Consider the following 70537-nt stretch of genomic DNA (forward strand, 5'->3'; position numbering starts at 1 on the left):
ACGACAGGTGGTGGTCGGGTCAGACTGTGAGGTCGCCCAGCACAGGGCCATGCACCCCCAAAGAGGTGAGCTGCCGACTGTCCCCCCACCCCCAGGGAAATCACGTGTCATCGCAAGGCCCCTCTGAGTGACACTGCGGAATAACAGCGACACAGGCACCCACAGGGAGCCAGGCGACAGCAATGAAGACAGCAGAAATCATGTTAGTGTGAGGGTCTTCCTCCCAGTGGGTCAGAAAGCGGCTCCTGGGCTCCGCAGCCCCAGCCCAGCAGGTCTGCGCTGGCTGGCAGCTGGCAGGGCGGCAGACTCCTCCACGGAGCCTCCCTCCCCCCCCCACCCCGCGGCATGTATATAAACCCCGAGCGCTCCAAACGCTCCAGTCCTCTTCGGGGAGGTGCTGCAGGCAGAGGCTGAGGATGGCTCCTTTCCCACCCGCCCTGGCTCTGCCCCTGCCGATGCTGCTGCTGCTGCTGGCGGCCGTTAACCCTGCCGACGCCAACGGCCACTATGACAAGATCTTGGCCCACAGCCGGATCAGGGCCCGCGATCAGGGGTGAGTGGGGGCTAAGCCGCTTTCTTCCCCCCCTTTGCTGGTGGTGTGGGCAAGCGTGCTCAGGTGGCCGCTCCTTACGAGAAAGTCACAGGAGAAGGAAGCACTGGGTATGTTCTGTGATTCTTAGATGGGTTTGAACTTGAAGCGTTCCTCGCAGAATAACTTGTGCCTAATCGCTTTCTAGGAAACGTTACATGGTTCTAATCTAACCTTTAGCAGGGCATTTCTTGATGGGACAATTGAGTTGTGTTTTTATTTTCTCCCAAAAGCAGCGGGGGTGAGGTCTGTGGTTAGAGACTCTCCTTAGGTGAAGGGCGTGGAGATAGCTCACAGGATGTTAGGGAAATTTTGACTTAAGTTCTGTATAAAAATTAAGTAATTGGTAATGTGGTTCTCTGGCTTGTTTTAAGCATAGAAGAAGCTTTTAACTTTTAGATTCAGTGAAAAATGCAAAAAAAAAGTGTATGCTTCTTAGGGAAAATTCAACTACAATTTAGCATTTTAGAAGTTAGGCCCTAATTTAGTGTCTTCACCACACTGCTTTTTGAAAGGGATCTTGGCAGTTCCTCCTGGGTCTCGGGAGGCTTTTTCGTAATGCTCCAAAGCTCCTTGCCTTACAGGGCAAGCAAGACTTCTGTCCCTTTAAGAGGAAAAAAAAAAAAAAACACTTAAAATCCTGGCAGAGGGTGTTCTGATCTATCAGTTCCATTCAAAAACTAAATTTTCCTTTGTGCGGCCGTGGTATTGGACGTCACCTTCACGCATCGGTGTCATGGCTCACCAGGAAACCACGGGGTCAAGCAGTGCCTGTGATGCTGTAGACGTTACCGTGTGGCCAGTAGTACCGCTGGTCCCTTCTGCCCTCCGACCTCTCGTGGCTCCGGGGGGCCCCGAAGGCTCCCCCGCCCCAACGTGAGCCCGCCTTTCGTTTACAAAGGTCAACGGGTTCTGTACGGTTGACAGTACCGAGACACGGGAAAACGAAGTTCCGCTGAGTGGGGGGGCTGCCTCTGGGCCCCTCCTGGGTGAACCCTCCTGGATGAACCCTCCTGAATGGACTCTCGGGACGCTGGCCGCTCGCTCCCAGGGTCTGGCCCTCCCCGGCTTTTGTCTTCCCGGAGACCCCCCCCCCGACCCCCTCTGTGGGGCCGGACCAGGGGTCGGGTCTGGGCCAGACCAGACTCGTGTCTTCCAAAGCCAGACCCACGCGTCGCCTCATTTTCCTGTGTCCTGTGTCTCACCTGTGAGTATGAAATGAAACCAGGTGCCACCGGGACGTAACTCTCTTTCTCCTCCTGTGCCGTTCAAGCCCCAATGTGTGTGCGCTGCAGCAGATCCTGGGCACCAAGAAGAAGTACTTCAGCACCTGCCGGAACTGGTACCAGGGGGCCATCTGCGGGAAGAAAACGTGAGTCGCACCCTTTTCTCCGGGGCCCGCCCCGGGGCACGCGCTGCATTTTCCTTGGAAACGCTCCCCCCCCCCCCCGCATTGCGAGGGTGTTCTGTGTTTCAAGAATGGGTCACGCACACCCAGGAAGGGTGGACTCAGCCTGCATTTCCCCTCCCTGCGCTGGGGGACTCTCCTGCCTGAGCCGGTGTCAGGAGGCCCAGAGACGGCACGTCGCAGGCACGTGGCAGTGCGACGGGGTGCAGTGCGGACTAGGTCGTTTCTTTCTTTTTTTAAAAAAGATTTTATGTATTTATTTTTAGATAGAAGAGAAGGGAGGGAGAAAGAGAGGGAGAGAGATCTGTTACCTGTCATGCATCCCAATCAGGGAGGGACCTGGCCCGCAACCCCAGCATGTGCCGTGACCGGGAATCGAACCAGCAACCCTTCGGTTGGCAGGCTGGCACTCAGGCCACTGAGCACCCAGCCGGGGCGGACTGTGTCCTTTCTACTCGCTCTTTATGCCAGAAGAACAAAATGATCCAAAATACCGGGGGTTCCGAGGCATAAAAAAATGTTTCCCTACAGTCATTTGGAAATTATCTCAAGCACTCCAACTGACGCCAGCGTTTTCATGAGATTTCAAGTGGCAAAGGATTTGAGTTTCATCTCTTCATTTAATTCAGCCATTCTATTCCAAGCTGCCAGGTTCCCAGGGGTCCACGAAGCCCACCACAATATTCACTATTTCAAACATCAAAAAGACAATTACTCTTTAACTTGGTTATAGATTGCACTGATTAACGTACAGTTGGAAACCATGTTTTATTGCTTGAGAGACATGCTTACTGGTTGACTCTATTAATAAGGGTTAGCAGAAAAAATGGGACCCTGGGATATACACGTCGAGAACGGCTCACACGTCCCAATTCGTCCTTTTGAAATGACGGCGGTGAGTCATAGAGTAAGTCCCATCGGAGATGTGCCCCAGTCCAGAGAACGGTGGCCGTGGCCCCTTCCTTCCCATCAACTAGGGCACCACCCACAGGGCAGACCCCTGGAGCGGCCAGGTGAGGGGGGCAGGGGAGACCTGCTTAGCACATCATCGTCAAACATCGGTTACCCTAAGTACAGTGGGAGGGTCGGGGGGTTATCAGAAGCCTGTTCTTAAATGTAAAGTATCAGCACGGACAGTAAGGACACAGTCAGTTCACCTCCTGGAGCCTCCATCTCTCCTGCCGGTGAGGCGCGGGCTCCACCCTCGCACAGTGTCTGCAGGGAGACCGAGTGGGCGGCTGCTGAGTGACCCGCAGTATCAGTTGTCCTTGTACTTGAACTACTTGAAACAAGCGGATATGTGCAGACGGGGAGAGCGGCGGTGAGCAGACGCCTGTTTGAGGCGGGCAGGATTATTTTTATTTCCAAATGAGAATCACGTATTGAAGACCCTCCCCCCACCCTGCCCCGCGGTAAGCCAGTGCAGGACCCCGAAGACTGTCGCCAGCCACCCCACTCGGTGGCTCCGTGGGGTTTCCGCCGGAGCTCCTTTTTAACCTGGACACCTTTCCCATTGGTTTACAGGCATCGGGTAGGCTTGTGAGTCCTTCATGTGTTTACAGTCCCAATTACGAGTCAGCAGCGGCCATGAACTTGGCCAGGGTGCACGGCAGGCCCCAGCTGGGAGCTCCTGGGCTCTGGATTCAAATATCTTCCTTCTCCCTGTTCCTGGTCGCTGCGAGGCACCTGTGGGATGCACGCTCACGACACAGGAAGGGACCCGCTCCCTGAAACCTTCAGGGGAAGTCTTTATTATGTTCTTCCTGGAAGTGGGGACGGGTGATGTAATCTTCTGTTAACCGTATAAATGCATCAGAGATGCCAAGGCTTGCGCCAAGCGTATGCCAAGATTCTTTCTCGCTTTCCACGAAATTTTTTTTTTCTGTTTTGGAGCCTGGCTCGTTACCAGAAATATAACAATGTCTCCTTTGTTTAACTATATTAGCATATTTTCTTCCCGCAAGTAGTTCCATTTTTTTTCACAAACACATTTACATCTGGGCTGTGGGATAAATGTAAATGCTAGCTGCCAGTTTCAGATAAGCGAAGGAATCAGGAACTTTGACAGGACGAATGCCTGATTTCCATCTACCGTCAGGTGCTCAAATTCCCAACGACGCCTTTAGGACACGACTGTGTCGGTGGACAGAAATGTCTGCTTTCTGGGTGAACAGCTGCCGTAGAACTTTGGGGGGAGTGGACAGAACCCTGCAACACAGCCTCTGTGGGCTGCAGGGGTGTGTTCATCTCCCCGAGTCCAGTCTCCATGGTAACGGTGACTTCCCTCCGGCCCGCAGGACCGTGTTGTACGAGTGCTGCCCCGGGTACATGAAGATGGAGGGGATGCAGGGCTGCCCGGCAGGTAAGCCGCAGTCACTGAGAGGGGTGGGGGGTGGGGGGGCTTGCCGGGGGTGAGGGGAAAACCCAAGGAAGCTGGCAGAGAAGTCAGCTCCGGGTGTGTTTAGGGTCATGATAAGTCTCAGCTGCACCCCCATAGATTCATATTTACGTTATTCATGAAGTTATCATGGCAATAAGGTGATAAAACTTGCTTTGCATGCACCGAATTCTGGACAAGGCAACAGAAACTTAAACTAAGTTAATTCAACGTTCCTTCAAGAACAGAAATCCCCTCCTCCAAACCCCTCCCCGTGCACTTGTCCAGAAGCAGGAGCCTGGCCACGTGGTGGGGCACGGCCTTGCCTGAGCGGGCAGTTCTGGGTCTGTGACGGTCCCCCATTGAGAGCCGGCTTCCCCAAACTCTGCCGACTCCAGGAAAAATGGCACATCCCTTTCCTCTTTGAAATGACGGCTCTTCCGACCAACTGTCCCACCCTCCTCCACCCACCCTCTCCTCCCGCCAGAAGCTCCTCTTGTCGGGGGGAGGGGGAAGCCCACCCCCCTCCCTCTGAGGCTGCATGGCCTCAGGGTCTCTCACTGGCGTGGACGCCAGCCCAGAGAAGCCCCCGCCCGGCCCAGTCACCTCCGTCTGACTGTGACCCCAGACCCGGGCTCCTGAGTCACGTGGTCCTGGCAGCTGAGAAATTTTGCAGGCCAAGACCTCGCTCCGGGGCCCCTGAACCTCGGTCACTGTGACTAGTGATGATGTCACATCAGCAGCTCGTCACCGAGTGTACAGTCGGTTCAGACTGCTCACGGGCCTTCCTTACACGGGCAGTGTGAAGGCTGGTCTTTCTCCGGGTGTGCGCTTCCCCCCACGGGAGCACGGGGCTTGCACGGGGCTTGCACGGGGCTCGCACGGGGCTCGCACGGGGCTCGCACGGAGCCCCCCTCCGCTGCGCAACACCTGTGAGTGTCGGCTCGCATTCCCCGTCCTGCCGGGATCTTTTCCATTCCCGACTTCATAACTTAATATATTAATGGTGCCGCCTAGTCTCACTACAGTCCCAAAAGTCCACTTGTGACTGTGATAATCACGTGTCCAATGCTGTTGCATGGACCAGACTTATTTTCGAGTACGACAGAGTTATAAACACGAGTCGGCCACACCAGTCTTCAGGTGGGCACTCGTATGTATTAACCTTTCTTCTGGAAGCTCAAGAGAACTACTCTGGCCACGCTAGGTACTTGGACTTACTTTCTTCCTAAGGTGATGATTAAAAGAAGCAGGTTTACATATGTCTTTCAGAAGCCAAATCTGTAAAAATTGTATTCCTACACCTAAAATATTATATTTAGGAACTTTAAGGCAACATGACTGAAAATGTTACCTTTGAAATGATCCAAAATATTTACTGATAACGGTAGCAGAGCTGTCATGATTGGCACTGAGGGACACCTGGACAGGCTCAGTGTGAGACCGGGATGGCCATTCAAAGCTCGTTTTCCTCACAGGGACGTACCTACGGGTGTGCAATTTTCAGTAGTATTTCATTAATTGGCACTCGGAGGCCAACTTTCACGTACAGTTGGTGAGTCCTAGAGTTTTACCGCTAAAACGAGCAGCTCCGTGTATTGTGGAAGTCCGTGCGAAGCGGAGACGGTTGCGCAGTAATACGATCGCGGAAATGAAACCTGAGCCCTCCTCCTCCTCCTCCTCTCCCCGCGGCTGCAGTGACGCCCATCGACCACGTCTACGGCACGCTGGGCATCGTGGGGGCCACCACCACGCAGCGCTACTCCGACATCTCCAAGCTGCGGGAGGAGATCGAAGGCAAGGGCTCCTTCACCTACTTCGCACCGAGTAACGACGCCTGGGACAACTTGGACCCTGTAATTCCTCCTTTTCTTTTTATAAAGATTTTATTTATTTATTTTTATAGAGGGAAGGGAGGGAGAAAGAAAGAGAGAGAGAGAAACATCAATGTGCGGTTGCTGGGGGCTGTGGCCTGCAACCCAGGCATGTGCCCTGACTGGGAATCGAACCTGCCACGCTTTGGTTCACAGCCCGCGCTCAATCCACTGAGCTACGCCAGCCAGGGCTGTAATTCTTCCTCCTTATTCGTGCGGTTCGCGTAGCTGGTATTGTCGCTCTGCTTTCGTTGCTTGGTGGCCTCGGCAGTGGGTAGGGGTTCGTGCATTTGCGTGGTGCATGTGTGACGATGCAGAAAGGGGTGGGGTGTGGAGGGTGAGCAGTAAACCATTTCAATGCGTCCATAAATGAAACGACCCCCCAGCGCCTCAGGGCCTGGAAAAGAAAAGGCAAACCAAGAACGGACTGAACGAGCACTTACTATTATTTGATTTCACTCCTTTCCTCTTTCCTTCTTGGCTCTGAAAAAGTACGTGTAATTTTAATTGGCAGATCTAGTAGAAAGCTAAGTTAAGAAGCCCGGTGACATCTGAAATTTATTATGTTATGTTATATAGATATACTTAATTATTATTCTAAGTATACGTGGAAATATGGGCTGTTCAGAGGTGGACAGACTGATAAACACCCGTGTGCATATGTAAATGGAGCGTTGTAAACAACGCATCTGATTCTCAGATACCTTGTGAATAGTGGGATTCAGAACACACCCAGTTATGAGTGAGGGGGCTTCCAAATCTGTGAAGCTGGTAGGGGAGTCTGTTCCCCTTTCCAGCTGACAGGAAGGTGAGTCGGTGATCGCCCCGGGGGTCCGCCAACACCCGGTAAGACGGGGGCAGACTCCGGCAGACGGCGCGGCGCCGCGTGGGCGGTGCGGCCAATCCCCCCGCACAGCGCTCCGCGCCGGGTGGTGTCCGACCTCACTGCCCACCGCCCACCGCCCTTCCCGCCCGCCGACTCCCCGCCTTCCCCGCCGAAGGGCCGGCATGGGGGGAGTCTGGCCTCTGGCGGGAGTCCGCTCGGCCCCCTGCACGGCCCTCCGATGACGTCAGCAGCGCTCACCTCGTGCAGTAACCCCGCGCGCGACCTGTGTTTCCTGCACCTGCTGCCCCTGGGTGCCCGGGGAGTATTTCTAGTATCTACCTTCATGTTGCTCCTTGGGGACAACTTCGTATCTTTAAACAAAAAGGTGCCTGAGACATAGGCCCCTTTCCCCCATAAACAATCCCTTTTCTGCTGGCTCCCCCGCCCCCGTAACTGACAGTAGGAACCTCAGCGTTCGGACTTGAAAACCGTGAGTCATCCCTGTGAGCTGCTCCCTCTCCAGCTCCTACAAACCGCGGTTCAGCGTCCACGCACTGTGTTTCCTCCTCTTGCTGCCCTCGTCCCTGCCTTGCACGGCCGCCCCATTAGCCTCCCCGAGGCCCAGTCTGATTACTAGGGCCCGAGGCCACGCCACCCCGGTGGCTGCCCACGGCCTGTCCAGTCCGCTCGTTACTCAGGCTTCAGAGCCGAGCACGTTCTTGCCGCCCACGCTCCTCAGAGCGCCTCCCTCTCAGGCTGATCTGGGGAGCACGGGAGTGGGTGCGAATCCCGCGGGGGTGGGGGCGGGGGGTGGGGCGACCTCTGCTCTCCTTCCGCTCAGCCTGCTCCGCGGCTGGCCCCGGGCCCATCACCCCACCCCTCCCCTCCCCCGCACCCCTCCGGGGCCTGTCTGCAAACCTCCAAACGCTGACCTTCCTCGTTTGACCCCTGACATCATCGTTTCCTCCTCCTGCCCTTGACCCTGCCGGGTTCACGTTCACATGCCCTGTGTGACCAGGGTCTTCAGGCAGAGACTCCGCCTGACCTGTCATGGCCCTTCCCGCAGCTCTGCGCGCCCTGTGCCGCTGGGTAAGGGCAGAGGCCCAGGGCGTGCGAATTCTTAAATTTGCTTCTGAATAAACACAAAATCCTCGCTTACATTCAAATACTGGAAACACAGGGATGCCTTTTGTTCTATTGCTCACTATAATTTAAATATCTGATAAGCCTGTATCCCCATAACCCTGTACATTATATCAAGATGGCCACTTCATCAGTATATGTGTTTAAGATTTTGTTTCGTCTCTAAAAATGCCCACGCACTCCACCAGGTTCAGGACCCTAGACTGAGTACCTGCACTGACAAAATTCCTTAATCAATTCGAATGACATAAAGTAAGTGATGCCAGTTTCGTTTGCCCAGCTAGATAATGCAACGAGAAAGTAATGAGAGCAGAAATGGCACAATGATCAGTCTATTAAGAATGAGCCACAGTGAATTCAACTTCTGTCGCTTTAATGCTTCCTAGGACATCCGCAGAGGTCTGGAGAGCAACGTGAATGTCGAGTTGCTGAACGCTCTGCACAGCCACATGGTCAACAAGAGGATGCTGACCAAGGACTTGAAAAACGGCATGATCGTCCCTTCGATGTACAACAACCTGGGACTTTTCATTAACCACTATCCTAACGGGGTGAGTTTCGTCAGTACCGGGGCCCTCAGTTTCTCGGTCCTATGTATACCATAGGGTGGTGCATTGCTGACTCGGTGATTGATTTTTACTAAAGACTGATTGTGAGGAATCAGTGAAACTGGCAGAAGACGCAGATGTTCTAAGCAGGACGTTTAGTAGCGATGTGCTTGAAAAAACAACGAGAGAAAAATAATAATTGAGAGTTTATCAGAGAATTTATCAAAGAGTAACCAGGGAGTGAGAATCCCTTTCTCAGCCTCTGGCCGCTACCCTGATGCAGGGTCTCGTGTGTCTGAGGAGAGTCCTCGTGTGCAAGGCACACGTTCGTGGGCTCCTTCAACCGCCCGACGTGCGAGCACAGAGAGGACCACGGACGAGGCAACACGTAGGACAGTGTCAGAACAGGACACTCGCTACATTTATGCAGCGAGTGTCCGCGCTCCTGCCTCAGAACTTGTTTTAGGGCTATGGAGGCTTTTTACGCAAGGTAGTGCTCCACATCAGACATCAGAAAGTCGATTGTTATCTTTATAAAAGAAAGAAAAGAATACGAGCGACAATTCAAAGGGAAAACATGCTTTTGTCTCCTGCTTTCCATGTGCAGTGTAGCCGTACTTGCGTTCTCTCCCGGCTCTGCTTTCTCGTTCTTTTCCGCACGTAGCAACACGTGGGCCCCCGCTCCCAGCGTTGGCATCAGAACGCCCCGCCCTCAGGTGCACGGCACCGGCACGAATTCAAGGTGGGGAACGGGCTCCCGGTCTCCGCGGCCGCCGACGGGCAGCTCTGACCCCGCGCTTCGGTCTCCCCAACCCCTCCCAGGTGGTCACTGTGAACTGCGCGCGCATCCTCCACGGGAACCAGATCGCCACCAACGGCGTGGTGCACGTCATCGACCGCGTGCTCACCCAGATCGGCACCTCCATTCAGGACTTCATCGAGGCCGAGGACGACCTCTCGTCCTTCCGGGTGAGTGTGAGCAGCCACGGTCCAGTGTCCCGGGTCGCGGCCCTTCCTTCTCCTCCCCGGCCCCGATGGAGAAACAGGAAAACGCTGTGAAGCAGATCCGGCAGGAAGGTAATGCAAAGATTGTCACCTTACAAAGGAGAAATCGCCTCCTATGCGATAACATTTGTGTGGACGACACAGGTTGGCCTGCTTAGTTCTGCGGCTGCTGTGTGTTCAGTGCGTTTAGAAGGTGCCCGTCTTGGTGGTTACGCGTACGGCTGGACGTTGCTGCTCTCACTATGCAATGCTCGAGAAACAGTCGTTGAATGAATGATGGGGAAGGTTTGCCTGCAGGCTCTCACCAGAGCAACTGCCGTGGCGTCTACAGAGGCGGCTCGCCCCGGGGCGGCCCAGGCGCGGCACGCGGTCCTCCGGGCTGGGGCCCGCGACGCCCCCGCCCCTGAAAGCGCCTCTGTGTTCCAGGCGGCCGCCATCACGTCTGACATCCTGGAAACCCTCGGGCGAGACGGTCACTTCACGCTCTTCGCTCCCACCAACGAGGCTTTTGAGAGACTCCCACGAGGAGTCCTGGAGAGGATCATGGGAGACAAGGTGGCCTCTGAAGGTACGGGAAGGGGCTCCCCCGTGAGAAGCCTCCCCAGATTCCGGGAGGACAAGCGTGCTCGTGTTGTCGGCTTTCGTGAGCAAAGACACGGGCTTTTCTGAGCTGGGCCATAAAAATCTTAAAACACAAAGTCCTGGAACGAATGTGCGGAGTCATTAAATAATTTAATAGTTCAAGTAATTACAGTCACAATATTCAAAAGATTACTATGTCTGAACTGTTTTCAAGTACATAAATAGCCACATTAAAAAGGATTAACAAGTGTTGAAAAGAAATATTAGATGACCAGATTTTAATATTATGAAATGCTCTTAATTCTAAATGTGCCCTAAGGGATGTAGTTGAGCTGAGAAAATGGCGTGGTTCTCTCGGGCCAGTGCTGATCCACAGAACTGGGCTTCTCTCCACTCTCCCTGTTTTCAAGTGGACTTTACATCGTGCCTAGTGCATTTCTCTTACCCAGCCTGTTCCGAAATACACTTAACCAACTTGCGATGAGACGTTTTGAAGGTGCGGACATAATAGTGCTAAAGCACAAATCCCTTGAGATTCCTTGAAGAGATTATCTTTCTCTGGCCTTGACGTTGTCTTTAGGCAGTGAGTTGCCTGCTCGCAGCCTGTGTGAACCCCTTTGTGAGTCTGTGCAGCTGTTCTGGGAGGCGTGTGCGCGTGGGACACGGCTGGGGCCTTCTGGAGCAGGCAACTTCACAAGCTTTCTGCAGGGAACATTTTTTTCCCCATTTTGGCCCTCACATCAGAAATTATTTTCTTAGAACAGTGGGAACATTTTTTTGCGGTATTACACAAATCATTTCATGCAACTGATCTACTGGGCTGAGCTTTTTCTGTTGCATAAATGATGAGAAAACATTCCAAGAACTCGCACAGATTTAAAAACCCTTGGGTTGTTTAAAAAAAAAAAAACAACAGTCAAAGCCTTTGGTGGATCCTGAGATAAGGCGCGTGTATTACGTTTTTAAGGAAGACTCGCTGTCGCCGTGACGCGTGTTTTGAAGGTCCAGGGCCAGCCCCCCGACAGGGACACGTTCTCACTTTGCTCTGCCCCCAGCTCTCATGAAGTACCACATCCTCAACACGCTCCAGTGCTCCGAGGCCATCACGGGAGGCGCCGTCTTTGAGACCCTGGAAGGGGACACCATTGAGATCGGATGCGACGGCGACAGCATAACGGTGAACGGAATCAAAATGGTGAACAAAAAAGACATCGTGACGAACAACGGCGTCATCCACCTGATCGATCAGGTCCTCATTCCCGACGCTGGTGAGTGACGGTGTCGTGTTCTCCTGCTTCCTCCTCTTTATCGACGAGGGCACCTCCAGAGCAGGGCCGCGAAAGACGGGCGTGCAGCGTGAGGACGGCACGGGGAACACAAACGCAGAATAAATGGGAAAGGGAGCTGGTCGCCCCATCGGTAACCCGTGGGGCCCCAGCACCCCTTGCGAGGAACATGGGTTTTCTAGGGTTTCTATTGTCTAATATTCAGGAGGCCCCCACAGGGCCCACGGTTTCCTAACAACACCAGGAAAGGTGTAACCAGACGGTCATCTGTGAATAAATGAAAGCGTTATGGTGCTCACGAGAGTCAGGTGCAGAGGCGAGCAATGCAAAGTTACAGAAAACGGCGCGTGAGAAGGCAGGAAGGCATCGTCCCCCTGACATGCTGTGCGGTTGTGACCCCCGAAAGGGAAGCTGTGTTTGTCGGTGCAGCCAAGAGCTTCTAGAGAGCAGCCAAGAACTGACGGACGAAGGTCACAACGACGATGGTAACAGTGACGACGCCTTTTGGGAACTCCGATGGTTTGTTTTACAGCCAAACAAGTCCTGGAGCTGGCCGGGAAGCAGCAAACCACCTTCACGGACCTCATGGCCCAGCTGGGCCTGGCCTCCTCGCTGCGGCCCGACAGGGAGTACACCTTGCTGGCCCCCGTGAACACCGCCTTCTCCGGTACGTGCGCCCCCGGCCCACCCGCTCTCCTGCCCCCGCACGGCCTCGCCCCTTCACTGCCCCGTGATTGTTTGCAACAAGAAATAACAGATATTTGACAAGCTGTTGACTGGTGTTTGTAGTGGCTATCCATACCGTGGGTTAGCTCGACGCACTCTATCAAAATGTCCTGCTTTTCAAAGCGTTTTATTACAACAGGGAACCGTGTGCCTGGAGTGCGGGTTTGTGATGAGGGGTGTTTACTCACTCTCTGAATAAAACCACACGACCAGCGCACATCATGTGTCTTAAGAAAAATAAATTTAATTTTCTTATCCAATACCCACATACACGGGTATATTTTGCATCTCAGAATTTGACAGGAAGACGTTAAATTATAAATAAATATAAGCAGGAGAATATTACACATTTCCATATTATAATGTAAACTCTTATTATAAGTATTTTACCTAGTAGCTGCTATTCAGGGATAGTGTTTAGATTAATGGAACCTGCTACGATTTCCAGAAAAGTGATTTTATAAAAACATATTTCAGTCATGAGGCATAATTTAATAATTATAAAAACAGATAAATACCACCATGCTTTACAATTTTCCAAATACCAAATTGTGACATAGAAATTATTAATAAAAAACTCAAATCCCTAGAAATGTTCTACTCTTTGTAATAATGAGGTCCGTATGTGTTAACATTTACCCACCTTTAAGAGGTTGGGTGCCTTGATTTTTCTCTTCAATAGTAAAGATTAATCTACAAATGATTCATCAGTAGTCTTTCGTATGATTCATTGATGTCAAATTCTCCGAGAAATTCTTGGCCAGCGTTAGAGTTTGTCTTGCGCCAGTGCCCACACACCACACGCAGCCCTCCCAGAGATGAAGCCGGCTGCATGTGCGCTGTGTGGGGTCTGTGAGGGTCGCCGGACGGGGCGGCTCACAGAGCTTCGATGGGCGCACAGCACCCACTGCCTCGAGCATTTAATTGGCTCACACACGATATGAGCATAGGATCCATAATATCAATAATAAGAATTGGCCATTTTCATGAATGTCTCCTACCAGGAGAAACTTGAGTGCTTTCTCAGTAAAACCACCTTTTCTTCTTGAAAACATGTTCACAGACGATACCCTGCGCATGGACCAGCGGCTTCTGAAGTTGATTCTGCAGAATCACATCCTGAAAGTGAAAGTTGGCCTCGGGGAGCTTTACAACGGACAGAAACTCGAGACCGTCGGAGGCAAACAGCTCAGGGTCTTCGTGTACCGGACGGTACGTGAGTCAGGAGGACGTCAAGTATCTACGTTGGCCTAAGGGTCCAAGGGTGCTTGTCAAAGAGCACTGGTACAACAAAGGTTCCCCACAATTTTTTATGGAGTGTTAATAATTAATACGCATCATGAGACTGGGAAACTGAGTCACGTGTCTGAAGGCAGGAAATGACACGAAATTGCTGTGTGTGTTCATAATTCAGAAAATCTGCATTTGTTTCATTGTACATAACTGTCATAAAGCATTATTTCAATTCCAGAAATCACCCACACTTCTCTAAAATAAGCTGCTTCTTATCTGTAATGTACGTAGAGTTGGCACACAAATCAGTTCCAGGTGTGCAGTACAGTGACTAGAATCACTGGGTCACATGGTAGACCCACTTTTAATTTTTTGAGGAATCTCCATGCTGTTTTTCGTACTGGCCGCAGCAAAATGTGCACTCCCACCAACGGTGCACTAGGGTTCCTTTTTCTCTGCACCCTTGGCTACACTTGTTGTTTGTTGACCTTTTTTTTGCCACTGCATGTATATGACTTATTTATCTTTTGAATTAAATTCAGTCGGGGCGGGGCGACACGGGTGAATAAGATCGAGTAGGTTTCAAGCGTACACTTCCGTGACACACGATCTGTATATCATACCGTGTGCCACCCACCCAAAGTCAAGTCTTCTTCTGTCACCAGGTATCAGACCCCCTTCACTCCCCTCTCACCCCCTGTCCCTCTGGTCACTGCCACACTGTCATCTGTGTCTGGGAGTTTTTGTTTGTTGTTCTCGTTTGTTCATTTGTTGCTTCCAGTTTTATATCCCACGCCTGAGTGAAATGCTATGGATGTTAACTCTATCTGTCTGACTTCTTTCCTGTAGCGTGGCGTTCCCAAGGTCTGTGTGTGTTGTCACAAGCGGCAGTATCTCGTCTGTCTTGTGGCCGAGTGGGATTCTGTTGCATAGCTGCACCAGGTCTTTAGCCAATCATTGCTGAGGACACTTCGGGTGTCTCCGTGCCTTGGCCTCCGTGGATAATGCCGCGGTGGAGGCAGGGGGGCACGGATCTTTGTGAATAGATGTTGTCAAATTTTGGGGGGTAGACACCCAGAAGAGGGGCTGCTGGGTCATATGATACCTCTATTCTTAATTTTTTCCGTTTTTTATTATAGCCGGTGGACTGGTGGGAGGTGGTGTCTCACTGTGGTTTTGACTTGCATTCGCCTGATGAGTGGTGATGTTGGACATCTTTTGATACATCTGTTGGCCATTTGCACGTTGGTTTCTAGAGTTTGTTTAAAGGAGGTTTGTTCACAGTTTACAAGGTGGCTTTTATAGAGAATCAAATTTGTAGGATGGTGTTTTAGCGCAAGATCACAGTTCAGCAACCGACTCTCTTTTGGGTGACGTTCAGGATAAACTTTTAAAATCACATGAAGATCTTGGAACTATAGAAAATGGTCCTGATGTGCTTCATCTGAGGAAAGCACTCCAGGAAATAGCGCTTGTGGAAATCACAGAGGGACCCGTGGTGCTGAGGGGCGTGGGTCCGGGAATCACTGGCAGCCCCGGCTAGAGTGCCCCACCGCAGGTCCAGTGTCACCTACAGCTGAACGGGACCCAGAAGCTCCTCACTCCAGTGCCACAGTTCCAAGACGCACATTTTTTAAAGATTTTATTTATTTATTTGTTTATTTATTTATTTATTTATTAGAGAGGGGAAGGGAGGGAGAAAGAGAAAGAGAGTAACATCAACGTGTGGTTGCTTCTCATGTGGCCCCCCCACTGGGGACCTGGCCTGCAACCCAGGCATGTGCCCTGACTGGGAATCGAACCTGCAATGCTTTGGTTCACAGCCCACGCTCAGCCCACTGAGCTACGCCAGCCAGGTGCCCAAGGCGCACATTTTAAAGGGTGCAGAAAACGGGCTTCAATCTGAGTCATACAAATACCTTTATCTATTTAAAAATACTATAAGTAAATCATTTCATTTCTAATTGATGGGATCCCACAATTGAGAAAATATAGTAAATATGTCTGAAGACCAGAAGAGAAACCGAAGTCAGGAAACTTCTGGTTAAAGATGGTCCTGAGAGGTAACTTTCCCCAAGGACGTTGGGGAAATGGTTGAAAGTGAGGAGAAATGGTGGAAAATGCACAAATGGGATTCTAGGCGCTTTTGTGACTCACTCACCAAACCACCCGCCTGACACACGGGGTAGCTTGACAGGTGACAGAGAGCATGGTGGAACAGGACGTGTGTCATCAGGGTGTGCGAGATCTTAGAAACGGAGGAGAGGAGCTGTCTCCTCTGGCTGCAGAGGTCAGCTTTCCTCCGAGAAGGGCCGATCCAGGCAGTTAGTTCGCTTCCGCAGAGGAAATTTCCAGCGAGGAAACGGAGCGTGTGTTTCTCTCGTTGGCCAGGCCGTCTGCATCGAGAACTCCTGCATGGTGAGAGGCAGCAAGCAAGGCAGGAACGGCGCCATCCACATGTTCCGAGAGATCATCAAGCCCGCAGACAAGTCCCTCCACGACAGGCTGAAGCAGGACAAGCGCTTCAGGTGAGCCCGGCCCGGGGCGCTGTGCCGCGGCATTCCAAACAGCCTGCAGCATCCGGTGCTGCGGAGGAGAGGGTTTAGAATAAGAGCTCTAGGAGCATGTTTTCAAAACGAAAATCTGCTCTCCGCACGGTTTTGCTTCCTGGTGCACCGTGGTATAATTCAGTGAGTGGAAAAGTCAATCTTATGAGCTGAACTACTCTTTGCAAGTTATTTATAATTAAGTATTTAAAGTGATAATATATACCAACAAAGGCTATTTTGTAGAATAGCAAATGAAAAAAACCATGCTTTTTATTTGTTATAAAGTGTGACTTTGTCAAGGTTTAGAGGATAAAAACCGAGTTTAGGAAATTTTATAAAGCATTATGAACGTTTCAATTATTTCCTTATGAGGAAACTCTCTGAACAGATAAATGACATTTGAAACATGTGCAAATGCATGAACAATGCTCTCACGCTCCCTGCGACACACGGATGACCTCCGATTCCGCACTCTGCGGGCGAGCAGACCAGAGCCACGGCTGAATCTAACAAAACAAACGTGTGTCCTCTCTGTCCAGCATCTTCCTCAGCCTCCTGGAAGCCGCGGACTTGAAAGAACTCCTGACGCAGCCTGGGGACTGGACGTTATTCGTCCCGACCAACGACGCCTTTAAGGGGATGACTAACGAGGAGAAGGAAGTTCTGATCCGTGAGTAGGAGCCAACCCGGGCTGCCCCGCCGCGGTTCCGGGGCCTCGTCGGGCCTCCGCCCCGAAATGCCTCCTTCTTTCTCTTCTTGTCCGGCCTCAGTTTCCCTCGTTTTCACTCAGGCTGTGCGGAGGGTCCCTCGTTGGGGCTCTCTGTGAACTGCTTATTGTCACGTTGCTGAGCTGGGCGTTCGGCGAGGTTATTTGTTGGTGTCGACTCGGGAGGCCGGGGCGTGACAAGTGACAGCGTGGAACAGGAGTTAGAGACGCATCTCGCTCTCCGTAGTCTCCAGAGCGTCCACGGGTCACAAAGAAAGACGGCGCGTTATTAAATAAATCCATTCCCCCCGCCCCCCCCCCCAGGCAACAAAAACGCCCTCCAAAACATCATCCTGTACCACCTGACTCCCGGTGTTTTCATCGGGAAGGGGTTCGAGCCTGGCGTCACCAACATCCTCAAGACCACGCAAGGCAGCAAAATCTACCTGAAAGGGGTGAGTGCCCCGGGCGGAGTGTCTGAGCCCGTTCGCCCACCGCCCGCCTCTCGTGAGGCTCCCCTTCCATTCACCCCCTCGCCGGCCTTGCCCCTTGTCGCCACAGGTGAATGACACCCTGCTGGTGAACGAGCTGAAATCCAGGGAGTCCGACATCATGACCACGAACGGCGTCATCCACGTGGTGGACAAGCTTCTCTACCCGGCAGGTCGGTGACCCCTGAACCCGTCCACAGGCCCGGTCCGTTTCCGGTGGAAACCTAGATGTTTGCTTCACACGTTCTTGCCAACACATTTTGATGTTCCTCTTCACAGACACTCCTATTGGCAATGACCAACTGCTGGACATACTCAACAAGCTGATCAAATACATCCAAATTAAGGTACGAAACGTGACGGGATTTACTGATAACGCGTGGAACATAAGGGACCAGAAGCACGCATAGGATGAGTAGACGGGCACTGGGCTCGGAGGGCTCTCGGCTGGGTCTGCCCCCCGTAGGGAAACGACACAGCTGCTCTAGGTTTCATTCAACAAACACTTACAGAGGCCGGCTTGGGGCCAGACAGTGGACTGAATGTCACGTGAAATTTGAAGTTGAATCGGATAGGGCTCTGTTATCAAAAAAGTTCACAGTCCAGTGGAGCAGATAAGACACAGACATAAAAAAATACAATTTATCTCTCCTCACTTGTCTCTGCTACTGAATATATGAATAAGATAAAGTACTAGTTGCCACTAATCACAATAAGTAAAGGCAAAGGGATATGTTGCCTCTTTATATTTATAGGGTCCAAGGGCCAGAAAACATGGGAGATGTTATTTCATAAATCCATTCAGCTTTGGATGCGCTATCCTTTAAGTTTTTGTGGGAACAAGTCCAGCAATTTTTAGGCCCTCCCCTCCCCCTCCTAGCGGGAAACCGGAAGCTGATTCGCAGGAAGACTTCCTTCCTGTCCGGCGCAGTGGAGGCTGCACTTGGCCGACTTTAGCAAGAATTAAAGCAGCGGATGGTTTTGTTACCAAACCACCACCTCTCCGGTTACTAACTCTGGGCATTTATTTTCAGTTCGTCCGCGGCAGCACCTTCAAAGAAATCCCCATGACTGTCTACAGTAAGTACACGGTGACCATTTATCTGTCGCTAGGAGAAAAAAAAAAATTTTTTTTTAAAGTAGTGTTTTGTATCTACACGTGGAGACTGTTGATAATCTGGCACGCAGGATTCCAAACAATGGCAACTTCAGCCCCACCTGAAACAGGACTCCGGGTCCCAACGGGCCTCTCTGCCCGTGCCAGTCCGTCCGGCTCCGCTTGGGCACGTGCCCCAAAGCAGGCGCGACGGACCCGGGACGGGCGGTAAAACGCACCCTCGAGCCCGGCAGAGCGGCCGAAACGGGCCCCGCAGCCGTGTGAGGGCAGGCGCAGCTGAGAGGCACCGCCGAGCTGTCTGAGGGCTCAGACGGGTGGGCACGGATATAACCTTGCCGCAGGCTTTCTCGCCCCTCCAGCCCCCAGCCATCACCCCCCAAGGCAGGGCGGGTGCAGTGGGCCAAAGACCCCCAGGGTCGATGAGCTGGTGGTTAGAACACCCTCTCCATCCGAAATCGGACGGAGGAGTGAAAAGCTGGCCAGGTGGTAAACGTCAGCTTTCCAGATCCGGAGGTTTTGTCCAGCCCCGACTCTGCCAGATTATCAAAGCCAGACCTCCACCAGGCGAGGGCAAAGGGCGCCTCCTTCTCACGGACGTGCCTGGTACTTCTGTTCACTGGGATGCTCTTCCTCCGTCCTCTTTTCTTTCTTTCCTGTCGCTTTCAAAGCAGGAATTCTCTTCCTTTTGTTTTGACTCCACAAAGAGACGCTCAAAATGTTACAGCAGCTCACACAAGACTGCAGCTCCCCCATTTTTCCCGGGTAGACATTTATTCCGTTTTATGCCACGCCTGTCCTCGCCCTGTTCGGCTTGCACTGAGCCAGCACCTGTCGCTCCGCCAGCACCTGTCACCCCTCCCCTCCCCTCGGCTGCGCCCGGGGCCTCACTCACCGAGAACGCTGCACTGGATGAAATGATGCCGGTGCAGTGGGTGTCACCTCCCTGCTCCCTGCTCAGAGCGACAGGGAGACAGATCTGAGGTTCGCACGATGGTGCCGGACGCGCCTTTCACCCCGCCCCGACGGGGACGCTGTGTTTAGATGTGTGCTTTAAACAGAGGCAGAGACTAACAACACCAGAGATTTCATTCCATTTCTTTATTGACTGGTCTAGAACATTTCTTTAATTTCCTTGCTGCCTGTTATTCTCATCCCCCCCAATGCCATGCATTTAAAACATTCTTTGTGGGGGAATTCTCTCAGCTGCATGGCCAAACACATAGCATTTGCCGTGAAGAGGAAGGAAATCACTATTGAATCCCCAGCGCGTGACCTGTCCAAACTCTTTCTGTCTCCCGGAAAGCAGGATTGAAACAAAACTAACACCCAGCCAAACACCCTACACTTCAAACTCCTTACCCTGAAGCAGACATGGACGACACGAGTTACCCCGTTTTGACAGCGGCGGCGGCTCTGAGCGCTGGGCCTGACCTTCAGGGACAGGTTTGCCCGGGGTGAGACCGCCCGGGGCACCAGGCCGTGGACACGCAGGTTGGGGGTGCCTTAGGTTGCGCTCCGTACCTTGAGATTCCAAGATAGAAAACCTGCAATAAGTGAACCTCGGCCACACGCCAGGCCTAGAACCCACCTTAACTCACACGCTGACACAGTCGAACGTCTCAGAAACCCGAGGTGAGCGTGCGACAGGAACCCGGGCTGGGCTGACACGTCCCTCTAACACGTCAGTACAACCTGTTCCAGTGGCTGGGGCAGCCGTGGGGCAGCCTGCGCTCTGCTGGCGCCGCCTTTAAAGCACTTGGAAGTGACCGAGAGCCAGTAGCTCTGCTTAGTCGGCCCCATTTCCATTTAATCTGCACGAGCAAAAGCCAACCATGTGGCTGGCTGCTATCTTAGGTGGGCAGATGACCTACATTCAGAATACATGCCTTTAAATTAACAACAAAAAAGGGTGATGATGCTAAGGCTACAAACGAAAGACCGACTGTAGCTTAAATTATTCATCACATTGTGTTTGTGCCTAGAGCCCGCATCTGGCTGGCTGAGATTAATTTTACTATTCAGTATACTGAACTATTTTTCATGGTTTCCTCTCTAGACGACTGTTGTAAAGTGCATGCAAAATATTTTGTCTTTTTCTTCTATTTGTTCCTACTTGAGGAAGAACTCTGCAATGCAATTTGAGATACGGTGAATTGCATGACATTAATCGTGTTTGTTTGTCTTCTGTTGCTATGCAGCCAGTACTTTCCAGAAGTGCACGCGAAGGTAAAGAGCTTTAGGGGCGCGGCTCGAGGCGGTAGATTTCTAGGTAGCACTTAGCGCGTCTTTGATTCACGGGAGCAGACCCGAGTCCCTGGACCTCAGGGAGCCCCCCGCCTGGACCCGAGAAGATGCTCCTAGATAATGCCCCACGAGTGTCCCCTGCATCCGCTGCCTGAACATGTTACCGTATATGACACCTCAGTTCCCAGTAAAGACACACACACACACACACACAAGAGGACAATTTTGTTCAGGTTGTTTTTTTTTAATGTAAACATCATTTATGTTCCACTTTCTATGCTTTCAGCAACTAAAATTATAACCAAAGTTGTGGAACCAAAAATTAAAGTGATTGAAGGCAGTCTTCAGCCCATTATCAAAACCGAAGGTAAAAATCAATGTTGCACATGGTTCCTTTGACTGGGAAAAGCGCCATGTCACGGGCTGACGTCTACGGATGTGTCTACATTCTTGTTGAAACTAACACGCCAAGGGTTTCCCCGCCGATGGCATGCCGGTGTCGTGGAGGAATGCGGAATGCCGAGTCCCTGGCCGAGTAGGTGGGGCCACTCTAACCCTTTCAGTGCATTTGCTCGTTCTGTACCAAGGAAGCCCGGTGGCTTCGACGAACCCGATTGGCTGCTGCGGGGGCCCCCGGGGCCCAGCTGCTCAGGAAAGAGGCCAATCCCAAGCGTTTCTGCTGCGGCCAGTCCCCTTCAGAGAGGGACCGTGGCCGTGTCTCCCACCCCGACGTGGGTCTCTTGTCCTGTTGCTACAAAAGCTCTGCCTCAGAGCACAGGTGTTTTGCATCCAACCACTTAACAGGGCGCAGGAGCTGCGTACTGGTGAGAGCTTTTAGAGCTACGACCGCCCAGCGCATGTTCTGAAATCAGACAGGCAGAAACAGAGGAGGGAGCCGGTAGCTGGGGCAGTGAGTCCAGCCTTAGAAACCGCCAGCCCAGCCCCGAACTGCGTCTGTGGGCACAGACGTATTCCCACAGACCGGACGCCCATTTAGTCCAGCCCAGTGCATTGTGTTGACCGTGCCTCCTGACGTTCCCGCCCAGCACGGTCCACACGCGCTTCTCGCTCACGCCCACGCCCACGCCCGCCATGCTCAACATCTGGGATGCCACCTTCGCTGCACGTGCTTTTGTCAGATCTCAGAAACTTTCGTTTCCGTGTGTAAACACCGTAACACGGTGACTGGCCGACAGCTCGGTGGCCGTCGGTCACTGGCCAGCTCTAAAACGTCCCTGGCATTTCCTTCTTGTTGCTGTGGTTTTTGCGGATTTACTGAGTTCACACTAAATAGGTGAGGCTGCAGGGCACAATTGTGAGATGCTGCTTATTCTAAAAAATATATATATATTTAACCACATTCTTGCCTGAAGGATAAGTCAGCGGCCACTCAACTCAGCACAGGCCGATGGTGCAGTTCCGGGGCCTGCGGCTCTCCGGAGGCCAGGGGTCCAAACGAAAATCCACTTTTTTTGATGAAAGACCTTGTCTTCTCAGAGCTTAACTATAGAGGAAATTTTGAAATATCAGTTTAGGTTCTTCTAGAGGAACGTTAATTTGGATCGTTTATTCCCCAGTTTCCTGTGCTTACACTTTTTGAGCAGACTTTCCTTTTGAAGTATGAACACCTCAAAACCCTCGGGCTTCCGTTTCACACTCAGCATCCCTTCGCCACGGGTCAAAGAGCACGGTGTGGAACATTTCTTGCTTGAAAGAATCATATTTTTGTTTTCCTTAGTCTAAATTGTTTTAGACTGGTTAATCCTGGGTACTTGGCAGTTTCTGAGCAGGCAAACCTCTCCAAGATAAACACGTGTGCTGCCTTCGGCTGCCGAAGGCCGTCGCAGCACGAGTTAAATGTACTGAACCGCATTTCCCTTCTCCTGCGTGGAGCGGTCTCGGTTAACTCACGTCATTATAGTCGGCTTCCTAACATCCAAAATGATTTTCTGTGGGAGCGAAATCATTTTGCCAGTCAAATGCAGCACGTTTAACGTTCGCATTTGAAGGGACTGCCTGTTACCTAGTAAACGTTGTGCGTCATTTGCATGTGGAAGGTAAGTACTCACATTCATTTCCCCATGAACCCTGAAATCCAGTATCTTAAACTTAGGCATAAAGTTGGGACTTTTAAATGTTCGATCTCATGCCCGTGAAATTAAAACGCGTAAGATACTGAGTAATTAAAATTAAATTATAATTTTAGTAAGGAAGGAGTAATGGACAGTCTCAGAATGGCAGAGAGAGACCCACTAGAGCCGTCATTACAGGAGCACAAATCTGTACCTACTGTGTGACTGACAGAGTATAGCCATGCGTATTTTGCGTGATCATAATTCACAGCCGTGAATGAGTGGCTGCATTTACCTCTCAATTCAAACACTAACGAAGGAGACAGTAATTTTAGTAGAACCCCCAAAGGCTGCATCGTGTTTCCCCCATAAACGTCGCCTACTTTGAAGACCAGGGGGAATGTTTGAAACCGAATCCTAAAGCGGCCCGAGACCGCTTTCAGTCCGTATAACATCCCCGCAGAACCACGTTCCGCATTCGGGCACACCGAGAGGACCGCCTTAACCCTTGATTTGTCCCCCACAACCATGTCGCAGGACCCACCGTAACCCAGGTGAGCCTCGACGGGGACCCCGAGTTCAGGCTGGTCAAAGAAGGCGAAGCGGTAACGGAGATCATCCACGGAGGTGTGTTGTGCAGGACTCCTGGCTGAAAGTAGCGCTGGTTGAAATCCATTCCACACCCGACGTTTGCCCTTGCCTCCGGTTCTGCGTAAATTGTGGGGGTACCTTTCTCCGTGAGGGGCTCTTGTGAGCCTGTCCAATCAAATACAGTTGACCTTCAGTGGGGCTGGTGGGAACTCATTGAACCGGGCTAAGTCACTGGGCCCAAGAAAACCGCCATTATCTCCACATGCGCAGTCACGATGGTGGAATGTAATGACGACAGTCATGTCAGCACAAGGACATGTTAGACTTAGCAGAAAGTGTGGCCATCAGTGCTAGAGTAACAAGGAGGCCACTCTGGGATGATCACAGGGCTCTGTTCCAGCCACGCAGGATTCTCCCTGGCTGCTCGGCCCCCGGGGTCAGGACACACTCGTGACCTGGAGCGTTAGTGCCCGCTGACCTTGACCTCCCCCCTGGAGTCAGGACACGGGGACTAGCATGTAGACCTCTGCTGATCGGAATGTATTACAACTAGGTCCTAAATGGTATTGTTTTGAGAGACACGTTTTCTCTCATGAAAACGTCTAGCTGTGGCTGTTTAGCCATCGTAGGGGATAAATTAAACGCATTTTTCTTCCGCTACTTTCAGAGCCAATTATTAAAAAATACACCAAAATCATTGATGGCGTGCCCATGGAAATCACCGAAAAGGAGACGAGGGAAGAGCGGATCATTACAGGTAATCTCTAACTCCGCACGTGGGCCCACCGGCGCGCTGGGGCTCTAAAGGCCCAACTAGGGCGGTTACCGAGGTAACTTTCTTTCTTCCCTGGCGGATATAATACTGTTCTAATCCTGTAATCTGTGTTCTTCCTCTGAGTTGGAAACTCATAGACAGCTCTAGAAGCATTTGTTTTTATTACGTGTATCATACGCATGGTATGGAATACGCTATTGTGTCCTAGAATCACAACCGTTTCCTCCTTCGGTTTTCTGTTCATCTTCCAGTCTACACATCCACGCACCAATGTGGAGGCAAGTTCATATAAAACCACTCATTTCAGGGAACCTTGGCGTCTAGTCCCCCAGCAATAAATTAGCCTGAAATTCAGAATACAGCAATTCCATAAATATTCGTTTAAACGAGCAATCAGCCACTGTGGCCCATGCCGCCTTTATGCAGTAAAGCTGTGTCAGCGTGAGGAGTGTCCGCCCCTGTATCCGACGTCCATGGCTGTCTTCACACCACAACGACAAAGCTGAACGTCGCCACACGGGCCGCGTCCCTGAAAGGCTTCCCGTCGGGCTCCTCACAGAGGACGTCTGCCTGCCCGTTTCAGATCTTTTTTTGGCTTTCCTCTAGGCCCCGAAATACAGTATACCAGGATCACGGCTGGTGGTGGGGAAACAGAAGAAACGCTGAAGAAGTTGTTGCAAGAAGGTGAGCACTCTAAAACACCGAGAATGTGCCTTCCCCTCAGCGCTCGGCATCAGAGTCTAAATAGTCTCTGAGGCCTCGTGCGTGTTCCCTGCTCTCTGTCATGTCTCTGTTTACCTTCCATAGCAACGCGAGGGGAAAATGTAAACATACGGAATGGAAGTTCGGTGAAGGTCGTGTTGATCGTTAGGTTACACACACAGGGTCCAGCACAAACAGTGCCCCTTCTCTATCACATAAAATCTTATCATTCAAAATCATAAGCATGTGACTCTGTGACATAACACTGTCACACTCCAGCACGCCGCATGACATTTTAAGTCTTGCTGGCCATCTCCTGGGAGACGTTCACACACCCGGCCAACCACACGCCACGGCGTCACTTCTGCCAGACCCTGTGTTTGCTGTACATTGTTCAACGGCTTTACGAGACAATTGGCTTATCGAAAAACAGCGCTAGTCCTGGCTGGGTGGCTCAGTTGGTGGGAGCATCATCCTGTACCCCAAAAGGCTGCGGGGTTAACTCCTGGGTGGGGCACAAGTCAGAGGCAGTCGATCAGCATTTCTCTATCAAAGCAACGTCTCTCTCCCTCTCCCCCTCCCTCTGTCTCTCTCTCTCTCTCTCTTTCCCTTCCCCACTGCTCCCTCCCTCTCTAAAACCAATAAACATATCCTCGGGTGAGGATTTTTTAAAAAGCTCTCAACACTGAGAAAGAACCAGGTCCAGAAGTCGTTGCTGGGCAGGTGTGCTGTACATCATCACATCGCGTCTCCTGTCTTTTTGTTACATAAACCAATTTCTGCTATAAACGTGTATCCTCTCAGAGGTCACCAAAGTCACCAAACTCATTGAAGGGGGTGACGGCTACTTATTTGAAGACGAAGAAATTAAAAGGCTGCTTCAGGGAGGTTAGTAAAAGGGAGACAACTAACCTGTTAACAGGTCTGGTGACCGAGTTCGTCAGCTTTTTAAAGACTGAGCATTCGTGATTTCTTTTGACGCCGGCATCCTGTGTGGTCTTAATGGATGGACTAGGTCGGCGGCGGCTTCATTGATGTGTATACAGAAACGATTCGTGATTTGAGCAGTCTTTAAAAAGTACGGCGTCAAGCTTGGGGAGCACTGAATATTTTTTGCTTTGGTGCCCATAATTGTAAAGATATTCTAAGTATGTGCAAGGGGAAAACTTTTTAAGCTGGTAATGATTTAAACAAACCCAAATTGACACACTTTTTATATTTTTAAAAAATGTATTCACTGCCCCCACAACAATAATAAAAGGCATGTTTATGGAATCTTTAAGCTCCTAGATCTAGAAAAAAACGGTGCATTTATTAATTTTCTGTTCTTGGGCATCAGTATGTGTTTCTTCTAACACTTCGAGTGATAATGTAGACCTGGAATTGTCCATTGTTGTGCATACGAAATTAATCTTGAAGTATGGAATGTTCTCTGGAATGTTCTGATCGTGGCATTAAAAGGACCTTCCTTTAAATGCAAAAGAGAAAAAAAAAGAATTCAAAATCTTATGCAAACTCTAAATGCCCATTATTTGAAGAAACAGTAAATGTTATAAATACAATTGGATAATTTTTATTTGAATAAATGAATTTCTAGTTTGTTTCATTAATGACAGAATTATTTAAATGACATGTTCTTTTAGGGAAATAAGTATTTAAATTACATAGAAGAATTAAATATTCTTCTTTAATATACTATGAATTGAGATAACACAGAGTTTAGTGTTTATCCAAAGTCTCATCCAGATGGTTTTTCTACTCAAAATTTTAAAAACTGTATCACTCAGTGGACCATGTGTAACCACTGTTTCTTGACTCCTTATTTTACACAGAGGAAATCTCTTGCATAGGTTTCAACTGTTCATCAGTAATAACCATAAATAATTTTTATTCAACCGATGATTGAATTTCCCACAGCAGAAAGATATGTGTCTGAAATCTGCAAGATTTCCTTCCGAACTATAGGTAGCGTTTGACCAGCCAAAGCTCCAACGGAACCAAAGGTTTTAATACAGAATTCACTTATCCACCTCCAAATGCTTAATACTCTGTGAAAAAATATGAATTTTAGGAAAGAGGTGAAAACATCATGAAGATTAAATTGAATTCTTTTTTTTTAGTCCTTGCCACATTAAGCAGCTTTGTAGAACAGAAGTAGTGCTTTTTAGAGAATGCATCGGTTAGTAGCTAAAGCTGTGTACATTGCCTTAATTTATTTAAGCTTGAACTTCAGGTGAGTATGTTTTCTTCCCATGAATAAACTCCCGTTCACAAATCCGTGATAAACAACGAACCAAGTACTTAAGAATCGCTTCAGCCGAGAGAAGAAGATAAACCTGCTACGAGCTAAGAAATGACCTTCTAGTTTTAGCTACTAGATTCTCCCTAAACGTGTTTCTGTTCGGCGCACAGATGGGTCCCTTCGGTCCCCGGCGTCCCATTCTCTGTGACTCTACAAAGCATCGCCTTTCACACTGCCACACCTTGAGTTTTTATCAAACATTTCCAAGGCATTTCTGCTTAGCAGTATGGTCAGTGTAGCGACACATGGCCTAGACATGGGCCGGACATGTTAGTACGGTGTCCATCCCTGCGAGATGCTTCTTGCACCAGCCCTGGGCCACATGCCTTCTTGCCTAGAGCTCAGCAGACGCTGATTTACAAAGAGGTTGATGTGCATACAAATCACATCATCAAGGCTGACTGTTCTGCCTTTGAGAGCACAGTTGATCTCTGTCCCAGCTATGGTCTTATCTCCAGGCCTGGAGTTTTCTATCTGAATGGCTTGCACCGTGGTTCATCTAGTGCCCTGTGACGAGCCGACTGCACAGCTCAGTCATTTGAGTCACGACTCAGCGGTCCTTCTGGGGCTAACATTGTCATTTGTCACTCAAGTGCTTCGGCGCCCTTAGCTAAAGCATGTCCTCACAAAGTGCATCAAGAGTTTTATTCTCATCTCAGGTAGAACTGCATTTACTAAAACTACTAAAGTGATGAAGGAAGGATATGGAGAAAGGAACCGGGAAAAGTCACGGAGGTTTCTCTGGAACCTCCAGACTTGGGGACAAGTTTCTGGTTCCTTTGGTCCCCGGTGCAGCACCCCCCCCCCCCAGGGACGCCGTGCCCTGCTCCCAAAGAGACCCTACGCTGCTGTGTGCTGTGTACGCAGAACTTTCCGCCTTTCCGCTTAACGGTGGTCTCCTGTGTGACGTCAGCCACCACGTCCAGGTTTGCTAACTATGACTGTTTGCTTCTAGACACACCTGTGAGGAAGGCACAAGCCAACAGAAGAGTTCAAGGTGAGTGTGCTGACTGCGGTGGCGTGTGGGGGGGGGCGGGGGGCCGTGTGTTGGCATGTCGAGAAAAGGCGAGTGCTTGGTGCACTTTGTAGACCTGGTTGTCCGCCAGAGAGAAACGTTAGCCTGCGTGGAGACAGAGTACGTTGGTGACCAGAAGAAAGTGAAGTGTTGATGTTCTTCACTGTCGGTAAAACACAAGCACAGTGAACGTCAACAAGAGAGCGGTTCTACTCATCTGAAGGGCGAGGTGCATTAAACCTTGAGGGAGGCTCAAGGCGAGTCAGTGCAAAAACACGCCCCTGAGTGTCAGGGCCGAGCGGAGGGCAGCAGAGGAGGGGCCAGGCACTCCGCCCGCCCGTGGCTGCTGAGCCGGGTCTGCAGGCGAAGCCGGACACTGCGCATGTGCGGGAGACCGGCAGCGCGGCTGCGGGCGGGAGTCCGATGATAGAGGGTGTAGGTCCCATGTAAGTGCCTGCCGCCCGTTCGCTATGATGCTCTTCATAACGACGTCTGTGTGCATTTTCTGAACTTCTAATTAGGTTACCTCACATTCCGATACGTTCAAAAATCAAAGACCCTCCTTGCGGACCTTAAAACAAATGACAAATTTGGAACTTCTAAAAGAACTCCATCCTGATGGCCTAAAGGAGTTGCGAGTCTTAGACATGCGTTACGGGCGTATCTGATTGGAAACGAATCCAACACAGACATTGGAAATTGAGCAATGAATCTTTAATAAAGAATTTATCAGGAATTCAAATTTTCTAAAGAACCGAAATGATTGCTTTAAGTGATCATTTTCATATACCTTTAAACAAAGGATATCCTTGATTTCATCATCATCAATGGAGGATATTATTAAGAAAGTATAATCTGAAGTCTGTTGCAGTAAGAAATATGGTGTTTTATAGATAAAGTTACGCATGGAATAGCCTACTGTCAACCTCGGCAGGTTCATTGCACATGCAATCAATCTGGCGTTCTCCCTCCTCCCTCCTCAGGGTCCAGAAGACGGTCCAGGGAAGGCGATTCTCATTGAGAACCCAGACCAGATGACATCGTTTCCACAGCCCTGCCTCCCGGCCCTACAGGAAGATGACAAGCGAGCGCCCCCATGACTTCAGGAAACGCACCAGCACCCCCAAAAAGCAGCCACTGAGCTGTGCCAAATAAACACAAAGTTGATTTCTGTTTGAAGGGAGAACAGGAGGGGAATTTCGGGTTAGCCTCCTGTGGGTGGGAACGGAGAGAATTAGAACACATTTCAGACTTTTATGACTTGCCGTTGGAAGTTCTGGCCGACCTGGCGATCCATCAGAGAAAACCCCGCCACCGGCCTCCTCATAATTCAGTCCTCAAGTGCCGTGCTGCGCTCCCCTTCGGAAGACGGAGCCTTGAATTGACTGAGTGGGTAGAAAAAATGCAGGCGTTAAGCCCCCCCCCCCCCCCCCCGCCATGGAAAGCTAAGCTATGGAAAAGGGTGCTCAGGTCAAAAAAAAAAACAAAAACAAATACAACTTTTACATCAAAAGGTTTTGCACATTTCTAATGCAATGTGGGTTTACCGGTAAATTATGTTATTTCTACAACTCATTTTGTACTCTTGAATGTTTGTCATATGCTTACTGCAGTGCCTATTTTTTTTTTATCTCAGACATTTCCATAAGGCTGTTTTTCGGGAATAAAGAGAATTACTCCAAATTCGGTAATTCACAAAACTCAAGGTCTAAGTTAATAAGTGGATTGAACATGGGAACAGGACTTTATACCTCTTTTTATATCAAATACTCATTAAAGGAAGTTGAATAAAGTTAGCGTTTCTTGAATTTTTAAAATGACTGTGTTGAAAGAGAATCATTAGACGATAAGGCAATTATTAAACGTGAACTGGGTACCTAACACCACCCCAGACCTGCGTGATGCTGTCAATCAAGATCTACTGCTTGACTGACTACTACTACCACTACTTGATTGACTACTACTGCTAATCAAGATGATTAGCTGACGTCTTCCAAGGGTAGAGACTAACCATCCATCATAACCCACCATGCACCATGGCCTCTGATCAGCACCAACAAGCACAGACACATCGACTAATGTTTCCTAAGATGGGCTGGACCCTGGGGGGCCACAGAGACGCCCGGAGCTGAGGCTGGAGGGAGGCCAGAGTCCACTGCACGGCCACGAAGGGGAGGGGAATGTCGGCCGAGAACGGGAAAGGTGCCGGGTGGACCTGGCAGGTCTCCACGAGGGCCGTCCCTGCTGGGACGGGTTGACCCGAGGGTGCTCAGGAAACAGAACTCACACAGCAGAAGCCCGTGACTGTGCAATAAAATCATGCCGTACATTGGAAGGCAGTCACTGGGAGGCCGTGCACCTGATGGGAGGCCTGGTGGGAGGTACCACCTTGACTGCGCTTGCCCAGCCTGGGTCAGAGGCCCCAGCTAAAGTGCCCCTGCAGGACCCGGAAAACTTTGGGGGTGACAGAAAGTACTGGTTCTCCATCTGGGAACGACTGGGGTGGAGAAGTAGGACACACTCCTGACAGTGCTGCTCGGTGGGGACGTGTCTGAGAGCCTTGGTGCTCCGGGATGCTTCCCAGTCTGGGGCGGTGGTGACATCCGTGGCCGGTATCTAGGGCCCCTGCCAGGAAATAATACCAACGGCGGACAGTCTCAGGACTTCCGTCTCGACTGGAGGGGGTGTGTCCATGGTCACAAAGTCATTCAGAGGAGGTGGACACGAGGGGCAGTGGCAGAAAACACCAAATTGTTACCAACACGGGCGGGGACCATCCCAACACAGAGCGTGTCGGTCACGGTCGCCTAGAACCCCACGCGTTAACTGGATAGACAAACAGGAAAGGTATTTCTTCGCTGAGCCCCCTGCAGGGTTTCCACTGACGACGAGGCCGAGCTGGACTTTGAAAATCGCAGTCCGGGACAGCAGGAATGGGGCTGAGGGGTGAGGCCTTTCAAAGACTTCCAACGTACAGGCGCGCTTTTTTTTAACCACAGAAGAAAAAAGAAACCAGTGTGGACCTGGACACGTGCAAAAGCCAGCCCATCTTTCCGGTCAGGTACACAGTCTTTCCAGTGACGTGTGTGAGTATAGTTTTCTTGAAAAGGGATTACTCCTGGCTGGTGTGGCTCAGTGGATCGTCACAGGCCAAAGTGTCGCAGGTTCGATTCCCAGTCAGGGCACATGCCTGGGTTGCAGGCCACAGCCCCCAGCAACCGCACATTGATGACTCTCTCTCTCTCTTTCTCCCTCCCTTCCCTCTCTAAAAATAAATAAATAAAATCTTTAAAAAAGGGATTACTAATAAAATGGAAATAAATTCATAGTGCGAAGAATATGAAAATACATGAAAACAAAGAACAAAACCACAGAATACGAATTTGAAACAGATATATACATACATATCAGTCCGGCTCACTTTCTACAAATTGAAAAGTCATAGTGTGCTGCTACGCGCACTATTGAATCCTTCGAAAATTCTGAAGCGTTTTATGATCTCCAGTTTTATATGGGAAAAAAAGCAGCTCGGTGAGGTCACGTGACTTTCTCTCTTGTCTTGCCCCGAACTCCGAACTCAGGCGGCTAGCCCAGCGCGCCGCGCGCCCCTCCCGCAGCAGGTGCCAGTCCTCCGCGGCCTTGGCGAACACAGCGCGCCCCACCCCCCACGCGCCCCCGCACCGCCTGGTCGCGGCCCCTTTCCGCGCCGTCCTCAGCGGAACCAGCTTGGAGCAGGTTTGGGCATGACGCGCCGAGTTTGCGCTTAAGCCTGAGCCCCTGAGGTTGACCCCACCGCGCAAGGTCCCGGCCCTGACTCTGGGAAACGTTGCTCCACCAAGGTGTCTGCTGACGGCTCAGGTCTCCCAGCCACCGCTGGTCGGCTTTCTGGCGCCTGAGACAACGGCACGTTCTAGACTGTTCTACAAAGTGAATCACACGCCATGCGTGGCCTTGTCTGATTGGCTCTTCCTTGGACTAATTAACGTGCAGGAGTCCAATGGCAGGTGTATGATTAGAATTTTGGCAACTCGAATTGTATTACCAAGGGAGTTCTGTTTGGCATTCCCAGCAGAAGTGTAGAGAGTTCAAGTTCCTCTTGCCCATGCTTGACATGGTCGAACTTTTTAATGTTAGCTGTTCCGATAGGTGTGGGGCAGTATCTCATTGTGGCACTAAAGCCACATTTCCCTAATATGTGATTTCCATGTGTTTACGTGACATTTGTATATGTCCCTTGGTGAAGTTCCTGCTCAGATATCCTGCCAATCTTTAACTGGGTTGACTTTAAAAATTTACTGTTATAGAGCGCTGAGAGTCTTCATGTATTTTGGATTCAAGTGGTTCACCAGCTCCATAAGCTGACAGCGCTTTCCCCCAGCATGTGGCCTGTCTTTCCATTCTCTGGGCGGTGCTTTCCAAGGCACCAAAGTCAAATTTGTCCTATTTTTTTTCCTCTTATGAATTGTGGTTTTGGTATCACATCTATGAAAGCTTTTGTTAACCAAAGGTCAACAAATGTTCTAACATGTTTTCTGTTAGAAGTTCTATTAGAGTTGTTTTACATGGAAGTATATGATTCATTTTGAATTAATTTTTTGTTTAAGATGCAGGGATAAACCAAGTCCCCCCCCACACCCCCCCCCCACTACGGACAGTGATTCCAGCACCCTTTCCTAAAAGACTATCTTTTGTCTATCGATTTGCTCTGACACCTTTGCCAAAGATTCAAATACTTGTGGTAAAGACGGATCCAACATTTTGCTCCCTTAATCTTTTGTTCATGGCTATTCCTATGATATCCACCTTCTCCACCACAATGTGTCACTTGGGTCGCTTAGCACAGTTTTCGCCCCTCGTTGCCCCTGGTCTTGCTCCTCTGTTACCGGAAATCCTTCAACACTCCAAACTCAGTCACGTCTCCCCCTTGTTCGGGTCACCGCTGAGCTGGGGGGATGGAGGCTGAGCTCCCTCCATCAGCTGCTCCCCTGGGACCCGCCCGACCCCCGAACGTCTGCTTCCGCGTGGTCCATCGGGCCCCAAACTGTGACAACACGGTCCGTCCGGTCCGCCCCCCCTTCACACTTTCGCGCGCGCTTGGGCTACACATCGGCCTCTGCTGCTCTCTGCGGTGACCCCCACGCGCACACCCCACCCGCGAACACACACACGCCCGCCCGCATCGACCCCCGCGTCCATCCAGCCGCCATCCAGTCGCCTTTCCCCTCCCGGCCCCGACGCCACCTCTCCGGCCGGCGCGTCCTGTGCGCGCTGGTTCTCCAGTCCGGAGGCGCAGAGCACCTTTGCGGGTCGCCGCCGCACTCCTCCCACCGCATCCGGTCGTTGGCTTTCTCCTCGAATGCGGGGAACAGAGAAGGCCCTTGAAGGCCAGCGCGAAGGCGCGGGAGCCTGGGACCCTCAGGACGCGGTGCGCTGCCTCTCGGGGGTTGTTCTCAGCACGGGCCGGCGGGAGCCCAGAGGCGTGCGGGCCGGCCGGGGGAGAGGGCTTGCGGGTCCCAGCCAGCCCCGCCGGGCCTCAGCCCCAGCTACTGGCCTGGGCGCGCGTCGTTCCTGGGAAGCGAAGGAAAGAATGACTTCATTGTTTTGTTTGTGGGTCTGAAATCATACCTAATTAAAAGGACACTTTGTTTTTCTCCGCGGAGTATATACTAAGAACTGCAGATGTCAAATTTTGGCACATTTGCAATAAACTTAGCAAACAAAAATTTAGAATTCATTACTTGAACCAGATAGACACTTGGAGGGAAATAAAAAGTAACGTTTAATGATAACCATATTTTCTGCAAACTAGGCTGCACATTTTTTTTTTTTTTAAGAAAACTGCTATTCCTTATGGTTTGGCTGACCACTGGGAGTTTTGACGTGGCGTATCTTTTGGTTTTACTATTAAACATTTTAAGAAATGTTTAAAAGCTCTTTGCCCTTTAAAAAATGTGGTAAAATAACGAAACTACCCTTTGGTGCAGTCTTATGTGTACATTTTTAAAACGGAGCAGGCCTTCAAAATAGCTGTTCTGTTCACCTCTGTTTCCCCACTGAAGACATCCGTTCATACCTTTTTTCTTTTTTTAATGTATTTTGTTCACTATGCTGTTACAGTTATCCCATTTGCCCCCCTTTCACTCCCCTCTGCCCTGCACACCCCCTCCCACCCACATTCCCCCCCTTTAGTTCATGTCCATGAGTCATACATATAAGTTCTTTGGCTTCTATATTTCCCATATTATTCTTAACCTCCCCCTGTCTATTTTCTCCCTACTATCTATGCTGCTTATTCTCTGTACCTTTTCCCCTCTCTCCTCCTCCCACCCCCCTGTTGCTAACCCTCCTTGTGATCTCCATTTCTGTGGTTCTGTTCCTGTGCTAGTTGTTTGCTTAGTTTGCTTTTTTGTTTTTTTTAGGTTTGGTTGTTACTAACTTGTTGTCACTTTACTGTTCATATTTTTTTAACTTCTTTTTCTTAGATAAGCCCCTTTAACATTTCACATTATAAGGGCTTGTTGATGATGAACTCCTTGAACTTGACCTTATCTGGGAAGCACTTTATCTGCCCTTCCATTCTAAATGAGAGCTCTGCTGGATAGAGTAATCTTGGGTGTAGGTCCTTGCCTTTCACGACTTTAAATACTTTTTTCAAGCCCTTATTGCCTGTGAGGTTTATTTTGAGAAATCAGCTGATAGTCTTCTGGGCACTCCTTTGTAGATAACAGTCTCCTTTTATCTTGCTGCTTTGAGATTCTCTCCTTATCTTTAATCTTGGGTAATGGAATTATGATGTGCTTTGGTGTGTGCTTCCTTGGGTCCAACTTATTTGGGACTGTGTTCTCTGGACTTCTTGGAAGTCTATTTCCTTTGCCAGATTGGGGGAGTTCTCCTTCATTATGTTTTCAAATAAGTTTTCCATTTTTTGCTCTTCTTCTTCTCCTTCTGGCACCCCTGCGATTCAGATGTTGGAACATTTAAAGTTGTCCTGGAGGTTCCTAAGCCTCTCCCCATTTTTTTGAAATCTCATTTCTTCATTCTGTTCTGCTTGAATGTTTCTTTCTTCTGATCCAAACCATTGATTTAAGTCCCAGTTTCCTTCCTGTCACTGTTGGTTCTCTATACATTTTCCTTTATTTCACTTTTCATAGCCTTCATTTTTTCCTCTATTTTGAGACCCTACTCAACCAATTCTGTGAGCATCCTGATCACCATTGCTTTGAACTCTGCATCTGATAGGTTGGCTATCTCTTCAGGGGTGGAGCCTTAGGTGTTCACCAGGGCGGGGCAACCCACCTGGCTGCATTGTGATGCTGTGTGTGTGGGAGGGTCCGAGAGGGAACGGTGCCTTGGCTTGGTTCTCACCGGCTTTCAGTCACTTCCCGAGGTTTCCCCAAGCAACCTGGGCCCTTCTGGTGCTGATTCCCGGGTGTGTGTGTGTGTGTGTGTGTGTGTGCATGTTTTAGGACCCCGTGGGTCTCTCCAATGAACCTTCCTGTGAGGCTGGGAGTTTCTCCCGCCGCCTCAATGCCCACAGGTGTTCTCACTCAGAGGTGTGAGGCTTTGTTTCCCCGCTGAAGCCCTGGGTTGTGGGTCTTTCTCGCTCCCCAGTTGTTCCTCCCAGGTATCCGCACACGGATGTGGGACCCCCAGTCCGCCATCTGCCACCTCGCTGCACATGCTCGCCACCCAGCAACCCGTCTCCGCCCCTCCTGCCGGTCCGGGTGAGTGTTTCTTCTTTAACTCCTTGGTCGTCGGACTTCCATGCAGTTCGGTTTTCTGGCAGTTCTCGTGGTTTTTTGTTTTTAAATTGGTTGTTGTCCTTCTTCTGGCTGTGCGGGGAGGCACACTGTGTCTGCCCACGCCTCCATCTTGGCCGGCAGTTTGACTCCCACTTCCGAAATGCCCGCTGCCTCCCTCTCTGGCCTCCCCCGAGTCCTTGAGCCCCTGTGGTTCACTTGCCTGTGTCCCCCCCCCCCCTCCGGCCTCTCACTGTCCGAGCCTCCTGCCCCGCACCTCACCCTCCCGTCGAATACTCCCCTTTCCCTCCCATTCCTAGACCAGGCCGATCACTCAACAAGAAAGGAATTGAGGGGCCTGACTTCTAATCCTCCTGAAAACGGCTAGGTCACCTTGGTCCCATTCAAGACAATTCTCAAGTGGCAGTTGGGTCACACTAGTTCACAAACAACCACAAATAAAGCTTCCTTCCGAGAATGTGATTGGCCTGTCAAGAAATACAGTGAACCTATGGCATTCATTTTTCATTATTTCTAGGAGACGTTAGGGAAATGCAAATTATTCAAACTAAGTTCAGCAAATAATTTTCCTAGCAACTTCCTCTAATCATGTCTGCATTGTGAAATCCGAGTTTGAGATATGTGGGTTCTGAGGCAGGGTAGTAAGGGACTAGCAGACTCCCTGGCGAGTGGAGGGAGGGAGGGAGGGCACTGAGACCGAGCGTGGGCCACACGCCGGGCAAGGCGGAGAGATCAGCATCCAGACGATAAATCTCAGGGCTCTGCCCTCCCTACCCACCCAGCAGATGGTTCCAATCACCGCGGCCAGGGAGGGAGATAAGAAACCCAAGGAAAGCCAGCCTGACCCCGGATTAGAGGTGAAGCTCACCAGGGAAGGGCCCCAAAGCTCACTGTTCCATCATCAGAAAGAAAACACGCATCCCAGGTAGAAGGGGGAGGGGGACTAACGCCCTGACACCTCCAGAAGGGACCCCGTGAGGGGCAAGGTGCCCTTCCGGACCAGAAACTGGAAGCAGAATTCGGCACCACAGGGCTCAGAGGCAGCCCCTGCCCCTAACACAGGAAGTCCCGGGGACTGACTGTGTCTGGGACTCAGTCCTGCGTGGGCTGCGACCCCTTGGGCTCCTACTGTTGCTCCTCGGGCAGCCGGGCGCCCCGGCCGCTTCCTTTGTCTCCTCCTGAAGGAGCCCTGCTCTCCGGACTCGCGTCTTCCAGGGTTTCCCGCAGGGGTCAGGAACCTGGAGGTCACAGGTAGGTGGTCACATGAAAGGACCAGCCCCCGGCGCGAAGCCGTCGGGTAACACACTTCTTTCCTTTCTCTTTCTGTATGTTTTACGTTTACTTTTCCATCTTGTTTCATCTGTGGCCAGGGTCACTCGGGGCGGACAAAATCGTTATTTGGATAATTTAGGCAAATTATCCAAAAACACAAAGTTTTTGGAACTGTATTATCAAACACCCGGATTTTTATTTTAAAAAGCAACCTTTTTTTATTCTGATTAATATTATACCAAGTCTTTACAACATTTAATGTAATGAAGTAAATTGATATTGGAGTAATTACATTAAAAAAGTCAAGACGGCCCTGGCTGGCGTAGCTCAGTGGATTGAGCACGGGCTGTGAACCAAAGTATCGCAGGTTCGATTCCCAGTCAGGGCACATGCCTGGGTTGCAGGCCATGACCCCCAGCAACCACACATGGATGTTTCTCTCTCTCTCTACCTCCCTCCCTTCCCTGTCTAAAAATAAATAAATAAAAAATATGTTCCAACATCTACTTAAACTACTAAACTACTAAACTACTTTCAGCAGTTTAGTAAATACTATAATTTCATTTAAAAAAAAACAGTTTAAAAAGAGTCAGGGCAGCATCAGTTTCACGCTGCCCTGGCACCAACAACCGTCGGAGGCAGCCGCTCTCACGGGCGCCCTTGTCCCCGTTCCCGTGGTGAGCTCCGCCCGGTCTTTGCAAGACACGACGTTTCCTTCCTGTGTACAGAGACGGCAGCTGGACTCTCACGTCACGACACCTGTCCAGGCCTCTAAAATCCCGCCGTCCTTCTGAAGTCCACACAGTTTCCCGGCCGTTGTTTTAAAAAGAGTCACTGCACTCTGAGCTCTTCGTCGCGGTCAGGACAACGGGGACATCACGCAGCACCAACCGCTCAGGCTCCGGCATCAACTGCCTCCCAGTTCCCAGGGCGGTGGGGCAGCCGGTCGGGCCAAACCCCGAGAACATGTCAGCACCCATGAATGCTTTGGTAACACACACACACTGAAACAAAACAAAAGCAAAAACAAAACAAGCAAACAAACAAAAAGTAAAAAGTCTGAAAACTGCATCAAGAAGCCAGCGCCCGTCTGGGGAACGTCCGACCCAGCACAGGAAAAGGCCCAGAGCCGCCGAGGGCCCGCGAGGCCCACGCACGTCGGGAGCTGCTTCAGGGGAGAGAAGGCGTCTCCACCGTGTCCGTCCGTCCTAGAGAGAAGCAGGTGTTGTCGTCGAGGTCTGTGCCGCGACTGTGAGCAACTGCCAGCATGGAAAGCACAGAACTGACGGTGACTGGAGGGGAGGAGGGGGTCTTGATTCCTCCACGTCCGTCGTACAAGAACGCCCCCTCCTCCCGCTGTGGGCCATCACGTTTCCACTTAGACCACACACCTCCCCTGGAGAGGACCCCTGGCTATCGGGGTTTTTGTCATCAGTTCGTAGCAGCCCAAAGGAGGGACAACACCGGTTTACTGTGTAATTTCAGGAGTCCAGATAGCTTGAATCGAGAAAATGAGTCGGTCTGAGCATGGAAGGTGCCGCAGAAGCAACAGTCAATGTTCCGTGGAACACAGTGCAGAATGAGAGCTGCGTGAGAAACTGGACAGGACAGGGGGCCCCGGGGGAGCGGGGAGAGAAGCTCCATGACAGCGAGTGAGCGAGCCGGCAGACGGCACCTTGGTGGGAGTTTGCAGCCGAGGTGCAGAGTATAGTACGAGAGGGGACCCTTCAGCAGTGCTCAGTGGAGTTGAAGGTCATTCCATTAAGGTGAAGGTAACACTATAATCTCCTTGAACCCAGAAAGGATAAAAAAATAGTATCATACACTTCAGGAAGTGCATTGGTTAAAAATATACTCTCTAGTATTTGGTACCAGTTGCTCAAAATTAGAATGATGTTAAAATTCAAATAAAATGCCTAGTTATGATTGTATTTCACTTCAGTGACCTATTATATTTACATTTTTTTGTTTGGGTTAGGTCACTTGTTTTTTATTGAATCTTCTCTGGGTTGTACATAAACAATGCAGCAATAGTCAATATAATGTTTGCTGGAAGTTTGATTGTTTGAAAGAAGATCTCTTACAAAGCAGAATACCTAGCATCAAAAAACAATGGCAACGTTTTCACCCTGGCATAACCCAGGCATGGAAATTCTGACTGCGTCTGCGTGCGGTGCAATGTGTGTGAGAAGGTTAAAAGCTAATTAGATGATCGATTTACTGCCCTTCCTGTGCACTCGTGAGTGATTGCTCAAGACACTAATTAACATTTAATGAGAGCCGTAAATGTTACTAAAACAGTGGAGAAGAAGCCAATAGAAGTGATTTATGACAGGCATGAGGCCCTCAGCGGCAGCGTGACACAATGAGAGAAAACTTCATTAGGAAGCCAGGTTTAAATATTTGAATCAAGGTTTGAGGTTTGATGCAGTAAAGAGTATTCTGGGTTGTTTTTTTTTTTTTTTTCAAATATGTTTTTGTAGAGGTAATAAATATACAGGACATAAAATACAAAGTACAGATGACATTTTTCAAGAAGTAGATCTCTTGCTATCCTTAGCCATTCTTTCCAATTCCTTGTGTTATCTTAGAAATATGTACCGTGCATATAAGAGCCTCTCTTTTCCCTCCCTCCCTCCCTCCTTCCCTCCCTTCCTTCCTTCCTTCCTTTCTTTCTCCTTTCCTTCCCCTTCCTCCCTCCTTCCTTCTTCCTTCCTTTCTTCCTTCCTTCCTTCCTTCCTTCCTTCCTTTCTTCCTTTCTTCCTTCCTTCCCCTCCCTCCCTCCCTTTCTTTTTTCTTTCTCTTTCTTTCTTTCTTCTTTCCTTCCTTCCTTTCTTCCTTTCTGCTTTCCTTCCCCTCCCTCCCTCCCTTTTTCTTTCTCTTTCTCTCTCTTTTTCTTTCTTTCTTTCTTCCTCTTTCTTTCTTTCTTTCTTCCTCTTTCTTTCTTTCTTTCCTTTTCTTTCTTTCTTTCTTTCTTTCTTTCTTTCTTTCTTTCTTTCTTTCTTCCTTCCTTCCTTTCTTCCTTTCTTCTTTCTTCCCCCTCCCTCCCTCCATTTTTCTTTCTCTTTCTTTCTTTCTTTCTTTCTCTCTTTCTCTCTTTCTTTCTTCTTTCTTCCCCCCCCTCCCTCCCTCCCTTCCTTCCTTCCCTCCTTTCTCTCATCTACTTATCATCTATCCATCTACCTACCTACCTACCTACCTACTTGCTCACCCACCCACCCATCACCTATCCATTCTATACATCAAAGGTAGCGTATTAAAGCTATCTCCTGTGCCAATACTTTTTTGGAGACAGCGATATATTTTGAAGATCCGCCATGCTGGCATATACCAGTCTACTGCGTGCTTGTTAAGGCCTCCTAAGTTCTGCCCAGGTTTTCTTCTTTGGCTCAGGCTGGCACTGCAGTGTGTCAGTTACTGCCAAGTTGTTGTTAAAGAAGGGTGCAAAAAGATACACTTGTTTAGCTATGGGCCAGTATCTTAAGTCTTTCCAGAACTGACATCCTTTTGTGTTTACTGCATATAACAATCAACATTTTCAAAATTAGCAGAATTTGCTCCAGTTGTACTTTCTTAATTGAAAAGTTTGAGAAACGTGATTTCCAACAAGGCACGCCCGTCTCCCAGTTGTGAAAACCCTCAGAGAAGGACTGGGAGACACCGTGAGAAACCACTGCTGGGTTAAACGGGATGCCCCTGTGGGAGGCCGGATCCCCGGCCGAGGGCTGTCACAGATTTCACAACCGCCGACTCCAAGAGCCTCCGCAAATGCCACCCACACGTGCGCGCGGTCTCACGGGGCTCTGGCTTCTGCGTCACCGGGTCTGGGGAGCAGACAAGCATGGGTCCTGAAGAGAGGGCCCCCAGGCTGCACCGCAACCCCTCCAGGCTGGTTGCCCGCCGGGAAGGCACCAGCCGGTCTCCTGTAACCGCGCCGGAGCGGAGAAATGCAACCCCGAGAGGAAGCTCGGGCTGCATTCTGTCCCAGTGTGTGAACGATGCAATCAGCCCGAGGTTGTGCAACTCAAATATTAATTAACTAGAAAAATAAGAAAGGAAACCAGGAGCCAAGTCGGTTTACGGTCTTTGCCCCTCAGGCCAACGAAGTGTGAGACGATAATTGCCAGCCCTGGCGCTCTGTCTCTGAGGCTGACAAAGCACATCCACGCACAGGGATCAGAGGAACCATCTGCAAGTTTGCACGCTCCTCCCCCTGAACGCGCAAAGCCACAGAGCGTGTTCATGGTCCGTGACGTGGGCAGTTAACGTGATGCCCTGTGTCCACCGAGGCCTGTGCCCCTAAGGCTGACACTGGAGCCTTAGGAAAACCGTGAAGAGGCGGCGAGTGGAGAGGGCAGAGGTTGAGCTGTGGTGGGGGTGGTGGGTCTGTCTGTGGGTCTGGGGGCAGCTCTGCATGGGGGGTGCTCGGCCTCTGAAAAGCCGCCGGACCCTTCACTCACCGTGTGGGTGCATCTGTATATCTCTTACACGTCAGTTAAAGAGTTCAAAGTGCTACAAAAACCACAGAATAATACATGCCCCAAATACGAGGAGAAAATTTAAAACACCAACTGTAACTTCATCCAGCTCTTCAGCGTTTACACTCTTTTTGATCCATATATTTTCATTTTCAACTTTTTCCCATTCGTGCTATATGGGTATTTCAGTAAAGTATGTCATTGTAATGTGGCATTTCTTTATAATTACTTTCACTCTATGACATACTGTGAACAAACATTTTTTCATGCTAATAATAATACCTCTAAAATGGTATCTTTATTATTGTTTCTTTATGTTGACGCCATCGATTATTTTTCGCCGTGGCTGTCTCCCTCGTCACAGGATGCTGAAACACGTCACAGAGGAGTTGGCACCGCTCCCCGCGCTGCTGGTGCCCTTGGGCCCTTCCCGGAAAATTCGTTTTGGTCTCTGTTTTAATTCCGAGCCATCTAATCAGTTCTTCCCAAACTTCGGCCTGCCATTAAAGTTAGCTAAACCCTGTAAGGGTTATTTCTGTTTTAATTTTTTAATCTTTTTTTTTTTTTTTTAAGACTGAGAGGGGCAGAGAGGGGGAGACAGAGGGAGAGAAACGTCGTTGTCGATGAGAGGAACGTGGGCCCAGTGCCTCCCTACTCGCCCCGCCCACCCGGGCCACACCCGCCACCCGGTCCAGGCCCTGACTCGGAGTCTCACCCACAGCCTCTGGGTTTACGGGACCGAGCTCCGCCGACTCAGCCGCCCCGGCCAGGGTGATTGTTTCTGCTCTAGAGAAGATCCTACAGCAGAGAAGTCCTGGGTGCCCCAAAGCACTGGGATGATTAGGGTGGGTCCGTGGGTGCCGCCCTCCAGTCCTCCGGGGGGCAGTGGGACGGGGAGGCCCCCCAGCGCAAGGGCTGGTCTCGATGTCACTTAAGGTGAATTGTGAGTGTCTCCAAGCAGATCGTGAAAGCTGGGTTGGCAATAAACATCAGTATTGATTTCCTTTGTATCAGAACATGCCAGCGGGCAATGCTGAACTCATCTTAAAATAACAAATGACTGGGTAACCAGGTGAGTGCGTGTGGGCTGGTGGGTCCGTAAGCAGCTCCCTGGCCGTCTTCCACACGCCGTGGGCCCCTCCTCCCTCATCAGGTCGCAGGGAGGCGAAGACAGCAACTTTTCCTCTGTCACTGTGGTTTGGTGTGAACTCAGTTCACACTGGAGGCCAGTGTGCGAAACACACCGGAACGCTGCGTCGCACCATCGTGGGAGGTGGTGGTTCGCCCAGGTCACCACTGCCGTGGCCCCTGGGATGTGGGGCCGCCAGCTCCCCACAAGCGTCCTTGTTCTGTCTGCGTTCCCCACCCACCCCGGCCCTCTGCACTCCATCTCCCCCAAGGGCGGAGGGCGCTGTCTTTATGTTAATCTGTATTCACGACCCACCCCTCCCCCGCCCCAATGCTGGGCAGCAGCGGGGTGTTCAGGCTCCAGGCCAAGTGCGGGCGGATGCGCCTGACCGACCTCCAAAGGGCTCGGTTCTGGGCCACGCCCCGGGAACGCCCACACACGCGCGGGGACATCGCGTGCCCATTCACCCGTCTGCAGGCCCGGGCGTGCATCACCCCGGCCAAGCAGCCCCCGCACCCGGCCTTCCGCGTCCCTGCGTGGCCGGTCTGAGCGGGTCCCCACGGGCGGCAGCAGGTGCCTCGGCCCGAGCAGCGTCTGACTCGGGGAGGAGGCGCGTGGCAAGACTGTCCTGCTCTCCGCTGTGGACAAAGAAGAAAATGATACACGGACACGGCTAAGGCGGCACAGGGAAGAACTGTTTGTGGGTTTGGAGGTGGCGGAGGAAACTTGAGAGAAAGTTCACTTTAAAGATGATACCTGTGCTGTGGGGTAGGAAGTTGTAATAATAATTGTAGTCGTGTCGGAATTAGGATCGCCCTCCCTGAACGTAAACCATCATTCACCCTCCAGTGTGTTTCCATTAGACGATACATGATGCACGGCTTCCACGTGTCACCGCAAGAAAAGGCTGCGCCGGTGAGAATTTCCGTGAGTTTATTTGAGCCAAACTGACGACAATTGCCGGGAAGCAGAACCTCACTGGACTGAGGAAATGCTCCAGGAAGGGGCAGTTTGCACCTTGTTTCATACTTTAGGATCAAAAGAGGAGACGGAACTGGGTTCCATGAGACCCGCTGGTGATGGATTCGGGGCGGGGGAGAGCCCAGCGGGGAACCCGTGGGACTGGGTCACAGGTGCCGTGGCGGGCGTGAGCGTCTTCCCACAGCCGGGCACCAGGCGTGCTCGCCAGTCAGCGATTCATTAGCAGGGCGACAATTACAACGAGGGGGTTTGTGGTCCCCCCACCCCCAGCCGCCCCGCCTGTGCCCTGAGGGGTCTGGAAATCATGCTGACATCCCAGAGCTATGTCATCAGAGATGCAGAAAGACAACACAGCACACAGGCTCAGTTGGGTGAACGCTGACTTGGTCAGGGAGGATTCCAGCCCAGGGCCTGCCTACCTGCTGGGACCTGCTGTTGGTCAGAGACTCTTACCCTCAGACCACCCTGTGCGGCTCCTGTCCGCGTCTGAGTGGGTGAGGCCCCCACACGGGCTCCCTGGCTGGTCAGGGTCGCTGTGGGGCCCCGTCTCGTCCACACAGGCAGACCATAAATGCAGACACATATCAGATCCTGCGAGCCTCTAATTAATGGCTTTAGTGGAAGAAATCTTTTACGAGAGCCTTTTAGATAACTATAAATTGAGGCAGGAATCTGGGCAGTGTTGTAATTAGAATTACAACTGAAGGCTAAGGCTCGAAGGGGAAATATTTTAACTAACTTTTTATAAACACGTGTGTGTGTGAGGCCCCCGTTAAAGCCAAGGGCCTGGGTGTAAGATTTCTGTCTCTGCTGTACTCACGGCTCTCCCTTTCCTAAAAGGGGGTTCGGTGCTCTTTTGTAGGACTTTGCTCTCTGAGTTCCAGAGACCTCACCACACTACTTTTGGGGAGCGCGACCACCAACCTCTGAGCCAAAGAACGCTTTCTAACGGAGCCCGACCTTGCACTGATTTAATTACGTAAGTATCCAAAGTCCATAGTGGTATGGGTTTCAGATTCATGATATTCGTTTCTTGTCCCTTGGGCCGGTAATAACATAACAAATAATATCGCAAATGGAATATAATATAAATGCAGTACATAATTTACATACAATTACATATAAAATATAGATGCAGTAATACACGAAAATAACTTTAATTTTAAAGTTAATAATACAGGTTTAATCACAAGCAATACTTTTTAAAGATTGCACTGTTTTTAAAGCAGAGAGACAGTAAATCACCGAGCGATTATCCTGATGATTTATTTTTTTTTAAAAAAGCCCAGACCACTTGAAACGTTCCAACATCCAGCTGCTAAGGCCGAGGCACTAACTCGAGGCTCTGAGAGCAGTTCGGGGCTCCGCAGGGCAGCCCCCGGCCTCCCCCGCAGACCAGAGACGCAGGGACCCCCTGCCGGTGAGCAGAGCGCGGTGTGATGCGGCTGGTTCCCTCCCACCATCCGATGGGCCTTGTAACGGGAAGTTCTCCTTCCCGCCCAGCCCGGTCTCTCTCCTCGGTCTCCCGCCAACGTGGGAGTCTGGGGGAAGGAGCTTGCACCCCTACCTCCACCACTCACTCCCTCCTCCCCCCAAAGCAGTGGGCCCACCACTGCCGACAGAGCTCCGGTCCAGGGGAAACCTGCCCCGCCCTCGCTGCCCTCCCGGCCTTGGATCCACTCTGGGGGCGGGGCCGCCGCCCCTGCGGTGGGACCAGGGGTTCCCCACACCTGCGGCCGGACCGGCTACCGCGGGGTTCCGTGTCCCCGCGGGGCAAAGCCGTGTCCCCCAGCCAGCCGCACCCATGTCAAAGCCGATCTGCATCCCGCTCTGCCTTCAAGTCTGTTTCTCAATGTCCTTGGAGCCTGAACAGAAGAGATGATTAACTGGCCTCCTCCCGCCTCAGCCCTCCCCGCTCGGCCGCCACGGGCGAGCCGGGCCGGAGTCTGCTGCCAGAGCGCAGCCGTGCCCTGAGATGGCCTGGAGGCGTTCGCGCGCGCTCTGAGCGTCCTTTAATGACCTGTACGTCCCCGCAACTTTCTTTCTGAGCAAGGTGATTTTTTATCGGTGCTATTACATTGTTTATTAAGATTTTATTTATTTATTTTTAGACAGAGGGGAAGGGAGAGAGAGGGGGAGAGAAACATCAATGTGTGGTTGCTTCTTGTGCGCCCCCTATGGGGAGACCCAGCCCACAACCCGGGCACGTGCCCTGACTGGGAATCAAACCAGTGACCCTATGGTTCGCAGGCTGGCACTCAATCCACTGAGCCACACCAGCCAGGGCCACATCTCATTGTTTAATAGCACCTGTGGCTGTCCCAAGCTTTACTCCGTATAAGTCTGTGGCCTCTGCCAAGTGGAGCAGGTGCCCAAGACACACCTTGTCTGGAAGCTTCCCTCAGTAAACTCTGTTCGTGTCGGGCTGGACTGCCCACCCCCTTCCCCCATCTTCCCTGCCCTGTGCTCATGCAGGGAGATCTGACAACCCAGGACCCGCCCTGGGTCTGAGCGCGAGAATACAGGGCAGCAGGTCTAAAGCATCCCGGGGGGAACCAGAGGGGAGGCTGCACCTCCAGGCTCACGGGGCACTTTACAACCTTGCCGATCCCGAGTCCAGACGGTGACCACATCCTGCCAGCCAGCCCGGGCTGCCCACACGTAAACACAGCGTGTCGTGAGGGGTAGCTCACACCACAGCGAGAGGTAGCGTCTAAGCACCAAAGGGCTGTATTATAAATGCACTTCACAGCACTTCACAGCGCTCCGCTGTCCCACGGCCAGGAGTGACCGTGGAAATCCCAGCCGGCGGGCAGTGCTGCAGCTAGGGACAGCGAGCTGCGCGCGGGTCGGAGAGCAGAAGCCGGCAGGGTCCCGCTCCCCTCGGGCTCACGGGACGAGAACCGCAGTGAGCGTCCGACCCAGGTCCGACGCTGGGGTCTGGAGTGGGACCCCTTGTCCAGAGGGACGGGCTAAACGGAGGGCTGCCCTGCTCCTAGGACTGGGACGTAAATCAACCCACATGTCCGAACTAGAGGCAGCCAAGGCGTCCCTGTGACCGGGGCGGAGGCCCGCCTACCCCCTGGTTCCGGGCCTGGGTCTCCGGTTCTGTCCAGCTCCATCAGGCTCCGTCCGGTGCCATCGGCATCCTGTCCCGTTGGGGCACAGAGCTGGCCGTACCAGAATCCGCTGTGAGAGTAGAGAGAGACGAGAATGAGCTCAGGGGGAAACGTGGGGGAGGGGCGCACCACCGTTCAGACGAGAGAGGCCTTTGCACGCCCGGACTCCAGCATGCACGGTGAGACAGCCAGTGGACAGTCAGAAGGCATCCACGCCTCTCGGGTGGGGACGGAGGGACTTCAGCGAGAACTTAGGGTCTTCGTAGAGCAAAAGAGTTTTTTCATGTAAGCAGTGTATTGTAAAAATAGCCAAAGTAAAAGGTAAGCAAGCGGATATGTAAAAAACAAATTAAATACTTCAATAAGACTGGCTGTGAAACAGGTGGGGCTGGGTGGAGGGGCTGCCAAGGGCACGAGGACTTTCAGTGACTGTGTTCTCCACGCAGGCTACGGCGATGGTTGTGCAAATCTGCAAATGTACACACAGTTCTCGGTGTTAAATGAGCAAAACCTAGGGTACGTTGTAGCTCAATAGAGCTCTAAAAGTCGTTGTTCAAATAAAAGTCATGCTCAGCAGAAAAGCCGAACTGGCACGCCCACACACAAAAGGAGGGTTACCACCGGTCATCCGTGCTGAGGTCACGTGTCCTTCCCGTTCCAGCGCCTCTGACGTCAGAACGCAGCTTCCAGCCCACCGCGGCCTGGGCCGCTCGTCCCCGAGCTGACCGCGGGAGGGGGCCGCCCCCGCCCCCCACCTCCGCCCCCCCCCGCCTCCCCCGCGTGCGCCTGCTCACCTCCACCTGAGTTCCGCCCTTGGTGATGCACGCATTTCATGTCATTGGCATTTAAAATGCTTTCAAACATGGCATTTACCATCGTTTTGTCTCCTTAGCAGCATGGAAACAGCCACAAGTAAACATGGACGCTCATGAGCAGCCGTGGACCGGAGAGCGAAGCAGATCGACAGCGAAGGAGGCGGGACTCACGTGGACACCGTGGCTCTTGACGGAGGATGACCAAGGTCGCTGGAATGGAAACTCAGTTTTCTAAGTCCCTTGTGTTTTCACCTCCGTGAAGTGATGACCAGCCTGCGGTCCTTTAACCACCGTTCTGCTTAAAAACAATATTATAATTACAACTGTTCTGCTTAAAAACAATATTATAACTGTATTGTTACAATTTTAAAAAGTTCCCTATTTAATACGTAGTTTTTGGCCTCCCTATTTCCTGATTAGTCACAACGTCGTTAGTGCACAGCGGTCAGAGCGGCAACAGTGTCGTACACCCGGTTAGAACAAACCCCTTGCTTTCCCCTTTTCTGTGTCTCGGCTTGAGTTAACCACGTTCCAAGAGGTTTTCAAAACCTTACACAAATGTGCCCTCCACCTCCTTAAACCAAAGTAAAACAAGTCGAAAAACAGACACGGGACTACCTATGTCAAGGGGAGAGGCCAAAAGTGGTGTTTTGTCTGTTGAATCGAAACACACGTCATCCATGTTTTTTAACATTTATTTTTACTGTTGCTCACGTGCAGTTGTTTCCAGTCTCACCCCCGCCTCACCTCCCGCCCATCCCTGCCTCCTGACTTGAATCCACCCCCTTGTCTTTGTCCCTGTGTCCTTTTTATTTTTTAATATATTTTATTGATTACGCTATTACAGTTGTCCTACTTCCCCCCTTCACTCTCCTCCACTCTCCTCTACCCTCCCACCCACATTCCCCCCCTTTAGTTCATGTCCAGGGGTCGTACATACGAGTTCTTTGGCTTCTACATTTCCTGTACTGTTCTTACCCTCCCCCTGTCTATTTTCTACCTACCATTTATGCTTCTTATTCCCTGTACCTTCTCCCCCATTCTCCCTGCTCCCCCTGATAACCCTCCATGTGATCTCCATTTCTGTGGTTCTATTCCTGTTCTAGTTGTTTGCTTAGTTTGTTTTTGTTTTTGTTTTTTTAGGTTTGGTTGCTGATAGTTGTGAGTTCGCTGTCATTTTACTGTTCATATTTTTTATCTTCTTTTTCTTAGATAAATCCCTTTAATATTTCATATTATAAGAGCTTGGTGATAATGAACTCCTTTAACTTGAACCTGGGAAGCACTTTATCTGCCCTTCTATTCTAATTGAGATCTTTGCTGGATAGAGTCATCTTGGGTGTAGGTCCTTGCCTCTCATGACTTGGAATACTTCTTTCCATCCCCTTCTTGCCTGCAAGGTTTTTTTTAGAAATAAGTTGACAATATTATGGGAACTCCTTTGCAGGTAACTGTCTCCTTTTATCTTGCTGCTTTTAAGATTCTCTCCTTATCTTTAATCTTGGGTAATGGAATTATGATGTGCCTTGGTGTGTGCTTCCTTGGGTCCAACTTCTTTGGGGCTCTCTGAGCTTCCTGGACTTCCTGGAAGTCTATTTCCTTTGCCAGATTGGGGAAGCTCTCCTTCATTGTGTTTTCAAATAAGTTTTCCGTTTCTTGCTCTTCCTCTTCTCCTTCTGGCACCCCTATGATTCGGATGTTGGAACATTTAAAGTTGTCCTGGAGGTTCCTAAGCCTCTCCCCATTTTTTTTGAAATCTCGTTTCTTCTTTCTGTTCTGCTTGAATGTTTATTTCTTCCTTCTGGCCAAACCGTTGATTTGAGTCCTGGTTTCCTTCCCATCACTGGTGGTTCCCTGTGCATTTTCCTTTAGTTCACTTTTCACAGCCTTCACTTTTTCCTCTATTTTGCGACCATACTCAACCAATTCTGTGAGCATCCTGATCACCAGTGTTTTGAACTGTGCTTCTCTTTGTCACTTAGTTGTATTTTTTCTGGGGCTTTGGTCTGTTCTTTCGTTTGGGACACTTTTTTTTTGTCTCAGCACACCTGTTATGTAGTAAGGTGTGGAGCCTTAGGTGTTCACCAGGGCGGGGCAACCCACGTGGCTGCGTTGTGATACTGTCTGTGGGGGAGGGTCTGAGAGGGAACAGTGCCACTTGCTCCACTGTCTGCCAGTTTCCAGTCACCTCCTCCGCTACCCACAAGTAAACTGGGCCCTTCTGGTGCTGGTTCTTGGGTGGGTGGTTTGTGTACATTCTAGGACCCTGTGGGTCTCTCCAACAGACTCTCCTGTGAGACTGGGTGTTTCCCCTGCCGCCGCCTCAACCCCCACAGGTGTTTTCAATCAGAGGTGGGAGGCTTTATTTGCCTGCTGAGACCCTGGGTTGCAGGTCTATCTCTCGCTCCAGTTGTTCCTCCTTGTTTATCTGCACCCAAACATGGGCCCCCTGGTCCGCCAGCTGCCACCTCGCCACGAGTCCTCTCCACCATCTGCCCATCTCCGCCCCTCCTGCTGGTCTGGGTGAGTGTTTCCTTAACTCCTTGGTTGTTGGACTTCCATACAGTTCGATTTTCTGGCAGTTCTGGTTGTTTTTTGGTTTAAAATTTGTTGTCCTGCATGGATGGAACTGGAAAGCATTATGCTAAGTGACATAAGCCAAGCGGTGAAAGACAAATACCATATGATCTCACTTTTAGCAGGAACCTAATCAACAAGACAAAGAAACAAGCAAAATATAACCAAAGACACTGAACTAGAGGACAGGCTGACAGAGTTCAGAGGAGAGAGGGGAGGGAATTTCAGGGGACAATGGGAAGGGTTTACAGGAACAAATATAAAGGACACAGGGACAAAAACTAGGGGGAGGGTGGACATGGGAGGGAGGTGGGGAGGACTGGATGGGTGGGCCGGGATGGGAGTAAAAGATAGAAAATTGTACTTGAGCAATAATTAAAATGAAATTATTAAAAAATAAAAAATAGGCCCTGGCTGGCGTAGCTCAGTGGATTGAGCATGGGCTGGGAACCAAAGTGTCGCAGGTTCGATTCCCAGTCAGGGTACATGCCTGTGTTACAGGCCATGGCCCCCAGCAACCACACATTGATGTTTCTCTCTCTCTCTGTCTTTCTCCCTTCCTTTCCTCTCTAAAAAATAAATAAATAAAATCTTTAAAATAAATAAATAAATAAATAAATAATACAATAAAATAAAATAAGTCCTCCTTTCTGTTGTGCGAGGAGGCACAGTGCGTGCCCACCTCTGCCCCTGTCTTGGCTGGGCGAATCTGTGTTTGTAGCCATTAGAAATCACATTGTATTTTTCACATCAACGTCATAGCAAAAATTTCAAAATAAAAAAGGAAAATAAGAGTCTATGTGGCCAAACAATCAACACACTGAGAGTAAAAATTAGAAATAACGTGTCACTCCAGGATGTGGGCTTCCCTCACTAAACATATCCTGCAGGGAGGAAATAAAATGACAGAAAATTGAGACACCTTAAGCATTTAGCGATGGTTACATTTTACACTGAGTCCTTGTGCTTATGGGTTTGGCCCCCTGTAGAGTCCCTGGAAACGTGTGGGACGGAACTTGAAACCTTAAAGGAAGAGAGGCGCACACGTTGGCACACGCCCCGGCGCGGCTCGCCCGGCCCCGCACACGGCCAGGCACACGTGTGCACCAGACGAGCCCCGGTGTCCGATGACGGCCCCTGGCCCGCCGGGGCCGCGGCGTGCCGGCTCCCGGAGCACTGCGCACAACCGTGGTGCTCTTTCCAACATCCCCACCCACCAGAAAGAACGTTCGGTCCTCGTGCCTCCAACAGCCTCTTTGCTCCCAGATCAGGGTCTGGGTTTCTGCCGCCTCGCTCTCCTCGTGGCCTGACACCGTGTGACTTATCTTTTCCGACTCCGTAGAAGCGCCTTCCAGGAAACACCACTTGCTTGCGCGGGTGGTGGCTGGCCGCGGGACTTGGCTCCACGCGCGGAGATTCTGAGGGACGGGGGGAAAGTGAGTCACATGCGCTCCACTGCACGCCTCCCTGACGTGCCCGCTGCTGGTGCCACAGAAAATATTCCTGCAGCGACGGAAAAGGGAACGTATATTGAGGCCTTTCATGGAAAAGATGGGGCGCGAGCGCAATGCGCCCGCAGGAGAGGGATGTGCCCCTTCCAGGAAGCAGGCGAGAGAGAAGTGCCCGGTGTTGGAAAGCTCACCGTGGGGGAGGGGGGGGGGGGGGGAACGGAGACAACTGCACTCGAAATACAATTTTTAAAAGTAATGTAAAAAAGTAAAAGCTCTCAGTGAGGTGGAAACAGGGACAGAGGCACAAGGCCCCATGCCGTGCTGGTGGGAACAGGGAGCATGGGCGCAGCGGGGCGGGGCGCGGGGCGGGGCACGGGGCGCGGGGCGGGGCAGAGGCCCTCCCCCAGCCGCAGGTGCCGGTTCTCTGTGCACGGACGACCTCCCGTCCAGGCCCTGCAGGAGAGGCGCCTGCCCCCCGGGCTCCTCTTTCCTAAGGTTGGTTGCGGGGCCTCCCTGGGTGCCCTTGTGACAGCTGGGAGTCACGGGAGAGACGCGGTGACGTTTCACAGACGGAGGACACAGCGGGGGGCCTGTGGCGAGTACCGGTCCGTCTCTTGTCAGCGAACTTGACCCTGGTGCCACGAGTCAGGCTCAGGGCCGACCCCTTTGTGTTCGACGACCTCAGGTTTCCTTCCTCTTTGTGGTTTCTGGGCGGCGTCTTGACCTCGCCCCTGCAGATCTGTGACTCTGTGGGGGATTCACAAAGACAAAGGCCACAGCCCGGGAGATGGCAGGGACAAGTGGGAGGTGTGAAACCTTTGGGACAGTCGTGGCCCGCTGGCCTAACAGAGAAAGTGGGGGGCCCTCCGCCAGGGCAGCCTGGGAGCGGACGCCCCGCGTCACCCGAGCCTGGGAACACGGGCAAAGCAGCAGCACAGCTGGGGACCGCGTCCTGGCAGGGACACCAGGGTGGGGAGGACAGCGCGTCCCGGCTTTCCCACAAGCAGTTCAGTGTCGTCCTCACCCGACCAAAACTCCCGCCCGCTGCAAGAGGGACAGAGTGACATTTCGGGGAAACGCAAATGTTCAAGGTATCCTTGTCCCACACGCCCTCTGCTGGGAAGCCGCTAGGTGACAGGTCACCGCACACAAGCCGATGACCAGGGGCGGGGGAGACAGACGTGGGATCCGGAAACGGGAGGAGTCGGAGAGAGGCAGGGCGCGCCGCGGGTGATGGTGGGGGAAGGCCCGGGAGGAGGGCCGGCGGCAGTAACAGCGCTGAGCCCGGTGCAGCAGCAGGACAGCCCCCCGCGGGTCTTCCCTTGCAGGGGGGACCTCAGTGGAGTGCCGCTGGGGCCGGGGGGGACCGGCCAGGGGAGTCACACTTCTGTCACAAAACACGCCGATTCACTCTGTACAGATAATTGTAAGAGAAGCAGCCATTTCACGGAACATAAACCTTTGTTCCCCAGAAGTCACGGTGATCAACAGCTTGCCTGTGAGGCCCAGTTATGTGTTCGTAGTGTTAGAATCTATGAGTGCCAACCTCATAAAAATCAGGATGAAAGTTTTTCTGACAGTGGGAATTACAGAAAGTACAAACATGAGAGGAGGAGGAGGAGGAGGAACACTGGGCTATAAAAACTAAATCCTCACGTCCTGTTGTAAAAAATATGATCCAAAGAAACCCAAACACTACTTTGGGAGAGTGTGTGCACCCCTATGTTCACTGTGGAGTCAGTCACAGCAGCCAAAGCGTGGGGGCCGCCCAGGTGCCCGTCAGCAGGTGAGTGGATGAAAAAGTGGTGGTAGCTTTACACGGTGGAGTACTGCTAGGCTGTTAGAAGGAAGAAAATCTCATCCTTTGTGACAGCACGGGTGGCCCTGGAGCGCATTATGAACACTCACCTTTGAGGACCATGGGTCTAGGTTATTACCTCGGTGCCCTCCGTGCTGGGCAGACTGTTCCGTTTTCACTCACTGACATCTGGTCGACCTCCTACACGCCCTGACCGGGACCAAACCCACAACCCAGGCATGTGACCTGCCCTGCAAACGAGCCCACAACCATTCGGTCTACAGAAGCACGACCCAACCAACCGAGCCACACTGGCCAGGGCTAGTGAGCCAACTTCTAAAGTGTGAGGCCGAGATCAAAATACTTTCCCACTGGATTGCAATATTCAATCAACATGTGATTATATTCATGTATAATTATATCAGCTGCTAAATGGCAAAGAGTGTCTGCTGAACTAATTTTTGTTTTTCCCTTAAGAGAGGGAAAAAAAAGTCAGGGAAAATATGAACACGCCAGAGTGTTCAGGGTGAGTCTAAATTAAAATAAGTTGCATTACTAATGAGTTTCATAAGCACCAGCCGTGCTCCCGCGTCTCTGAGCGGCAGGCTTTACCGAGTGTGAGAAAGTCCAACCTACTTGGCAGAGCACAGAGCAGGCTGACTTATCCGCGTGGTATTTCGTGCTGCTAATTTGGGACAGTTCTTGGCTTGACAGTTCTTCTGCTTGCAAAAAGGGAAGGAAAACGACAGTAGGAACCGGGTAAGGACGCAGAATCGGCCATTAGTGTCAGAGGCTTCCACAAAGGGCTTCTCTGATGGTGAAAGTCTTGCGTACTTCAATACCCACAGAGCACTCTGAATTTTACCCAGCGAGACCCGCTTCGTTCCACAGACACGAAGCGGTTGGATCTGAACTGTCCTGGAGGTCACTTAAAACGCCAACCAGCAGTGAGGGCGGTGCTGGTCGGCGGGGCCTCCCGGACGAGGGGCCCGTGTGGGCAATAAAAGAAAAGGTGAAGGAAGGGTTCCGAGGACCCAGCTGTATGGCAGGGTCAAAATTTGTGCCGAAAGAGAAAGAACTGGCATTCCGGAGAAATAGAATTGTGACCTAGAAAACCAACATTCGATGATGCACCCAAGTTCACGAGAAAAGGTCAAAGCCTTCCAATGACCACACACAAACGGAGGGCAGAGAAGTGCAGGTGAGACGGACAGGTGTTCCAGCAGGGAAGCAGGACCGCTGAGTCAGACCCGAAACTCAAAGGTACGGCAACATTGAAGAAAACATTGCTGGGTTTTGCAGAATTCCCTAAGTATGCAGATTAAAATATTTGTTATATTCTGAGGGAGGAGGTCAATGAAAAAGACCTTAAACTCGGCACACCCTGAAAAACAGCCTATTGAGATTAAAACTGCACCCCTACGCGCCCATGCGGAAACTGAACTCACAAAAGAAGTGAGAATCCATTAAGGAACAGATTCCAGGCCACCGGAGACAGCCCGTCGAAATCCCGGATAACGCTGGAGGCCGCTCTGGCCCAGACACCAGGTTCTGCGCACACGCGGTCTTGGTCGCTCTGGCAAGTTCGCTTTTGTCTAAGGCAGCAGTGGAAACTTTTAGTTCAAATAGTCTTGGAAAATAAATCTCCGCTGTCTCTTTCTTGAACAGACTGTGCCAGGAGCTATATAACGCAGCCACGGAAGGTTGACAGTTTTGTACAATCTTCCATAGACTTTCTTCTTTTTTTTAATTTTGTTTTTTAATTGTAGTATATGTTCTATATCATTTCGCGTTAGTTTCTGTGTACAGCATAGGGGTTAGACAACTGCATATTTTACAAAGTGTTCCCCGCGATGTTCCTAGCACCCTGACACGGTGACCCCGATATTACTGACCAGGTTCCCGGTGCTGCCCTCGACATCCCGCGAGTGCTCTGTGACCACCGGTGTGTCCTCAGGCCCTTCGGCTGGTCACCCAGCCCCCCAGCCCCACCCCCCACCCTGGCAGCCATCAGTCTGTTCTCCGTATCTCAAGTCTGTTTCAGTTTTGTTTGTTTATTTTGTTTTTTTTTATATTCCACAAATATGTGAACTCATATGGCACTTGTTTTTCTCTGACTGACTTGTTCCACTGAGCATCATACACTCCAGATCCATCCATGCTGTCGCCAACAGTAAGATTTTATTTTTTTATGGCGGATGAATATCCCACTGTGTAAACGTACCATTACTTACTTTTGTATCCACTCATCTATGATGGACACTTGGGCTGCTTCTGTACCTTGGCGATTGTAAATAACATTGCAGTGAACATAGGGTGAATGTATTCTTTTGAATTAGTATTTTGGGTTTTTTTTTATTTATACCCAGAGTGAAATCACTGGGTCATAAGGCAGTTCCCTTTCTAACTTTTTGAGGACCCTCCACACTGCTCCCCGCAGCGGCTGCCCCAGGCTGCGGTCCCACCCACGGGCCCGAGAGTTCCCTTTCCCCCACACCCCCGCCAGCGCTTGTTCGCTGTTTCATTGCTGACAGCCTGTCGGGTTGTGTGGGTGATAGCTCGTCCCGCTTTTAATTAACATCTCTGCTGATCGGTGACGTTGAGCACCTTTTCACACGTCCCTTGGCGTCTGCGTGTCCACTTCGGAGACGTGTCCACTCAGGTCCCCCGCCCACTTGTTAACTGGACTGTCAATGGTGTGTCTAGGTTCTGGGCTCTGGCTGGGCCACGGTCACTCTCTCCCTTTCTGTCCGACTTGCGTTGTCTGCTTCCGTGCCCTGGGCTGAGCGCGCTTGTGGTTGCGGGAGTTATACCCTCCTGTTGGATTGATCTCGTTCGCATTATTTAATGTCTTCCGTTGTTTCTTGTTATCGCCCTTCTTAGAAAGTCTGTTTCGTCTGATGAAGGTATTGCCACCCCAGCTCTTTGTCGCTGTTGCCATTTGCATGACCTACCTCCTTCCGCCCCCTCCCTTTCAGGGGCGCGGGTCTCCCGGTCTGAGGTGGGTCCCCGGCGCTCACAGCCCTCCGGGCAGAGCCTGAGGGTGTGCCCCTCTGTCCTCGCTCCTTCTCCCTCGCCCAGCAAGGGAAGGCATCTTCATCCGACGGCCCTTTGTCGCAGGCCCCCCGGGCTCTGGACCGCTGTCTCCGGACCTCGGCCCCCCACCTAGAGCAGAAGGCTGGCTCGGCCTTGTAGGTGGGGGGGCTTCCACGTGGGCCTCGTGGGAACTCGGTTTAGGGGAAATGCCCTCCTTTCTCCCGCTGATGCTCCGCCTCTGCCGCTCTGGCCTCACTCTGACCACGAGCTCCCTGCTGGTGCTGACGTCCAGGACGGGTCAGGAGCCCTGGTGCCCCCCGCCCCATGCACCTCCATGCCTCCACAGCAAGGCGGCTGCTGGCTGCTTCCCAATCCCCCCCACCCCACCACACACACACACACACACACCTGCCTCCTTTCCAGCAGAGGACTTACAGTGACGCAGCACCTGTTTCTGAACATTTCAGTAAATGAGTGAACATGACCCGTAGGCCAGGCAGTAGTTTGCATGTCATCTCTAGTTGACAGACACCTCGCCTGTCCACGGGTGATATCACGGGATCCAGGCTTCTGCTGCTCCTGACACGGTGAACAGCGTCCTGGTCCGCGGGCCCAACTGGGGCGAGTTCGTTACTTTAGTTTATTTACACAAGTGACGTTGTACTCTTTTTGGAAAATATTGCATTCTTCAGGTAATTAGGCCCCGTGTGTCTCTAACATGTAGTATTCAAGTCCTGTAGTTTAAAAGTTTTGTTAAGTTGATAACTTCCGAGCGTATTAAACCTAAAAGGTCGTTTCTCCCTTTTAAGACCCCCAGTCAGGGGACACAGAGCGGAGGGCTGTGGCTGGGGCCGCTCGTCACGGCAGATGAGAACCAGGTGTCACATTCTCAAGAATTCTAAGGGCTGGTTTTAAACATAGGCACAGATAAAAATAAACTACATCAACTTAAAATTGGATAAGCTGCATTAAAAGCAAAGGCCAATACTAAAACTCACCATTTTCCCATACTTTGCTACATGTTACTGTTACCCATGCTCTTGAGCTTGTGTGGTTTCGTTGTGACTGTATGTGGGACTTGCCACAGGATACGCTGCCAACCGTGTCTTCCCCTTTCGTCGCTGCTGCCCACTCTCACCTTTGTTCGTGCTTCCGCACTCGTGTGATACATTTCACCGTATTAACTTTCATTATTTAACCTGTGTGGTTGCTCACGAGATCTTAACGTCCTCTCTAGAGCCAGGCTAAACCTTCCTCGCTGGGTACCAGGTCCGTCGCCCGGAACAAACTGATGCCGCCAGGTGTTCCGCCGCACAGGTGTGTTGAGGACTCAGAGTTACACAGTCCCTCTGCAGCACAAAGGGCCAGGACAGCCCTCTGAGCGTTCGCAGCCTGACAGCTCAGGCTCGTGGCTCCTCACTGGAGGGGCGGCACAGGCCACCACCACCTTCTTGGCGTCTGACTGTCCTTCCGTGGGAGGTGTCCTGGTTGGAATGAGCTCGACAAGAGGGGGACCCTCCATCTTTGCTGGGGAGAAGAAATGCTCCCCCGATAGCGGAGGGAGACCCACTGCTCACGGGGGGAAGAAAGGGGGTGTGCCTGGCAGAGACGCAACAGGGGCGTACCCGGTGATGCAAACCAGGAAGCGCAGATCAGAAACTCTACAGGGGAAAATACTGGGGATCGAGAAAGGAGCGTCTATTTTTAATCACACGCACACCTTCGGGCTAAGGCATCAGATTTTCCACGGGAGGAAAGAGTGTTGGGTGCGCACTCCAGTGGAAGCCACTGCCTTCGCCCCTGCAGCGTGGCCTGTGAGAGCAGGCTGTTCCTCACCTACTTTTTAGGAAAACGAAATACTTCTTGGCTCATTTTTTTGTTCTTATCTAAGATTTTGTGTGTCAAACTGATCTCCTGTGGTCACAGGCTTTTTCCCACGTGTCCCTCTCCACGGTAACATTTTGAGCACACGAGTCAGGGCCGTCTGTCGGATTTTCTCCCTCCAGCTGCTGCCGGTAACAGCCTGCACCTGGGCCATTTGCTTGGCTCTGCGGGCGCCACGGGCGACCGTCTTTGGATCGTTGGATAAACGGAGGGCGCTGCCACGGCCGCGTGTTTTCCGTCCTTGATGAAACTCCGGTTCTCCCTGGGCCAGCTGCACGGTCAGCTGCACAGTACTGGGCGCTCTGAGATAACATGCATAAGACAGGGTCTCTCCCCTCGAGCTGAGAAAACTGACACCGGCAGTGGCCGTGCGGAAGAGAATCCTGTGTTTAAAGTGGAAGTGGCGCACGAAGAGCGTGTTTGTAGATCTGAGAGTCGGCACAAACCGTGTGTGTAAATACAGGTTCCCGTCGAGCTCCTGCCCTTTGCACCAGCGTGGATGGAGCTGGAGAGCATTGTGCTGAGTGAAACAAGCCAGGCAGTGAGAGACAAATACCATGTGATCTCACCTTTAACAGGAACCTAAACAACAAAACAAAGAAACAAGCAAAATATAACCACAGACACTGAAATAGGGGACAGACTGACAGTGACCAGAGGGGAGAGAAGAGGGAATTTCAGGGGAAGAGGGGAAGGGTTTACAAGAACACATTTGGAAGACACATGGACAAAAACTGGGGGTGGGGGGTGATGGGGGGGAAGAGGGGAGGGTTGGGTGGGTGGGCTGGGAGTAGGTGGGAGAAAACTGTACTTGAACAATGATTAAAATAAAATTAAAAAAAAATACAGGTTTCCGTCGCCAGTTTGAAGGGGAGGGGAGCGGCTTAAGAAAACAAAGTGGACGGTAGCGACTTGGTCACGTGAGGCGATGGAGCCCCTCTCTGCTCTCGGGGTTAAAATTCTGCACAAAGACAGAAAGTAAAGTGATTTTTCTCAGGCACTCCTGGCTGCTCTGGGCCCAGGAGAGCGCTAAGGGCTTCACGTGCGACAGCGAACGGAACCTTCCCCACAGTCCCGTGGAGTTCGTGGTGTCATGACCCCAACGGACGGGTGAGTCGGCGGTGTGTCCGAGGTCAGGGGAGACCGAAACTAAGACGGGGGCCCCGGGGTCTGCGGTCTTCGCTGCGGCATCGTGCTGCCTGCTGTGTGCGACGCTCCCTCGGCTGGGCCGAGGGCGACCTGCTCCGGCTGCCTGTCTCCTGTCTCGCTGCGACGCGAGTGCACAGGCCCCCGGCCCTCCAGCACAGGAGACCAGAGTCGCCGGCAAGAACCGTGGACCGCAGTCTAGTCCGGTGTGAATGCCGTGAAGGGAAACGGCGTGCACTAGATGCATGCATGCATTGAATTGTAACAAGCAGACAGAGTCCTTTGGAGCCCGTATCCCCCTCTGTCTCTGAGTTCTCCGTAGCTGGGAAAGATTTAGGAAGATTTCCTGCCAATGGGAGGGGGAATTCCAGGCCGGAAACGCAGCCCGGGCCCCGCGGGCCGGCCGGGGGAGGGAGGGAGGCTGCAGCTGTGGCCGGGGCAGGCTGTCCCGAGGGGCCGGGGATGCAGCCGGAATCTTGGCCGAGGCTCTGCACCTGCGAGGGCTGCCCCCCGCCCCCCACCCCATCAGCCGGGCTGGACCCCGGGGATGCAGCGCTTCCTCCCAGACACGTCCTGAGGGGCCGTCCCTGTGGCTGTGGGCACGAGACATGGAGTGCTCCCTGAGCCGTCACCGAAAACCCCGAACACCGGCACGTAAATATGTCGGAACCGGTCCTGTCTCAGTCCCGAGGCAGGGGTTGGGGCACTGACTACGGAACCAAAGCCGCCTGCCAGACCTCGTCTGCAGTGCTAAGTGCTCTCCCTGGCCCCGCCGGGGGCACCTGGTCCGGCCAGGCCACCAGCAGGCACGTGGCACAAGGGCCATCTGTCTCCCTTCACACTGCTTCTAAGGAGGCAGCAAGTGAGTGAAAGATTGATGAATCTTTGGGTTCTTCTACTCTTTCTGATTCTTTTGATTCCTCTGCTAATTAACCAGTAGTTTATGAACCCCAAAAGCCAGAAACATTATTGAGTGAGTCTTTGCCTGCTGCTCGCTTTCCTTAACCTGGGCGTGGGCCCGAGGTCATGCAGGGCTTCAACGAGGGCATCGAGGGCATCGGGAGAGCGTGGGCACCGCAGGAAAGGAGCCGCTCGGGCCCTGGCTGGCGTAGCTCAGTGGGTTGAGCGTGGGCTGTGAACCTGGAATCGCAGGTTCGATTCCCAGCCAGGGCACATGCCTGGGTTGCAGGCCATGGCCCCCAGAAACCGCACATTGATGTTTCTCTCTCTGTCTCTTTTTCTCTCTCCCTTTCCTCTCTAAAAATAAATAAATAAAATCCTTTTAAAAATAACAAAAAAAAAAGGAGCCGCTCAGACGGCTCCCACGTCGCTGAGTAAGACGCGCTGAGACGTCTTTGTGAAGCTGAGCTGCCGCCTCCGTCTTTCCATCCTGAGGTCTGTCTGCTCTCATCTGCCGACTGCCCTACTCCCAGCCACCTTCCCCTGGGGAGCAAAAAAGGCTCTTTAACATCTGGGGGGACCTGGAAAAGCATGACAGAAACCTCCGAGCGCCCCAGGGGATGCGCGGAGGAACGTCCGGAGTTGCCTTCTTCTTCAAAGCCCCTCCTGCGCTCCAGAGCCTCTGACCCCCTCTGACCCGCAAGGCTGTCCGCGCGCCAGCCGGCTCGCAGGGGGCGGGGCCTGGGGCCGGCTCCTCCCCAGGAAACCCGCCTTCGCTGACCATCGATTAGATGAGAACCCCCCGGACTTGTCGTCGGCTGCGTCCCTTCCCGGGACGGGGATCGGGGCGACGCCAGGGACTGTGGGGACAGAAGTTCCCCAAAGCGGCACCTGGACGAGCACTTACGTTTAACCCTCACAGTCAGAAGACAATTTTGGGTCAAAATGAAAAGCAGAGTCGTGTTGCTAGGGGCGGCCCCACGCAGGTCGGTTTCTCAAAGCCCCTGGAGTCGCGTCCCAGGACGGAGACGGTCTCCCTCCAACCTGGTGAGAGGAGGCGCCCGCCCACCCACCCACTGGACCGCAGAACCCACGGCCGGGAGCGAGGCTCCGCGCTGGGTGGCAGCAGCGTGGAGATTCGTCTGCTCACCCTTCGGTCGTCTCCCCCTTGACACGCTCGCTGCTCTTTATCGTGTACTTTCTCCAGTTCACATGTAAACTTCTCCGAAGGCCACGCACGGAGTCAGACAACCGAGCCCTGCCACAGGAGGTCTGTCCCTGGGGCGAGAGGCGGGCGACACGCCACAGCCTACAACACGCTGAATCCTCAGAAAGAGGGCGTGGTGTCACGTAGCCATCTGGCCTCCGCCTCACCTGGCCCCTTATTGGGTTCAAGGACATCTTGGAGCTCACCTGTGTGTAGTTAATGCACGTTCTGAAGGGACTTCTGTTCTCTAGGATACGTGATTTTGGGGTAGAAAGCTCAAAAATGTATGAAGTATGCTTCTGTTGTACACAGTGCTCTCAATGACACACTTTTATGAAACAAATTTTCATTGATTAATATCTCACTGCCATACGGGAAGTTATTTTTTAAATGCGAACTAAATAGACAGGGGGAGGTTAAGAACAGTGTAGGAAATGGAAGAGCCAAAGGACTTACAGGCATGACCCGTGGACATGAACTCGGGGGGGACTGCTGGGGAGCAGGGGGTACCGGGTGGAAGAGGGCGGAGCGGGGGGGAAACATTGGGAAAACTGTAACAGCATAATCAACAAAGTATACTTTAAAAAATGTTGTGATCCTGGCTGGCGCAGCTCAGTGGATTGAGCGAGGGCTGCGAACCAAAGTGTCGCAGGATCGATTCCCATTCAGGGCACATGCCTGGATTGCAGGCCACGGCCCCCAGCAACCACACATTGATGTTTCTCTCTCTCTCTCTTTCTCCCTCCCTTCTCTCTCTAAAAATAAATGAATAAAATATTTTTTAAAATGTTGTGATATCGATATATGGTATCAGACAGGTACTAGATTTTTCAGGATGATTGCTTTGTAAGTTACATAAATGTCTAATCGTGAGGGTATAGACCTAAAACGTGTATGATATTGTATGTCAACTGTGACTAAATTTTTTTAATTTAAAAATTAGTGGTCCAAAAGAGAAAAAAGAAGAGCGTATTTGGACGATGGCAACTGCATGTGGTTATGTTTTTGCCTAGCTCAGTAATACCACAATATAAATTAGACCTGGCCTGCAATTATTGTAGTTTTTCTTTTCTCTGCTTTTTTTCTGTTTAAATAATAGTAAAAGATCAAAACAGCAATGTGCGAATGGCTTACTCTGCAACACTGCTAGCAAAATTTTAACGGCCCCATATGTTTTCACTCACATTCCGTGAAATGCGATAGCGACGTCGTACAGAAACCTGCACTCGGCAGGCAGTGCCACCAGGGCCATCGTGCCCGTGGGCGCCACCAGGAGTTTTCGCCCGAGACCCTGCGGGGACGGGGGTCCATGGCTCAGCACCGTGTCGAGCAGGCGTCGCTGAATGCCTGCCGTGGGCTCACCATGAGACACAGACAAGTGCCTGGCAGCGTTTTTTCCCAACGGAAATCCTAGTCCCCTCCTTTCAGATCTTTGGGTTGTAAGTTTTCAGACTTTCTCAAGCCATCCTGGATGACCCTCTGACACATTCCTGCGTGTGGATAAAGGCAGGTTTCGTGGGAATGCATACACAGTCCCTGCACCCCGAGAGTAAGGGGGAAGCAGTGCTGCCTAGAGCTGTTTTTTTTAATTTAATAAAAGGTGATATATAGAGATGTATATAATAATTAGATGAGAAAGCAAAACTGATCGTTTCTGAGGATCAAAAATTTTAAGATATCAATAGCAAAAAAAAAAACCCACAAAAAACAAAAACCCCTAAACATTCCAATTGGAATCAGCAGAGGGCCTGGACAGACGGTTTTCTAGAGAAGACGGCTGGGTGGCCGGCAGGTGCAGGAAAAGGCGTGCACCCTCCTTTGTCACCAGGACACGGAGACAGCGGACAGGTCCCCGACAGGGAGGACATGCCCGCAGAGCACGTGGCTGACAAGGCGCCAGGATCCTAGTGTACAAGGAACTTGGAAAGCGCATCAGTGAGCAAACAAGCAACCTGACTTGAAGACGGGCCGGAGGGTGTCAGAGATCCTCCCAGAGGAGGCGGCGCGGGCAGACACACACTGGGAGAGACGCCGCTCATCACGTGTCTTGAGGGGACCGTAGGCCTCTTGTTCTAATGAAGTTAGTTCACGCTCCCTCTCCTGTGCGATGACCTTGAACCCTGCCCTCCTTGCCTGCTTAGTGTGCCCAGTGCGACGGCCCCGGACAGCTCCCAGCATGGGGAGGGCACCTGGCCCTTGCCTGCAGACGTGGCCCCAGGCCGGGCTCCGCCAGCCATCCCGTCCCAGCCGTGCAGAGGGAAGCCGAGGAACCCGCGTTCCGCCACTCACACCCGCCGGAGACTGACTGTGACCTTGCAGTTCGTCAACAGGCCTTCCCTGCCTTGCGTCAGAAAGAGCACCCCCTGTTTTCTCGTGTCTGTTCGCAGGCTGCACCCCTTCATCCCTCTGACCGAACCTCCTTGCCCTGCACCCTCCCATCACCCCCCTCCTCCAACACCTTGTATCATGTCCACCTTCTAGTCCCGCTTCGTGGCTCCCGCGTCGGCTACACGGCAGCTCCTGCAGGTACTTGACTTGCATGCCCAGCACCAAGGGCATCGGCGCACCTGGTCTGCGGCCGCCTCGGTGGGAAGCGCAGCTGGCCTGCACCCTGGATGGCTCCGGGACACTCAGCAACGAGTGCTCTGGGGTCGTTTCCGTCCTGCCAAACGGCGCTGCGCTTCTCCCTGGGACCCAGTCAGCTGCCCGAGCCCTGCCCCCCCCCCCGCCCCACCCCGGGGAGTGGTCCCGGACTCCTGGGGGACGGGGCGGGGTGGGGGGGAGCTGGTGTCCGGTGAGAAACATCCAGACCGGTAAGGATTTGTCCAAGTTTATTTGAGCCAAACTGACGACAATGGCCAGAAAGCAAAATCTCAGCGCATTGAGAAAATGCTCCCAAAAATGGCAGTTTTGCACCTTATTTTATGTATTACAATCAGAAGAGAAGATGGGAGTTACGTGAAATCCACTGGGGATAGAGTAGGAAGGTGGGAGGGAGCAACGTGGCGGGGGCAAGGAACCTCGGGGGCTGGGTAAAAGACGCTTCTTTCACACAGGTGGGCGGAGGAGAGTGACCGGTGGGCTGTGAACACGGTGACAATACCAGTGAGGGGTCCATGGTCGGCCCCCGGGGTGGTGCCTGTGCCCCGAGGGGTCCAGAAAAGGAATCTGACACCCCAGAGCTGTGTTATCAGAGGCGCAAAAGGACAGCACGCAGGCTCAGCTAAGGTGAAGATTGGCTTCGTCAGGGGAGATTCCTGCTGGGACGTGACTGCCGGCCGTGACCAGCTTGTAGTTAGAGAGCCTTAACCTCAGACCGTCCTGTGTGGTTCCCGTCCGTGTCTGAGCTAGTGAGGCCGCCACGAGGCCTCCCCGGGGCTTTACCACGGGGCCCCGTCTCGTCCACAGCCTCAAGGTTAGCAACAACAGAGTGGCTGCTGGAAACTCGTATTGGTTCACACCCAAACTGCACTGAGGTCTCGATGCACGCTACCCCATGTAGCATGCATAAGAATTCCATGACGTGACCATTCCTGGTGCCACGTTAGAATTAGAAAAAGAACACCAGGTTCCGAGATCACAGTCTGTTGAGAACCAATACTGTAAACATTTGTGAGGTTAGTTTTAAAAGCTCGGTTGATTCTGACCATCGGGTGGGGTGGTTCTGTGCACGAGGAAAACATGTGGGGGTGGGGGGGCCCGAGGGCGCTGTGCGGAGCCGGGCCGGGGCGCACAGGGCTGCAGACGCCACTGGGAGGACCTCAGCGTACCAGCGGGGACTGGTGCTCCACCGAGAAGGAACGGAGGCTGTTCACGGCAATTTGAGCCGCGACTGAGAGAGAAGGGAACAGAGGGGTGAAAGGAGGAGGGGGGAGTGGCAGGGGGATGGCTCGGCGGCTAGTTTAACATTTTCCTGCGGATGAGAACTGGGGCGCTGGTCACGGGAAGGCCACGCAGTGTGTCTGTGTCTGGGAATGTTCGAGCGCCCACGTGTTGTTCGTCAAGCCGTGTGCCTGGGGGAAACCGACGGGGCCACTTTAGGCGGTCCTCTCCTCTTCGCGGGAGGGCTCCAGAGTTGCGGGGTCTGTCCAGAAAGTGAGCATCTGGCCATGAAAAATAGACATGCACTGAAGAAGACACAGGAAACATTGCACACAGGACAATGACGCCTCAGTCCCCCTCAAAGCAAGCTCCTTGGGACCTCACACAGCTCTCCCAGTCGCCATCAGCTGCCCCTGTCGTATTCTCCTGAATCTCATCGAGGGTCTGAAATCTCCCCTTTCAAAGGGGATTTCAGTTTGGGGAGAAGCCAGAAGTTGCAGGGCGCCAAGTCTGGGCCGCAGGGGGCCGAGTCCCCGGGGTCGCCGAGCTGTGCCGATGGCAGCCCGCACACGTTCAGCACTCTCAGGGGTTCTGCCTGCTGTGGGCCTTCCAGAACATGGTCCCTCTCAGCAGCAGCTCGAGCACCTTTGAAGGGTTTGTGCATCGTCGCTGAAAGCCTTCCGAGTCGTCTGCAGGGTGTGCGTGGAGGGATGTTCAGGCATAACACAGAATTCATTGGTCCGCTTGCACAGTCACTTTGAAGGTGATAGCCACACTGTACACACGCTCACCCAATGGTGTCTACTGCCCCCACTGACCAGTACAGTGAAGGCGTCACTGTTCACACATGCACATGCCAGCCCACTCCCCTCGGCCGCCAGGTGACATCGATGTCGCACAAACCGTTCTCGTCATATTAACGATTTTCCAGACAGACCTGCATATACCACAGTCGGAGTTCTGGGTTTGCATGAGCTCTACGTCAGCCAGACCCTCGACCCCTTCTCCCTACCTGCGACCTACCTCTCGGTCCCTCTGGCTGGCTTCAGGTCCATCTCGTACGTTGGCACCTGTACTTTCACTGACCTTTGACCTCTGTGCTCTACCATGTATCTTATCATTACTGAGATTCGGTCAGGCTAACAGATCAAGAGAGGATTTCCGCTGAGAAGACAGTTTGTTAGTCACAGTTCCTGAGAGGAGGGGACTTTGAAGTCCCCTCCCCCGTCACCATCGCGCCTGGGAGAAGAGCCAGGGGTGTTCAGGGGACAGAGGGTGAGGGAGAAACGGGACGAGCGCCTTTGCCGTGGTTTCCGTGGGAGGGAAGGGGCACGGCCAGGTGCTCGGGCTCCGGTTGGGCTGCTTGATTTGCTCCCGTGGGCTCCGGGCCACAGCGGCTGTCCTTGGTCATCTGATTCCTGACCCGGGGCGATGAGGGCGGTGGGGGGATGGGGGCCCAGAGCACCGGAGCCAGCAAAGGAGGCGGTGGGCGTGGGGGCCCGGGGTTGGCGGGTGGGCCCAGGGACGGGGCGCTCACAGGCCGGTCCTTCCCTCTCTCTGGGAACTGGCCGGTCCGTGGGGGGGTGGCCCCTCCAGGCGTGGCCAGACCCTCGCAGGGGAGAAAAAATATTTTCACTGCTCTCTCCCTGTGGTAGCAGATTCACAGCTAGAGACAACGGCAGCTGTTGGGGTGGGGGAGGGGAGCTGGTTGTGGGAGGTTATCGGGCCAAGCACTGCGCCCAGGGGCGGGGGGGGGGGGGGGGGGGGGGGGGGGGGTCACGCAGATTCAAGGTGGTCGTCTTGTCTTCTCCGTGGAGAAGGGTTTCCCGAGCCCAGTCCCTGTCTTCCTGGCACAGAGCGGGAGACACACTCACAAATGGGGATTTCCTACGGAAATGTAAATGCGTCTCTTAAAGGGTGTGACTTTTTGGTTTCGGAACTTTGCCTATGGCTGCATTTCTTAAGAAAATAATCAGCCTGACATCGTCCTTATACCCGAAACGCACGTGTGGGGGTGGCAGCTCCCGCTCCCCTTCAACCGCGAGACGCCGGAGCATTGCATAGAAAGGTGGCTATTTACCCCCGACCCCCACCGCCGCCGTGTGCCCCCTAATGAATGCCGCTGATGGAGTCAGAAAGCTCCAGAAACCCTTCTCGAGTCTGACTTGGCCGGGTCCACACTAGGAAGCCCGCTGGCGAGCCGGGGGAGCATCGGAGAGTCACAGTTCCTGCGCACCAGGCCCGGGGCGGTGGCACAGACGTCTCCAGCAGGGACGGCTGTGATGAGCGGAACTCGGGTGTGTTTGGGACGCTGTGTCGCCGCAGTCTGTCTGCGGAGCACCGACTGGGGGTCAACGTCCTCGGTGACGCAGGTCCCTGCGCCCCATTTGTGCACGGAAGGGTCGCCGCCGCTTTGGAGGCCGAGAGACCCTGTTGAGTGTCTTCTCTGGGCCGACACTCGGCGACTCCGTCCCTGCTGCACGGCTTTCCGTTTCCTCCCTGGTAAAGCAGGGACGGGGTGAGACGATCTCTAAGGTGATTCCAGCTCCCGCGCTCCGCGACACGAACACTAGGAAATAAAATCACGGACGGCACAGCGCACACCACCCTGAGGGACGGCTTTTCCTCTGTGACTCGATGTGCCAGCTAGACAGACTCTTGGTTTGGGTTCAAGACATTCCATGGCATCCCTCTTCCTTCCCTTCAGAAGAAGTGCCGCGTGTGTGTGTGTGTGTGTGTGTGTGTGGTGGGGGGTTATGACACGGAACAGAACATGTGTTTATGGGTCAGTACAAGAGGCCCCCGCCCCCACGGCTGGTGAAAACAGCGGCTTCCTCGGTGGTTACAAGTTCTGAGCTCAGCTTCCCATTTACAAACAGTGAGGCTGAGAGCCATAAACATCCTGCCGTCGGCCCCGGGAGAGCGGAATGTTCCAGCTGACCTACGGTACCCTGGAAAACGCAGGTGCGTCCTCAGGGTCTCCGAACGCCCTGCCTCCGCAGCAGCGGCACCTCCAGCTGGACGAACGTCCTCAGGGCTTTGGGGGGCGCTGGGCCCAGCAGGCCCGGTCCTGCTGCCGCCGAGGCGGACACCTTAAAACAGGGCTCCTGGGAGTTGAGAACTGGAACATCTACCCACCCCCTCCTCCACCCCCATTTTTTAACCTTCTTTGGTTGAAGTAGGGTGGGCACAACAACCTAGTGACCTGTAAAAGCTTCGAGGTGTTTTGTTTTGTTTTTAACCCAATACATAGATTTGCTTCTTGGATGGCGAGGGCAGGGCTGCTGGTCCACACTGGCCGACCGCACAGTGATGACCAGAGGGAAGTAGGGTGGGGGGTCGGAGAGGGTAAGGGGGGTAAGTGGTGACGAAGGAGACTTGACTTGGGGTGTGAACACACAACACCGTACACAGGGGGTGTATTCTAGCACTGTACCCCTGAAACCTGCATAGTTTTATTGACCAATGTCACCCCAATGCCTTCCATAAAAATAGGTTAAACGGTGAATACACTCATGTCGTGGTTTTCAGAGCCAGAGCAGGGTCAGGAGAGGGGCCGGTTTGTGAATGGCGGTGATGGCAAGCAGAAGAAGGGGAGAAGGGGGCCGGGTTGAATTCTCAAGAAGCACTTACTTGGTAATGTTTTCTTAACGCGATAATATTATTCTTTTACTTACAAATTGTCGAGAGAGCGTCTTGAAGGTCAAGTATTCGGAGATGCAAGCTGGCAGGCTTCTCACGGGGATGTTTCTCCGAGAACAGATCGGTGCTGGGTGTCACCAGGGCAGTGGTGACAGCCCAGGGTTACTTGCAACTACAGAAAAAAGACGCCCATCTTCCCAGAACACCAATTGTTACTTGAGAATTATTTTTATGTTAAAATAAAGATTATGAAAATAAAAGGGTGTCCATATTTAAAGCAGAACATAAGCCCTGGACAAAATTTCCCCCCGGTAGGAGACCATTTCTGGTTACACTCTTTTGTCCCTGGAGGGTAAATATTTATTCTTTTCTGCAAACAGCTTGCGCCGCCGATCTGGACCGTGCCTTTCACTCTACAGTTTAGGAAATCGTGCCGCGAAGATGTGACGCAGCCGCAGAAATCCAGGCTTCCCAGTGGTGACGCTCTTCCCTCGTTTGTCCAGTAAATAACTGGTGTCCACACTGTCTTCACGGTCTGAGGAGGAGGGGACCCGATGCCCCAGCCCCCACGGTATCTCAGTTTTCCATCCGAGGGGGGAACGACAGTCCGTGTTCCACAAGTACTTGGAGGAAGGCCATAAGGAAGCTCCTTCGGTCCGATTGGATCAGCGCTTAGCCCAGAACCAATCACCTTCCCCGGGGAGTTATAACAGCCGCCGCGGAAGCCCCGCCTCTCCTTCGGGGAGGGAGGCGGCGCGCTGGAAGCAGCACGGGGCAGGAAAGCAGGGAGCGGGTCGGTCGTCCGGACGGGAAGCCGGGTTTTGGCTACGAAAGGAAGACCGGCTGGGCTCCGGGTGGCAGACTTCAGAGGAGTGCGATGACAATACTCCCACGGCTAGTGATGATGACGATGATGCTGCTGATGTTCATAATTGAAAGAGTTTGGTTTTCCATAATACCCCTGCAGAGGCTGTGATTCGGCAGCTTTGGGGCCAAATTTAGCCTGCAGAGTGTTCTTAAAAAAAAAAAAAAGTAGTTTGAGTGGCTGCAGAGGGAGTCGGCTCCCACAAGTCGCTGCTTATCGTCGACCCCCAGCAGCTTCGGTCCCGCCCGAGACGCGGGGCCTCTGACTCCATCCCAGCAGGCCCCCGGGGACTCCGCGCGATTAGAATGAACGCGCAGTGGTTTCAAGAATGACCCTCGTTCTACGGAAATGAATATGGCACTCCCTGTACCTCGGTGATCTGCTAATAATCTCATCCCTCCCCCGGGATGTTGTATGTGTCAGGGGCCAATTCTATTTTGAAGTTTATAAAACTTCCAGCCCAAGCTAACAAATGGGCCCACGGGAAGAGACCA

General features: G+C 52.1%; 1 protein-coding gene across 7 annotated transcripts; it reads left to right on the top strand.

Annotated features, from left to right (window-relative positions):
* The first annotated feature begins 374 nt into the window (after nucleotides 1-374).
* Nucleotides 375-29953, top strand: POSTN (periostin). 7 transcript variants are annotated; one of them, XM_028526341.2, is made up of 23 exons: nucleotides 375-553; nucleotides 1863-1961; nucleotides 4295-4359; nucleotides 6073-6230; nucleotides 8604-8768; nucleotides 9588-9734; nucleotides 10197-10338; nucleotides 11408-11620; nucleotides 12171-12305; nucleotides 13428-13576; nucleotides 15989-16125; nucleotides 16686-16816; nucleotides 17177-17307; nucleotides 17414-17516; nucleotides 17623-17690; nucleotides 18378-18423; nucleotides 20991-21071; nucleotides 23314-23403; nucleotides 24035-24124; nucleotides 24749-24826; nucleotides 25649-25732; nucleotides 28102-28143; nucleotides 29145-29953. In XM_028526341.2, the coding sequence occupies exons 1-23, from the start codon at nucleotides 417-419 to the stop codon at nucleotides 29180-29182; spliced, it is 2529 nt and encodes an 842-aa protein (XP_028382142.1). In that variant the 5' UTR covers nucleotides 375-416; the 3' UTR covers nucleotides 29183-29953. The 7 variants fall into 7 exon arrangements, with proteins under 7 accessions (XP_028382142.1, XP_035867049.1, XP_035867050.1 ...); XM_036011156.1 differs by lacking the exon at nucleotides 25649-25732; XM_036011157.1 differs by lacking the exon at nucleotides 23314-23403.
* The last annotated feature ends 40584 nt before the right edge of the window (nucleotides 29954-70537 follow it).

Source organism: Phyllostomus discolor, chromosome 11 (genome assembly GCF_004126475.2).
Source record: "Phyllostomus discolor isolate MPI-MPIP mPhyDis1 chromosome 11, mPhyDis1.pri.v3, whole genome shotgun sequence".
NCBI lineage: Eukaryota > Metazoa > Chordata > Mammalia > Chiroptera > Phyllostomidae > Phyllostomus > Phyllostomus discolor.

Coding starts and splice junctions, on each gene's coding strand:
- POSTN (XM_028526341.2), top strand. CDS start 417: ATGGCTCCTTTCCCACCCGCCCTGGCTCTGCCCCTGCCGATGCTGCTG. Junction 1,962..4,294: donor GCCATCTGCGGGAAGAAAAC/GTGAGTCGCACC, acceptor TCCGGCCCGCAG/GACCGTGTTGTACGAGTGCT. Junction 6,231..8,603: donor CCTGGGACAACTTGGACCCT/GTAATTCCTCCT, acceptor AATGCTTCCTAG/GACATCCGCAGAGGTCTGGA.